At 33.7% G+C, this 72,089-nt stretch overlaps 4 protein-coding genes, 1 long non-coding RNA gene and 2 other non-coding genes across 10 annotated transcripts; 6 read left to right on the top strand and 1 right to left on the bottom strand.

Annotated features, from left to right (window-relative positions):
- Nucleotides 1–4,949: 4,949 nt before the first annotated feature.
- LOC18103742 (uncharacterized) lies at nt 4,950–7,284 on the bottom strand. 2 transcript variants are annotated; one of them, XM_052454795.1, is made up of 2 exons: nt 7,088–7,284; nt 4,950–6,332 (listed from the first exon to the last, which is right to left on the bottom strand). In XM_052454795.1, exon 2 carries the CDS (start codon nt 6,314–6,316, stop codon nt 5,144–5,146), a length of 1,173 nt encoding a protein of 390 aa, XP_052310755.1. In that variant the 5' UTR covers nt 6,317–6,332; nt 7,088–7,284; the 3' UTR covers nt 4,950–5,143. The 2 variants fall into 2 exon arrangements, with proteins under 2 accessions (XP_052310755.1, XP_024460708.1); XM_024604940.2 differs by having other exon boundaries at nt 4,950–6,387; nt 7,088–7,282.
- A 24,415-nt stretch (nt 7,285–31,699) lies between these two features.
- On the top strand, nt 31,700–35,657 carry LOC18109641 (uncharacterized). Of its 3 annotated transcripts, XM_052454408.1 has the most exons (6): nt 31,700–32,182; nt 32,260–32,311; nt 33,106–33,138; nt 33,703–34,028; nt 34,133–34,779; nt 34,866–35,657. In XM_052454408.1, the coding sequence occupies exons 4-5, from the start codon at nt 33,708–33,710 to the stop codon at nt 34,769–34,771; spliced, it is 960 nt and encodes a 319-aa protein (XP_052310368.1). In that variant the 5' UTR covers nt 31,700–32,182; nt 32,260–32,311; nt 33,106–33,138; nt 33,703–33,707; the 3' UTR covers nt 34,772–34,779; nt 34,866–35,657. The 3 variants fall into 3 exon arrangements, with proteins under 3 accessions (XP_052310368.1, XP_052310367.1, XP_006387928.3); XM_052454407.1 differs by having other exon boundaries at nt 33,106–34,028; XM_006387866.3 differs by lacking the exon at nt 31,700–32,182 and having other exon boundaries at nt 32,225–34,028.
- Nucleotides 32,568–32,642, top strand: LOC127905599 (small nucleolar RNA snoR64a). The gene has a single exon (XR_008059763.1). It is a non-coding gene; the product is annotated as a small nucleolar RNA snoR64a (small nucleolar RNA).
- LOC127905600 (small nucleolar RNA snoR20a) lies at nt 32,713–32,802 on the top strand. The gene has a single exon (XR_008059764.1). It is a non-coding gene; the product is annotated as a small nucleolar RNA snoR20a (small nucleolar RNA).
- Nucleotides 35,658–36,457: 800 nt separating the features above from the next.
- On the top strand, nt 36,458–38,183 carry LOC112327591 (protein ALP1-like). The gene is made up of 3 exons (XM_052454406.1): nt 36,458–37,217; nt 37,333–37,564; nt 37,658–38,183. Exons 1-3 carry the CDS (start codon nt 36,504–36,506, stop codon nt 38,107–38,109), a joined length of 1,398 nt encoding a protein of 465 aa, XP_052310366.1. The 5' UTR covers nt 36,458–36,503; the 3' UTR covers nt 38,110–38,183.
- Nucleotides 38,184–60,933: 22,750 nt separating this feature from the next.
- Nucleotides 60,934–61,463, top strand: LOC127905592 (uncharacterized). Its single transcript, XR_008059749.1, has 2 exons — nt 60,934–61,110; nt 61,222–61,463. It is a non-coding gene; the product is annotated as an uncharacterized LOC127905592 (long non-coding RNA).
- A 434-nt stretch (nt 61,464–61,897) lies between these two features.
- On the top strand, nt 61,898–65,748 carry LOC18103739 (probable serine/threonine-protein kinase PIX13). The gene is made up of 6 exons (XM_006376722.3): nt 61,898–62,235; nt 62,368–62,726; nt 63,576–63,711; nt 63,821–63,963; nt 64,783–64,906; nt 65,046–65,748. The coding sequence occupies exons 1-6, from the start codon at nt 62,157–62,159 to the stop codon at nt 65,498–65,500; spliced, it is 1,296 nt and encodes a 431-aa protein (XP_006376784.1). The 5' UTR covers nt 61,898–62,156; the 3' UTR covers nt 65,501–65,748.
- The last annotated feature ends 6,341 nt before the right edge of the window (nt 65,749–72,089 follow it).

Genomic DNA, 72,089 nt, shown 5'->3' with positions numbered 1-72,089 from the left:
CAAAGAATACTATCATTTATGCTAACAATAAGATAACTTTTTTCTATTCTCATGCATGCATCAATCTTAATTTGTAGACATTACCTGTTCTATTGCCTATATGAGTAACTTTATCATTTTCAAGAGTCATACAATAAGCATTGTAAAAAATAATCTTATAACCTTTATCACACAATTGACTAATGCTAAGTAAATTATGTTTTAAGCTATTTACAAGAAAAACTGTTTTCAATTGAAGGTGAAGATTTACCTCCAATATTTTCAATTGCAATGATCTTTTCTTTCAATTTGTCTCTGAAAGTGACTTTCCCCTCCATTGATTTTGGAAATGGTTGAAAATAATAAATCGTCTTCGGTTATATGCCTTGAACAAGCACTATCTAAAAATCATTTCCTATACTCTTTTGATTCCTACATATTAGGTCCTTTGTGGTTAGATGTGATTCCTTTTGGAACCCAAGTCATTATAAACTTTATCATTCTTAATAAGACATACATAAATCAAATGACTTATTACTTTACAATAATTGCACTTAAGGCTAGGATCATATGATTGTTTAGCTTTAACAAATTAGTTTTTGAAATACTTTTGATTCTTTTTAGGTTGATAACCTAAACTTATTTTATTGAAAAACACACCATTGAATATAAAACATGGTTTCTAGGATTTTTAAGCCTTGTGTAAACTTACTTTAGGTTGTGTCAGGTATATGTGTGTGTGTGTGTACCTCGTTTTTACATTAACGTGAAGGAGATTAGTTGGAAATTGCATCCAAAAGTTAGGAATGCTACAATAACAAACTACTCTTAATCACTTGACCAATTGTCTCACCTTTATTATTGGAAACTTGACAAAAATTTAAGGTTGTTTTATGCAAATTCCATTCATTATCAATCCAATGAATTGTCAAGCACATAGAGTTGATATACTCATATTATTCTATCATTTTAGTACATTGGTAAAAAAAAAAAATGGATCAATTTTTTTTTTGGTTTTCTAATAATTTTTTTTTAGTTTTTTTTTGGTTTGTTTTTTTGATTATTTTTTTTAGTTTCCTCAGTTTTTCTAATTATTTGGTTTTTTTACTAATCCCTACTTCTCTCATTTCCTTCATTTGGTCTTAGTTGAGCCAACATTTCCCCTAATTATTCTCTCTTTTCCTCATCTTCTTCTCTCTTCCAACCTCAGGTGGAGCATTATGGACTCGAGTGTGTTAGTCATGGGCCCAATTGGGCCCTTATTTTTCTTCTTATTCTTTTCTCTTCTCCTCTTCTTCCCTTCTTCACACTCCTTGGGCTTGGTTTGGTCAACCCTTTTTTTTCTCTTTTCTTCCATCCTTCTCTCCTTTTATCCTTTTCAGCCTCAATTAGGCAAGCATGACCCCGGTTGGGCCTACCCCTTTTCCTCCTTTCCTCCCCTCCCCTCCTTAGGCTTATTTGGGCCTTGGCTCTTCCCTATCCTTCTCCCCTCTACTCAGGCTTAGTTGGGCTAGTATCTTTCCCCTCATATTATTCTACCATTTTAGTACATTCGTAAAAAAAATGGATAATTTTTTTTTAGCTTTTTCCTTAATTTGTTTTTTCAGTTATTTTTCTAGTTTCCTCAATTTTTCCAGTTATTTGGTTTTTTTGCTAATCCCTACTTCTCTCCTTTCCCCCATTCGGTCTCAGTTGAGCCAACATTTCCCCTCATTATTCTCTCTTTTCCTCATCTTATTCTCTCTTTTCCTCATCTTATTCTCTTTTCCAACCTCAGGTGGAGCACTGTGGGCTCGAGTGTAGTGGTCATGGGCCCTTATTTTTCTTCTTATTCTTTTCTCCTCTCCTTTTCTTCCCTTCTTCACACTCTTTGGGCTTGGTTTGGTCAACCATTTTTTCCTCTTTTCTTCCTTCCTTTTCTCATTCTATCATTTTCAACCTCAATTAGGCAAAGCATTGCCCCAATTGAGCCTACCCTTTTTCCTCCTTTCCTCCCCTCCCCTCCCCTCCTTGGGCTTAGTTGGGCCTTGGCTCTTCCCTATCCCCCCTTCTACTCAGGCTTAGTTGGGCCAGTATCTTTCACATGGTTCTTCTCTTCTGTTTTTAAGCCATTTTAACTTGACCCTTCGATCAAGTTATTTAAAGGGTAAAATCCTAACATTCACTCTTATCATGAAAATACCTTCCTTAATTCTAAATTTCAATCATCTTTATCGATTCCTTAATCATTGACTTAATTTTTTATAGTCAGATTTACAATGAGATTTAAGAACATGACAATCACATCCAACAAAAAAAAATATGTAGGCAAGGTTTTCATGGTTAGTTAATAAATAAATAAATTGTTACAATATAAAGTGATTGATTTCAGTTACACCTTTGGCACCCATGGATAAAAAAAAAAATTACAAGATCCAAAAGTTTTTGGAGATTACCATTAAATTCATGTTTTTTTCACGGTCTAAATATATAAAATTCTCTACAGTCTTGACATCAACGAGTAGTACTAGCAAGATAACAAAGAGCGCACTTGAGGTCATGGCCTAGCGGTCCTGACAGGGAATTCCTTGCCTCTGCACCCAGGTTCGACCCTTTATGTGCACGTCTGTCATCCTCGCGGTGTCTTACCTGTCTACTGGGCTTGTAGGGTGTTTAGTGGGTCCGGGGATTAGTCGTGGTGCACGTAAGCTGGCCCGGACACCCCGTGTTATCAAAAGAAGAAGAAGAAGAAAGATAACAAAGAGCGAACCCTGATGGGTGTAGCTCAACTGGTCAGGTCCTGAGTTTGCTTTCCAGATGTTACTAGTTCGAGTGCCACAAACCTTAGAACCACTTGAGGCTTGTCTAATCGTTAACTTCAGGGCATCGAGAGATTAGTCGAGGTGCACGTAACTGGCATGAATACCTACAATTACCAAAAAAAAAAAAAGAAAAAAAAAAAAGGATAACAAGGAGCGATGTTCATGCATGTCTCTGTCACCGCACCATCCACATGGGTTCGTGGTTAGATGTGTTAATGTGGGCACAATTGGCATCACATTCTATATTACTTTCTTTTTCCATGGTACTTTTTGGCCGTAAAAAGACGATTGATTAAATGACACTGCTTCTTGAACATGGAATTTGTAGTTTTCGATCAAATAAGATAAAAATCCAATCCAAACTCTAAAACTCTAACAAATGGAGTAGAATTTTCTAAAATCTAACAAATAGAGTGAAGCATCATTAAGATTTTGCCTTTCTTCCTGTTTATCACCTATCTTGAAAGAAATGCCATCAATGAGAGAACGAGTTATAAAAAAATGGATGCATTTGGCACATTAAAAAACATTATTTATCAAAAAAGAAAAAGCGTTGAAGCATTTCTGTACGCAAAACTCAATCCACCATGAAGATCAGCAGCTTACTAACTCCAAGAGAGAAGATGCTTCTGTGCTAAATCAACTAGAGTGAACAGCTATACGGTATGAAACCTAACAAGCAATATATGTAAATGTAATTAGTAGAGTGAAACCTAACAATAGACAAGCAAATGTAATGTAATTTCTCTTAAGGTATGAAACCTAACAAGCAATAAATGTGAAGGCAATTTGGACAATGACTAACGTCAAAACAGTTACAAAAATCCCATGTGAATACATTATGGTCTTAAAGTTGCGTGAGAATCAAATATAAGAGAGTCAGGACCAAGGCATCTCTCTCTGTTAGTAGAATAGCCACCTGTTCTCCAAGAGTAGATTTGCAATTTTGCATGCAAAAGGCGTGTTTTTATTTTCACTGAGAAACTCCATTTTTTTTTAACCCAAGAAATAGTCATCCTTGATGTGTTTGGGAAAATAAAAAAGAAACCAATGTTGCTTGCATTTTCTTTTGATAGAGCAATACATATTATCATTAATTTCTTCGGGAAAAACAGAAAAAAAATCTTAAATTTATTTGAAAGTGTGGTTGTGGTTACTTTTTAAAATAATTTTCACTTTCGATTCATCTTATCATCTTATATGAATATTGTAGAATAAAATAACAATATTCAACTGGTTTTCGATGTGGCGGAAGGAAGGAGAGGAAACAACCAACTGAACTGATCTAGTTGGTGTGTATCTCATCAAATTCGCTGCCATTTGGCCAACACCACGGGGGAAGGCTCTTTGACAGACCTGATTACCTTGACTTGCTTAAGAAGTTCAAAATTTTTTTTTTAGTTTAACGTGGGTGTCCGGGCCAGCTTGCGCGCACCTCGACTAATCCCACGGGCCCTGAAGTTAACGATCATGTAAGCCTCTAGTGACCATCATATGAGCAACCACAGGGCTCGAACCTGAGACCACAGAAGGAGCAAACCTCTTGATCCCAAGCTCTTACCACTGGGCCACCACCTAGATGGTTGAAGTCCGAATTTTAATTAGAAAAGCAGGTGATGGCCTTATCTTGTGGTCGCCAAAAGTGACAAACTGGTGACCCTCAGAAGGCAACAATGGAAAGGAAAGGAGAGTGTGATCAAACAAAATTCTGGTTTCTTTGCCTCGGAACCTTTTGTTCTTTCTAGGAACAACTGCCTTGGAATAAATTGGTATCATAAATAATAATAATAATAATAAAAAGCACTGAAGCTCTTTTACCTGAATCTTTGGAGAGCATTCATTGCATGCACAGAAAGCAAAATGCTTCATTCATTTTGACTAATTTCTCGATCTACCTCTCCATTTATTATTTAATTTTCACCATAAAGAAACCTTTTCCATTTAGAAATATCATGCATATCTTTTAGAATAAGGCACTAGCAAGGGATGAACAAAAGAGATACCAATCCTGATATTCACATCTATAATAAAACGGGGTGGCTATGAAACAAAAAAATAAAAATAAAAAATAGCAAAATTATTTTCTAATTTATTATATTACAATACTTGAAGTTTTGATGTCATCTTGAGAAACAGGAATTTTGAATGTGTAAGCATGGATGCAAGCAATTGAATTTTTAAAAATATACATTTCAATCAGTTTAACTTCATTACAAAACCAAAGGTCATGGGGGAAAAAACAGACAAATCAAATAAAGCTGGTTTCTATATAAAGAAAAAAAGAAAAAAGAAGAGCATCACAAATCCTACCTCAGCTATCAACTTCTATCAGTCATCAGCTGTTACCAAAGAGGGTTTGAGGATTACGACTGCACGACTTTATTCTGTTTGACACATGCAGGTGCTTTGAACTCCTGGCATTTCCACAGTGGTGTAGGTTCAATTTGCATTAGAGTACCAGTAGAAGGCTCCATTGGAAACAAAGGCTTAACACGAGTAGTAGCAGGATTACCCGTGTTCTTATCAGTCAATGGGAGGCTTCTAGGAAGACTATCTTCCTTGGGGTTTGATTGATCCTTAGAATTACAAACGCTTAATGGCAACTTCTTCAGTTTCAGTCTTCCCTTCTTTTTACTAGGCGAACCCGAATCCCCCCAGTTTTTCTCCTTCGAGTGACTTGACTCTGCTTCCCCATTATCCATGTCTAATTGGCCAGCTTTTTCATATTTCAGTGCCTTCTCATCAGGTATTCTTATGGGTGCCTCCTGGATAGAATCATCAGAATCCAACTCACCAGCTATGGCATGCCCATTGCAAAAAGAAGGTGGGTTTTCTCCGAAAATTATACTTCCATTTGAAACCTTAGTTCTTTCCGAACTTGTTGAGCTTTTAGGCTTCTTATTTCTATGACCACCCTTCAAGTCAGAACTGGAAGAATTCTTCGAAATTCTTGGCGAGCTGTTTATAACGCGATGCAACTTACGAGCTAATTCTTCATCATCCCTATAATTCTCAACTGGTTGGTGTTTTTTGTACAAGAGCTGAACTTGGACATGCTTCTTCAACTTATTCTTTCTCAGGTATTTATCCTTGCTAGCTGCCTCTTCAGGAAATGATGCAACTAAAGCTAAAGCACTCTTGGCAGCTGTCACAGCTTTTGCTGCACTAATTTCCTTCTCCTGAGCCGCTGCTCTTGCAGCCTCTGCAGCCTTAACAGCAGCCTCAGCTGCTGATTTTGAGGCCTCCACAATCTGCTCAGGTGAAAGGTTATGACTATTATTAAAATGGGAACTCAACAGCTTGTTAAGACGTGCCTGAAATTCACTTGAAGAAGGAGAACAAGGTGTCGGGGAAGGAGGAGACTGGGGAGATGGAGAAGCAGGAGATGCTGAAGATGAAGAGGAACCAACTACAGGAAGAAGCGAAGCACCATCACCATCAGAACTCTGTTTCTTGAATCCAGCAAGCAGGCGCTTTCGAGGAGGCAAAAGGACATCAGCATCCAAGTGATTGATGTCACATATGTTAGCCTCCATTATTCCCAATCTAAGTCTTTAAAAAAAATTCAAATTCACTATCTGATGACACAGCCAATCCAACTACATTCCTGCTCGAAAAAAATAGAAAACCAGACAACAGATTCATTATCAAGCCTCAACCCCAGGAACCAGAACCCTAAATGAAACAAATCGAGCAAAATCTAAGCTTACCCTTCTCAAAATCAAGATCAGCACAAACCCTTTTAAAACTAGATCATAGTTCATCAATTCACCATTATTAGTTTTCGAATCAGAATTGAAACTACAAAACGAATCCACCAAAACCCTATACTTTCCATTAATCCAATTTATCTTTAAAAAACACAAAAAAATGAAGGTTATCAACTTCAACAAAATTTTATGCAACAATCTTAAACGACAATTTAGCTAATAAACAATACATCCAATACAAAAGCTCAAAATATTTTCAAATTATCATCTTTCTCAGCAACCAAACACAACCAACCAATATAACACTACAACCCAAAAAGGATTACAATTCAAAATTCACCCAGCATGGACCAGAAAGTAACAATCTTTCAAGAATCCATTGTAAACAATTGAATTCCCTCATTTCTATACCAATCATGATTAAAAACAGAGAATCAAAGCAAGATAAGAGGTAATTCGCAGTGTTAGAAGCTTGATTCAACTGAATTATACAAAATCTAATAGAGTTCCATTGCATGTGCATTGATTCAATGACAAAAACACATAAAGGTTTGTTTTTTATCAGATGGGCTGTGCTTGATTTAAATTGTTAAGTACCTGATCACTTCAGTTAATTGTAAAAGAGGAGATGAAACGGCGAATTCAAAATTAAGGGGGTATTGTGGGGGTGGTGTGGAATGGGGGTGTTGAGGAAGAAATCCGAGTAGAGAGGAAAATAGAAGATCCTGTTATTTATATTTTTGTTGAGGTTAAGGTAATAAAAGGTTAATGTTCTGTAAGAAAGAAGGGTATTCTTTTTAGTGGTTCTGATTTCTAGAATACAAAAATCCCCTTGCATGATGACCTAATAGGGTTAAGTATTTTTTTTTTCTCTTGTCACAATGAAAGCTTGTTTTTATGTTTTTATTGGTTGTTTACTATGTTTATTAAAAAAAAAAATTACTATATGGACATTCACTGTAAAAATAGTGTTCGTATAATTTTTTTTGAACTCGTGATATTTTTTTACAATTATTATATTGTTTTAGACTTTTTTCCATGTAACTCTCTCTTGCACCTAAGTTGTCTTTCTTTTACATATTCCAGGTATAAAAGCTTTTTTCTTTTTGTATTCTATAAAATCATTCATTTCATTTCATTGCAAAATTTCTGCAAAACCTTAACTTACAAAATGATCATATAACTCCTCTTTTAAGTAAATTTTCTTTATCTTTTCCTATTTATTTTATAACATTGAAGGTCTTTTTCTTGGCAATAAATTTATTGAAAATTAGGTTTCATATGAGGGTAGTTCATATATGTTAATTAGTTTGCTTGAAATTAATTCATGTGTGGAGTAATATATGTATGTTGATAGAGATTGAAACAAAGAGAGTCAAAACGGTGGCTTTATCCCATGAATCTAAGCAAAATAAATAAATATATTGATATTCAGTCAATGTAGTGCATTTAAAAAAAAAAAAAACCAAGATTGAGTAAAAAAATCAATATTAAATGATAAAATTAAAAAAAAATAAACTAAAAAAAAATTATGTCAACTCATGTTAACCTATTAAGCTTATGACTCGAGTCATTTGACCAAAAACAATAAATATAAAAAAATCTCAAAACCCAATTTTTAACTAATAAGATATTAAAAGATAAAATTAAAAAAAATCAATCATATAAAGAGATAAAAAATAGCAATTATAAGCCAAAAAGCCCAAGCCCGCCCATATTAACTTGCTAAACTCACAGGTCAGGTTATGATATAGGAATAATCCGATAGAAAAAAAAAATCACGAAACCAAATTTTTAATAAAACCAATGTCAAATCATGAGATAAAAAAAATAAGTAAAAAAATTGATGTCAACCCTTGTCCACAAACTATTTGATCGAAATCACCAAATATAAAAAAACTACGAAGATTAATTCTCAACAAATCAAATATTAAAGCAAATATTGAAGGATGATTTTTTTTTATATAAAAATCAATCACATAAAAAGATTCAAAATAAAAAATAGTAATTAAAAACTGAAAAAAAAATGAGTTCACCTGAGTTAACCCTCAAAACACACGTGCCAGACTATGAGATCGAGATAATTCTATAAAAAATAAAACAAAGAAAGCCACGAGTCCTATTTTTTTCTTTAAAATCAACATAGAGTAATGAGATCGAAAAATAAAATAAGTGAAAAAAAAAACATGAACTTGTGTTAGCTTATAAAACCTGTGACTCAAGCCATTTGATCGGAAGCACCAAACCTGAAAAAATTATGAAACCTAAATTTTAATAAATAAGATGTCAAATGATGAATTAAAAATAAAATAAAAAAAAAGGGATTCAAAAGAAAAAAAAAGTAGCAATTAAAATAACGATGATCAAATTTGAAGAAAAAAAATAAAGGATGGATAATTTTGGATTAAAGGGCTAAATTGAAAAGAAAAATCAATTCAACAAAAGAACTAAAAGAAGAAACCATCAAATGAATGAGGATCATTTTTTTAAAATAAAAAATTAAGAATTTTAATTAAATAATGAAATTGAAAACAATTAAAAATTTATGAAAGAGACAAGAAAAAAACAAAGAAAAAAATTGGAATCAAATTTGAAAAAATAAAAAAATAAAAAATTTAAATTGAAAACAAATAAAAAACTTATAAAAAAGCTAAGGGTAAAAATTAAAAATCAAAACAATAAGGGCTGATACTCAAATATTTTCAACTAAAGGGAATACAATGAAATTTTAAATGCCAAGCATGAATTTCGAGGGAGGAGAGAGGGAAGAAAAAAAAACCATCGATGCCAAACCTGGAGGCCTTTGGCTGCATGTGCCACCTCCCCGAGGAGACAACGCCAAGACGATTCAAACGCCTCCATGTAAGGCGGCGTTAAACCATTAGGCAACCCTGTGCAAGTTGTCTTAAGGGTATGAGAACTGTCTACGTGTTGACACATGCAATGTATCAATAATTTTTTTAATAATTTTTTTATATATTAAATTACATAATTATTCCTAAACTAACCCATAATTAGAAAAATATCTGAGTATAAATACAAAAATATACTTGAATGTAAAACATAGAAAATCCATTCCGAGGAGCATTTGAATCATTTAACTGTTTATTGAAAATGAAAAAGATGAAAACGTGCCTGAACATCAGCTTGGCTGTTTGTATGTAAATTTGGCTGCAAAATGAGAATTGGTTTTGGAGAGATGAGAGCCTTTTCCAAGTTATTGTATTTCTCTGTCAAGGACAACACATTCTTTGTAAGTTGTGGTGTAGCTAATGTCATCACAACATGCTATTAACAAGAATTCTCGATTTAACTAACTAATAAGTCACATAGTAATAAGAGTTTGGGACTAAAAAATTTACTTTCTTTATAGTTTTATGTTCGAGCCTTATGATTGCTAATATGATGGTCATTGAAGGTTTATATGGTCATTAACTTCAGGGCCTGTGAGATGAGTCAAGATGCACGCAAGCTGGCTCGGACATCCATATTATTAAAAAAAAAAAAAAAAGCATATTGATTTATCTTCGATCTTAGATCAAGTCAATTATTTTTAGTAAAAACTACATTAGACATTCTTAAATGGGCTTATAGATCAAAGAAAGTCTGAGAAAGACGCACTGATGACTCTAATTCAGGTAAATCAAAAATCTTATTGTGTTAATCAATTGTTCTTCCTATTTTATTCTTAATCTAAACTTGAAAGAAAAAAAAAGAAACTTGTCAGTGAAATTGGGTTTTGTTTAGAATATTTTGGTGTGTATTTTGGTATTTTTTTAATGAGAAATTTGTGGTTTAATGATTACGAATGAAATTGTGTTAAATACTGATTTCAAAGTTTTATGTCATTGGTTTTGGCTTGAATTTGATTTGAATTAAGAAGGAGAGCTTTATCGAATTTATTGATATTTTCCCCAAACGCGTCTCTCTCTTATCCTGTGTATATGGAGCTTGGCAGATGAAGGTAAAGCCAGGAAAGACTTGCCTTCATAGTATAATCCTGGTGATTATTTTTTATTCGATTTAGCTTTTATAAGAAAAAATAATCAAATTAAAATTTATTTTTTTAATAAAACCAAAACCGAACTGAAATCGGTTTAAACCGACCGGTTTCGGTTCGGTTCTGTTTTTTAGGACAAAAACCGGTTCAAACTGGTTTGACTCGGTTTTTCCGGTTTGGCTCGTTTTTTTATTTGGGTTTGATTCGGTTTTTTCAGTTTTAGACTTATAAAACCAAAACCGAACCGAACCGAACCGAACCGGTTGGTTTTTTTAAAATTTTAATCAGTTTAATTAGTTTTTTTTCACGGTTCAGGTTTTTCAGTTATTTTTTTTTTAATTTTCTCAGTTTAATAAGTTTTTTAGTTTTTTTTCTCATCGTGACGCACTCAATGCTCTTTTTAGCATGGCAAACCAAACACTCACAATTGTTGATGCTATTTATGTGAAACCATTTGATACCGAGACACTTCTCATTGCCGTAGGACACACTGCAGATGTTCTTCTAAAGACCAAACCCACCAACCAAATGCCAAATTTAAGTAAGAAGATATGAATAAAAGTTAAATAGAAAATATGGTATATAATTAGTGAGGCTGGTAGCATTATATAGAGCAGCATAATAGTCTTATGGATCTTCAGAGTAAACTCAAATTTGAGAATGAATGAATCAACAATCATTTACATGATAAGAAAGTGTTTGTTGAATGCAAAGAGTGAAATTTTGGGATAAATTTTAGATGAATGTATGTTAATCATAATTAAAAAAAATATATTTGAAATCTTAACAGCAAAGTAACTATAGGCTATTATTTATTTTCCAGTTTGGCCCTTCTTTTCTACGTATATTTCTTATTAACTTAATACCAAAGAAGCAGTTTAAACATGCAACAATGTTATTAGCTAGGTTTCCTATTTGAAAATAAACTAATTTTTCTTGATCCAAACTAATATGCTTAGTAAGGTAATTTTATCTTGTTTGAATTAAATTCAAATTTAACAATAAATGAATTAGGATTCATTTACACAATATTTGAAGTGGAATTCTTCATAATCATAGAACTAGAATGAGTATTTGTTTTTTTATTTGGTTTTGTTGTTAATTTTGATGATGCATGTAAATTCTCAATCAAAAAATTGGTAAACCAATGTAAAATATGGTAATCCGCAATTGAAAAATGATAAATTAGAAAAAATATTAAGAATGGAATGGAAAATCCCCAATGAATTTATTTAGATCCTGGATGGAATAGAGAAATAAATTGATACGCGAAACAACAGTCCAATCATAAATTGAGTAAATTCTCCAATTAGGTAAAATAATTATTTAAAGGAAAAAAGTTGTGAATTAGATGAAATTATTTAAGAAAATAATGATAATAAAAATATAGTGGAATTCTAAATAAACTAATGTATGATTTTATGCATGAATAATGCTAACTGACAGTGTAAATCTCGCGTACAATCGCACAAATTTTGACTGAAAGTGATGAAAATAAGAGGGAAATTTTATTGTGATTAAGGATGAAAGTCCCTAATGAATTAGTTTAGAAACCTTGACGATTTAAGTAAATAAAATACATAAATCTAGATTTTGACGTAAAATTACCTACCGTCTAGTTTTACAATATCAAGCATAACTTTCAATATAACATTTGGGTCAAAATTTGACGGGAGTCTCCTAACATATTATTCTATCTTGAGTTGAAATTTCAAGTCAATCAAATATTAGGAAGGCCTTGTAAAAGTGTCGATGGTAAGAAACAATACAGAAAAATAACACATGGACTCATTAATGATATTTTCATAAATAAAACAAGATATTTCCTTTCATTTTCTCCTTTAAAAGACACAAGCATCCATGAAAGAAGGGGAGACGATTTCTTCATGCTTTTCTTCCAAAATTTTTGGTTTTTTTTTTCAAATATGAGAGCTTGTGAGTGGTTATGAATGATTTACTAGGAAAAGAAGTAAACTCACACACACACACACACACACACACACACAAATGAGTTTAACAGTAGAGAAAGGTTAGAAAAAGATAAGAGCGAAGCATGAAATTGAAAGAGGAAGAAAAAATAGAAGGAAGTTTGTAAAGAAACCTTGGAAATGGAGTTTAAATGTGTTGATAAGTTGCTTTTCAATTAGCTATTACAATTGTTTTAGTGTTTAATCAAATGAATGGAAAACAAATACCTAAATTATCTTTCTAGGGTTCTTGAATAGTATTTGGGGGAATTAGGAAATTAGTTGTGAATTATTTAAGAGGCACATATTATATGTTAAATAGAGTAGAACTGGGAGAGAAGTTTGATAAAAATCCATAGGTGGCCATTAATGCTATGGCTGGCCATGAGGAATGGATGAGGAATGAGAAAGCTTGTTGAATTTTGGTGGAATTGTATGAGGAATGGATGTGTTTGTGTGAGAAATTAGATGTGGAATAAGTTTTTTGTATGTGAACTTTATGTATATATATATGTGTGTAAGGAGAAACGTGGAAAAACTGGTAAGGAAATTTAATTAGATTCTTGTGATAATGTATGTTTTGTGAAGTGTTGTTATGAGAAAACTTTATTTTGAAAAAACTTACGGTTGAATGTGTGAAATTAATGTAGTATGTGTGTTAAGGGGGGAAGTTGTTGATTTGGAATTTGTGCTTTTGTTTTATTAAGTGTGTATTGGTTAATGTGAAGGCTTTATAAATTATAATTGAATAAGAATTCTTAACTTAATGAATATTGGCATGTTGTGATGCATGATGGATGATTGGAGATCTAGAGAAATTGAATGGAACTTTGTGTAATTGTATGTTCAATTAAAGTGCATGTGTGAGAAATGTGATGTGGGATAAGTATTTAGGTAAATCATGTAAGTTATGTTATAGGTAAGTGATGTGGGATACGTTTTTAGCTTAACCATGTAAGTTATGCTATAGATAAGTGTACGGAACATGGTTTTTCATGTTATAAAAATGGATGGAAGTGTTTAAATTGTGGGTACAATTGCTAATTAGGGTATAAAATGTGTTTGACACTTAAGAAATGATGCATGAAATGTGAATTGTAAATATTTATAGTAATTTATGAAAGTTTGGTTGAGATTTATTAAGTAATTGATTTAGTTAATAGTTTAAATTGTATTATTATTGGTGTTCATGTATTATTTACAATTTGGGATTGGATTGAATGTATGTGTAGGACATTAAAATTTGAAAGTGACTAATAAATGGGACGTGGAAGATCAAAGGTTGTGTATGTTGTAAAATAAGATGTGCTTGAGCTATTGGAAATGCCATAGAATTAGTGATTGGAAAAGATATTATTATTTAAATATATATTGGTAAGTTATAACATGTTGGAAAGTATAGGAAGGAAGTTGAAACCTTTAATATTAAAATATGTAGATGAAAAAAAGAAAGAAAGAGATATGTGGTTTAATGAATGTATATGAATTTATATAAAAGTTTAAGATGTTATTAAGGTAAAATTTTGTTGGGGTGTTCGAACAACATGTATGGAAGCTAAGAAATCTATTTAGGTTGCATGAGAAAAATTATCGAATTGGATGATATGTTGTGTTTTAATATTTTGGTATGGAAAATGTTTATATTGGAAGAATAAGTTGTGGATGTTAGGATAAAATCTCAAATGATGTTTAAATTGGTTGGGAAATTGAATTATAAATTTTTGAAATAATTCAAGAAGTTGATTTTGGATATTTTAAATAAATTGTAATTTGTTATGAAATCTTTGTTTTTGTTTTTTTTTTTTTTTGTAAAGGTTAAAATTGTATTATAAAAAAGGGGAATATGGAAAAATAGGGGCTTTTCCAAAAAAAGAAAAGGGGCTTACTAACTAAGCAAACCCTTGTTGCCTGGATCGGGCAACACGCCCAAGCCCAAAGCAGGAGGAGAAAAATCTAAGTGCACACTAGAACAAGCCTGGGAAAATAAAAAACAGATGGTTAGCTGACTTGATCGGGCCACATGCCTTGATCATTGATATGATTGTCTTATACAAAAAGAGAAGGCATTTGCTAACAGAGCCTAGGGACATTGGCCATAGCATTAAGGGTGCATGTACCATATTTCACATATAACATCTGAGATAGGGTTCTTTCTGCCGATGTTTGCCAAATGAGACCTAATGTACTGAATGATCTCTGCACTGGTATGCTGAGGAGGGTGGAGGGTGCTGGTGAATATTCTATTGTTCATTTCAAACCAAATGTAATATATTGTGGTGGACAGACTTAGCCGAGCTATGACGTGCAGAATATTCTTCATCTTCCTGTAGTTTGAGGCTGCCCATTAGAGAAGGAGATTCCACTGCATTCCGAGCCATTGAATTCTGGAGAGCCTTATGATGGATTCCCAAACTAAGCTGGTGTAAGGGCATTGGAAGAAAAGATAGTCATGGGATGCAACTTGTCCAAGGTCTACATCTTAGACTGAGAGGCTAATCAAAGTATAAAGGATTTATGTGGAATGTGGGCTGAAAACCATAAGAGGTGATGAAGGGAGTTGGGGGGGTGTCTAGATTCCCTGATCATATCCCAAGCCGAGTCAATAGTAAACTTCCCTGCATTATTCCCTTTCCAAACTAGGTGATCATTCCTGTTTGTTCTTGGCAGAGAAGTTATGGAATTCTAGATGGCTTAGATGTTTTGATAGCTTATTGGAAACTTCCATCTATCCCCTTTAATGATGTCAGATACTTTTGCATTCCATGGTAGTCTTGCGGAGGAGAGGGTTCTATATGGCAGGAGGTCACTGGATCTTCTTCCATCCAGCAGCCAGTAGTTTAACCACAAGAATGCTGCTTGACCATTCCTAATACACAAGACCATCTACCCTTTGCACCACTCTCTACTTTGTAAGATCTTCCTCCAGAACTAGGAGGGGTTGGAGGACATGTTTATGTGCCAGAAGAAACGCCCTCTAAGCAGGTTGGTATGGACCCATGCAGACCAGATTGATTGCTGGTCAGTCAGCAAATGCCATATGTGTTTCAAAATGGTAGCCCTATTCTATGTGTTCAAACACTTTATCCCCAATCCACCTTCTTTTTTGGGATGACATATTGACGCCTAAGCTACCTTGGCTCCTATGGTGTTGAAGGATGTGCCTTTCCAAACGAAGGCAACAAATATGCTTTCCAACTTCCTGATCGTAGAGCTTGGGAGGATGAAAAGAGTGGTCCAATAAACTTGAATAGAGAATATCACTGCTTTGATGAGCTACAACCTTCCAGCATAGGTGAGCGATGATGATGATGTCCTAGATGTGTTGTACCTTATGTAAGAATAAGAAGATTATATGCTTAATAACATGCTTGGAATAGTGGAAGATTTCATCGATGATTTAAATGCCAATGTTATTGTTTTCGCAGCCTTAATATTTGTAAACTTAAAATTTGATAAATTTCATGAAATATTATTTTTTCAGAAATTATTAAACATGTTGTTGTGAAAGAAAAACAAACTTACATTGAAAGGTCGTCCTTCCACTGGGCCTCGTACTTGTAGGTAAATGGATCCCGCTGTGAAGGGACCCCCATTGACGTTATGGCACTACACTTGACGAGGCTACATCGTGAGTCAATGCATGTGTCTTAGGTGCCTCTTCTTGGTCGGCACCTAATGACTTGTGGTTGTTAGCATCATTGCTGGAAGAACTAGTAGTGATCCTGTCCTTATGACGTGCAATAGACTTTCCCCTAGGTATCTACATAAATTTATGAAAAAAATAAAAATTTCTATTTTAAAAAACAATTCAGCAACACCTCCCCTATATAGAAAGCTACCCAAAATTTTTAATTCTATAAATAGATAACATATATGCCACAAACTAGTTGATTTTATTCAATTTCTACCAATAATTTTAAATAATTTAATTTCATAGAAATATCTCATTTTCTACGTGATAATATTTTTAATCCTAAATTGACAAGAATTGATTTTAAATGGATATAATACAATATAATAATTAAAATTAATCCTACACATTTAATTAGAAATTAAAAAGAAAATTAAAAAAAGAAAATAACTAAAATTCAACAAAATAATGAAAGAAATACTTCAATAACAACTACAATTTAACATAATTATTTCCAAGTTGTAATACTTTTGATCCTAAATTTACAAAAAAACAATATTCTAAATGGAATAAATGCAAAATAATAATTAAAATTAATCCTACACATTTAATTGTAATTGAACAACAAAATAACAAAAAATCCACAAAATAATGCAAAAATTATTTCAATAACAATTAAAATTCATACAACTATTAATTCATAAAATTATTAAGAACAAATAATTGAACATAAAAAAGATAAAAAAATAATGCAAAAATAAATACAAAATAAATAAATGGATAAGGAATGAAAAATTCTTACCTTAATGGCGTGCTCAATTTAAGAGTTGAACTAAAAAGAACAAAAAAAATGAAAAGACATTGTTAAAAAACCCGAGAAGAAAAAAGAAAAATAAGAAGAAAAACAACATACCATGTTGATTATGTTAAGAGAAGATCTACTTTGATTTTATCTGTTGAACAGTTGAGAAGAGAAGAGAAGAGTGAACAAGAGAGAAGAAGATGTACAGGAGATAAAAAAAAAAAAAAAGAGAAGAAAATGAAGCCATGTCTGTTGTGCTCGTGAAGCTTTTATATTAGGTTTTACAGTTGGAATTCCTGATGGATCATTAAATATTATTATTTTAAATGTTTAGATGGTGATTCCATCGGTCAAGTCAAATTGAAATTGAAATTCGCACTAAATATTTCAAAAACCTCTTTAGTTTTTTTTTTTTAATTCCGTTGGTTATTCTGCCGATAAAAGAGTAAACAGTTAACATTCAAAAATGCATAAATTGTCAGCGTGTTGAAAATCCCATTATGTTGGTGATTTCGTTGGGAAACCTGTAAAAACATGTACATTAGTCAATAAGAGCATTAATTGTCATCGCGTTAGAAATCTCATTCCATTGGTGATTTCATTAGGAAACCTGTAAAAACATGTACTTTAGTCAATAAAAACATTAATTGTCAATGTGTTGGAAATCCTAGTACCACAGGTATACCAACAAAAATATCTTATCGATATACCCGTGTGTAATGAATGCCAAGAACTATACTAGGGTGAAGGGGAACAATTTTCATAGTCTCTAGAATATATCGATGGAAACATTCCGGCGGTATACCTGTATGTAATGAACACCGTGAATAGTGTCAGGGTGAAGGGGAACAATTCCCATCGCCTCTGGAATATACCGACGAATTGTGTCCATTGGTATACCTGTGTATAATGAACACCATGAACAGTGCCAATGAGAAGGTGAACAGTTCTCATTGCCACTTGAATATACCGATGGACACAGCCCATTGGTATACCCGTGTGTAATGAACAAATCATCAGTATTTCCATCAGTGTGAAACAGTGTCTGATGCCAGATTGTATTTGTATTCCCTATCTATCCATCCTGTAAATACTTCAATTGACAACTGCACGCACAACACAATAACACCAGTTTACATTACAATAATAAAATAAATATTTTCTTGTAATTCAATAATAAATAATATTATAGTTTATGGTATTACACTTTCTTGTTTTGCAAATTAATCAGAATTGTCTTCTTCTTTTTCTTTTTCTTTTTCTTTTTCTTCTTCAATTGACTCGTCGTCATCTCTATCACAATCTTCTACATTGATTTCATCGTTGTCATCATCTTCATTGACTTGTGCATATCCATTGGATCTAAAAAGAACATTTAACTCCTCAGTATCAACATCAATAAAAATATTCTTGACGACACAAAAATTTGAATTTTCTTCCAAGTCAATCGACGAAGCAACTCGATATGGATTAAGTAACTCACCAAGTTGAAAGACATTATCTCCCATAATTGATTCATCATTCTCATCCTAAACAACCTCGACACGACCCCTAGATTTGGTTTTTCATACGGATAACCAATCAACTCTTGAACAATCCTTTCTAAAGGAAAAAGTGTATGTGTAACAAACTTGCTGACATTGCTTAGCGAAAACAAAGACATTGTCGATGTTGCGAAGTTTAGCCTTTAAATTGATTTTGACTAAACCATGATGGAGATCTACTATGATTCCTCTATCAGTGGTGTCATACCAATAACATTTGAATAAAAATATTGTACTCTGCTCGCTATGATACTACAATTCAATTACCTCTTTTAATTTCCTATAATAGTCAACTTTAAACTTATAAGAAGTCGATCCTTTAATACAAACCCCACTATTATATGTGTTTCTATACTGCCCATATTCTTATATATGAAACACATGTCCATTGATGAAATACCTGTTGTAGCACTTCACTTTTCTTTTAGGACTTAGACTTAGTAAAGACAATGTTCCTCCCAATTTATAAACCTGGTACATGAAGTACAACCATGAACAATTAACATAAATGTGTTATGAAATTAAGTATCCCGATAAATAATAATAATTAAATAGTACTTACATGTGTTCTGAACCACCACGTGAAAAATTATTCATCTTGTAATAAAAAGATTTGGGATTCAGTCAGTTGTGAGTTTTAGAACGGTAAATATTGACGATGTTGCCTATAATGTATTCAACAATGTATTAGTTTATGATATTATAAGAGATAAACTGTTCATTAATAACAGAGTTTAAGTACTATACTTATTGAATAAAAGCTCTAAGTTCATCACAGTTAAATAACATAAAATATGTGTTTGTTTTAATTTTATTTCAGACAAATATCTTCCCCTAACAACATTTTTTGGTGCGGGTCATCCAGGATGAGATAATATTGACAAGTTTCCACTCAAAAGCACTTCACCACCATCATCATGCCTTGAAACACAACTGATTCTTATTCTCAATTAAAGCTAAAAATAGTATGAGATAAATGTTGAGATCTTTTCAACAATATAGGACTCATATATCGAAGCCTCAACATACGCCTTATTTTTAACTTTTCTCTTAAGGTTGAACAAGTACTTACATGGAATCAAACAAATGTTTTGAATTATGAAAAAAAAGACAATAAAATTTTAATTACATTTCATGTGTAATCTCTAACCTCTCAATTGGATACATCCATCTATATTGGTCTTGGCCTCCAACTTTTACCTTAAACGGTAAATGTATGGGTAGATGCTTCATTAAGTTAAAAAACAACGGAGGGAATATCATCTCAAGTTTGCATATTGTCTGAACGATATTTGTTTCAAGCCTCTCCATATGTTGTGTCTACAACTTGTTGGAGCATATATCTCTAAAGAAATGATTGATCTCCGTGAGTGCCGTTGTAACCTAATTTTGGCCCATCGGTTTTTAATTAAATTTTACAGGGTTTAAAATGTAAAATTAAAAGATCAGAGATTTATTTTGATGAAAAATGTGATTTGTCAGCTTGCACGGAAACTAGGGACTACAATGTGCTTTTGTTATTCTATCCTTATCTTCAAGATTATCCTTACCTTTAAGATAATGATAGTTGTCTGATTTCGAATTCGATTCTAATTCGAACTTCAAAAAAGAGAATGAGTTTGATTGAGACTTTATTTCTCGCAAGCGATGGGAATCTTGCACTATAAATATAGATTTCAGTGTATGCAGAAGAGGAGGTAGAGGAAACCCTAGGAGAAGGCCATTACTAGAATCCCTACAAAAAAAAAAGATATTTACAAAAACAAAGAGGGGGCGTGGCCGAATCCTAGACTAGCCGCCAGTGCCCCCTCCCCCCTCCCCCCAGCTTTTGCCTCTCTTCTTCCCTGGTCTCAAACCAGCCATTAAACGCCCCCCTCAGTTTTTTTCTTCTTCCCTGGCCTCAAGAACCACTCCCTCCCTCCTACTTTTAAAAGAATACCCTTCGGTCTCTCTCTCTTGAACCAGCCACCCCCTTCAACATGTTCTCTGTTTTCTCTTCACCACCTTCTTCAGCCTCACTTCCTTCCCTCCCCGCCAACCGAAGCCTCAACCACTGTGAGTATGCACCAACCATAGTAGCAGCATCATCTTTGGTGTAGGCAGCATGACCACTCCATTGTAGCGGCACACCCTGGTAAATGGCACACCCTCAACCTAGTTATCAGAAGTTCCTTTCCACTGTGAACGACTTCCTTATATCTTGACCGATGTTATTCCATCTCTCTTATCCTCCCGTGACAACAACTAACTAGCATGCAGCCCCATCGTGATCTCCTGTTCCAGCCATGAATGATAGCGACAACACTATGAGCAGCAACAACACAGCAACCACACACTCTCCCAGCCTCCATTGAAGCAACATTTAGAAGCTTTATTTCGCACCAACAGCCATGAACGAGCTCAATCCAGCAGTAGTGGAAGAGCTCCAGCGACTCCAGCAAGTCTGGCAGACTACAAGCTCTAACAGGCACTCATCTCTCCCCACCGTGCTCTCCCGGCCAGCATCCACTAGTTCTTCGATCGGGAGAAGATCTTGCTCCACCATGGTCACCTTCCTCTTTTCTCTTCCAGCCGCGGCTTCAGCCATCGTTAGTAAGTCGCTTCCCCTCCTGCATTATAATTCACGTAGTTGTGAGTTATAATTCACTTGCTACTATAGCAGGTGAATTATAATTCACTTGTTTCTGTAGTAGGCGTGCATTGTCATGCACGCCTGCTACTCAACCAGGTCACTGGCTTAGGCCAGTGACCTGACCGAGGAGGTTGGGTCTACCCAGCCATGCAGGTTGGGTCAGACCCACCCAAAATAAAAAAAACATAATAAAAAATAGTTTTTTTATCCAGATTTTTTGTGGATTTATTCAGTGGCGCCAAAGTCAGGAATACCGTATTTTATGGATTGTGCAATATTTACCAACGCCAGAGTTGGAAATATTCATAGGTTTACAAGCAAAGTGAATATTATAGTATGACCATAAGAACAGAACACAAATAAACCTTTAGCAATTTTAGACAAAATCAGCAATGCAGCTTGCCTCAGGTAGGACGCTTAAGGGGTGATAGTATCTTTCTTTTCGCGTAACCAGTCCCGTACCATGAAATCTTTGTTGACCGGTTAGGGTTCCTAGTGACCATAATACTAGGTGACGACTCCTTGAAACAAGACATTTTCCCCTAAAACAACAAGATACCAGATATCTATTCTTTTTCCAATGCGATATGATTTTTTTTAAACGGTCGCCGTGATGTTCGGGTGTGACAAGTGATTAGTACTTAAAAGTGCATTTTTATCAAGGTTTTATATCATCATTTTGCACTTGAAGTATCAACTACTCCTTAACTAAAGCATGTTTTATAATAACATATCTAATAATATAGGATACCTTTAATTTATAGTAAATGTTCAACTTAAATGCAGGCCTATCACATAAATAAAAGAATTGATTGATGAGTTGAAGTACTGAAATTGAAAGGACAAAGAGATGGCCAAACTTAGAAAAGAGATGTTGGTGCAGTCCAAACTAGAACATTGTTCGGTAATCAGGTCATATCTGGAGCTGTAGATCTCGGATTTAGGTCTACTTTATATAGATGGAAAGGTAAGACATAGGCCTACAACTTTCATGAGGAGCCCAAGATTTAACAAGGCCGTTTTCAAGTCCAAATTGTAGCAACAACAAAGAAGTTCGAATCTGTCCTGCAGCCCAGACATTGTTCAGTGTTCAGCCCATATCTCGAGTTCTACAAGTCCAAATGATCTCACATGTTTACCCTGGAAAGATGAGACAATTTACTAGAACTTTCATGATTTAAGTCTGTTCAAATTATGACGTTATCAATGACGTTTTCGGCAGACAAGAAGATAAGAATTGTCACTAAGTCAAGATGTGGCCACCCATTCATCAATTAGTCAACAAATCAATAGTTCCGAATTTTGGCCTATAAAAGGAGGCATTTGCCATATATTTAGGCATCTTGGTGTTCAGATCAAGATCATGCTCTTGCTCTCTCTTTTGTAATACTTAAGTTTTGTTTATATTAATCTCTTGTTTATGCCTTTCATTTCCTTTTCGTTACTTAGTTAACTTCTTTCTCATTTATGTTCTTATCTTGTTTATTTATGTTTCTTTCTTTCATTATGTTTAGCTAAGTTAATTATGTCAAGGTGAAAAGAGTACACTAATGGTATAAGAATAAGTATATTATAAACTTAGCATGGACCTTAATGTTGGATACTAACATGCTTTATATTTGTTATCTTGTTCACTTTTAATACTGTGCTTGTTAAATGGTTAATCTAGATTTATGTTGTATAACACTTGGTACAACAAATACTTTGCACTTTCATAGCCCATACTGTATGGTATAACCAACATCTAAGCTATGAAAGGAACTTGATTTGTTGTTAACATAAGTTATAATCATGAATGCCTGACAACATTTACAAGTATTAGCATTATTCGAATAAGATAACTAATGTAATCATGTTAACAATTTATAATCTGATTGGAACCTCCTTTGTGTGTGGTTTCCAATTGAATAATAAGAGTTTATACTATACTTGTTTGAAATACCATTAGTGGATCCTCTAACATTGACATTTGTTGTTATCATTGTTTAATCCTTACGTTAATCTTTCATCTCAAAGTTCTCATCAACTTCTTCTTCTTCTTCATCTTTATTATTATCATTATTAATAGTATTATTGGTATTATTATTATTATTACTACTACTACTAGTATTATTATTATTATTGTTGTTGTTGTTGTTACTATTGTTGTTGTATTATTGTTGTTTATAATTTATACAATTAACCTCCATGTGGTTCGACCCCGATCTTGCCGGGTTATTTATTACTTCGACACTCCTGCACTTGGGAGAAGACATCAATCTTTTGGTCGTGTCAACAAGTGCATCCCATATTCCCTTTAGCAATAAATCACAATAAGCCAATGGAATTAGTGTTTGTATAAACACGTGGCGATCATGGCTCTTCATTCCATACAATCCGCAATCCTCCAAATTAACCAACCTTGATATGTTCGAGGCATGTCCATCAAGAAAACGCAGACTTTTAAGCCATTGATAGACAAGTAACTATGCATTGTCTAAGACGAAGCTGGGTTTGGGCTTTATGACCTATGAACTAATATAAACCAACTCCATATTTTTACTGTGACAAAACAAAGCTATATCCATTCTAGCCTTGATGTTGTCTTTTTTCTTCCATTTCATGTCCATAATCATGTTGAAAATGTTCTCAAAAATGTTTTTTTATGTGCATGACATCAAGGTTATAGTAGGGGGTATTGGTCTTCCAATAAGGAAGCTTATAGAAAATACTTCGATTTATCCAATTATGGATCAAACAAAAACCAGTAAATGTTTTCTTACCAAATTGAAAACCAAACACAATGTTACTGTACTCCAAAACCATGTCGTATAATTCTTCACTTGAAAGAAACGGTGGTGCAACATCCCTTTCAACAAAGAAGTCTTTCTATACTTGTGATCTGTTGACAAGAACTGCCGGTAGCAGTAAAAAAATGATGCTTTACCACTGTTTGTTAGCATGAATGCCTTATTATTTTCCATACAATATGGACATGTTAGTTTTCCATGCGTGCTCCAATCAGAAACTATTCCATAAGCTGGAAAATCATTGATAGTCCACATTAAAGTTACTTTCATCTGAAAATTTTGTTTCCTCGATACATCATAAGTTAAAGTCCTAGATGACCACAACTGTGTCAACTCATAACTTAATGGTTGAAGACAAACATCTATATTTTGACCCGGACTATTAGGACCGAGTATGGCCGTAGATAAAAACATGAAATTCGGTCTCATACACATCCCCGGTGGCAAGTTTTAAACTGTGAGTATCATTGGCCAAAAAGAATAAGAAGCAATAAATGACCCGAATGGATTGAGTCCGTCTGTACATAACCCAAGATGCATCTACCTTGATTCAACTGAAAACTGAGGATATATACTATTAAAGTGTTTTCAGGCTTCACCATTGGAAGGGTGCACCATTCCTCTATCCATTGCATCATGTGCGACAAGAGTCCTTCCCCTGCTAGTTCTAGGTTTATAACGAGAATGCCCACATGAACTACACTCGACTAACTCTGCATTTTCAAGGTAGTACATCATGCAAAAGTTTGGACACATGTTAATTTTTTGGTATCCTAGACCTAGGGGTTTCATCATGGAGTTAACAGCATAAAAGTTCTCTTTCAACCTGTTCTCTTCAGGTAAAATGCTTCTTGCCCATACGACAATTCTCTCATAACTGACCTCACTCAACCTCTGATCCGACTTGATGGTAAACACCTGTACAACGACTGATATTACTGTGATTTATGTAACCATCCCATAATGGTTTGTTAGAATCTTTCAAAAGATCAAAAAACCTGGCCGCGTCTACATTATTCTCTTCATCTAGAATTGGACATTGACCGGCATGACCCTGATTCATTCTTATCGCATCCATAACCATATTCCTATAAAGATTACTATTGTCATCTACAACTCTATGCACGTTGCTAGCACTAGAAGTTGACCCAACCATCCTTTCTACCATGAAAGTGAGGAACATATGGTTCTCCGTATGCATACCAACACAAGTATTTCTCCATGAACCTTTTTTTTGTAGAAGATGCATCGTTACAACATTTGTATCAATAAAATTTTTTATTTTTACACCACTTGCATGGACATCTAATACCGTCTCCATTAATATTTCACGGATTAGATAGTGCGTAATTAATAAAACCCTGAACCCCATTACAATAATCCATCCTCCACAACCATTGAGGTGAATCTCGATACATCCATGAACGACCATCCATTACTTATATTAAACCTATATAAAATAATGATGACAACATACATTAACTAACAACGTTAACTAAATAAATTTGCAAAAATATTGATTTAGCTCAAACTTATTCAATCTATTATAATAGTTCTCTTAATTCATTATCAATTATCTATATAAATTCAAATTTGTACACATTTACTAGAAATTACAACTCAGAAATAAAATTGACAAAATATAAAACAAACTTGTTAAATAAGTCATTATTTATTTCATCACAAAACACCTAAGTTAGAAATTTGACATAAGTTTTATCAATTTATAAACAAATACAATTTTATAAAATCTCAAACAAACCCTTACATGTATAAATCATAAATATCAACAAATTTGTTTGAGAAAAAAAAATATAAAACAAGTAAACACCCAAACAAAATACATATACTACAAAAACATGCAAAAAAAAAATTAACATTTTAAAATTGTGTTCAAATAAAAAAAAAGGGTAGATTTGCTTACTTAAGGTGGAGAATCGTTAATAAAATTTGAATCAAAACACGGATGTTGACAAATTGAATGTTGTGGTGGCTAGATTTGTTGTGAGATGTTGAATTGTGTTGAGATTGCGGGGGAGGGGGTAACTGTTTGTTGCAGAAAAAATTGCATAAGGAAAAAGTAGAAATGGGGGAGGAGGAGAGGAGATTTGAGAGCCACGTCATAAATTAAATATTATCGATGGACTGATCGAGAAAATTATTTTGATGGTAATGCTGGCAGCCATTATATCAATAGAAATGCCATGTCACCGTATGATTTTCCTTTTTGAATTTCACTGTAATACTTTTTGTAATGTCTTCAGTATATACCGACAAAAGTTTTTTATCGACATATTCATGGATGAATTTTACCATCGAGTTAATTTCATCGGTAACTAAGTTTGTAAAACTTACACGTTATCGTATTGTTTGCCTTTTTCCCCCCACTGCAATTTCCTTGGTAAATACCATGAGAAAATTCTTGTTGGTATTTACCGATAGATTTAACGACAAATAATTCCATCGGTAAATATCATCGTAATATACCGACGACATATCAACGAAAATTAACATGTAAGATCTGATTTGGGTCACAGTGATGGGTCGAGGAAAAGAGTAATATATATATAATCATCATCAACAATTTTCATATGCAAGTTGATGCGAACCTCGTGAACCTGGATCGTATCACAAGTTCTACATAATTTCCTTTACAATAATGTCAAAAACATGATAATTTTTTTTATATTGTGACCATACACTATTAGTTTATCGATTGATCAAAATAATTTGGACCAATAATTCGGTTGACCAGTTTCTCCAATTGGTCAACCAATTCTTAACTTCTCTTATTGGTTGATAAATTGGTTGACTGGTTTCATCGAGCAATGACAATTTTTGTTGTTCATTCCATCAAGCAGTCGACTAGATCAATTTGTAAACTAAATTGGTCGACTTGTATAAGAAGAATCATACAATTTCAATATTTGTCCTTGGATTCATCTAAATAAATCTAATGTAGCATTTATCATTACTTATTTTTGTGAATTGACAATATTTTTGCCGGATCTTCAATAGAATTTCCTTTACTTTTGTATCGTACCCTTCTAATTCACATCATCATAATTAATAAATTAAATATGATAGAAATGAATATTTGTAATTATATTAAACTATCATGCATCATTATGTAATTAAAAGAAACGAAATAAATAAAGAAAATACATTTAATAACTAAAGACTTACTAATGTTCCTAAAATTTCCAACTTAATCAAATACAATAATAATTTATATTACAAAAAGTTTCCTACATGCATTAACCCTAACTCAACAAAAGGTCACTATACATATCTATTGGTCCATTCTAGTTTGTGAATGACCTAACAAATTAAATCATTCATTACATTATAAAACTTAAATAATATTTCAAATAAATTCAAATACAAATCCATTATTAACTTCTCGCCAAAACAACTTTGAAAATCTTACAAATCATATACTTATTCTTGAAAGTACCTAAAGATGCAATAATCTGTCATCAGGTACTCTAATGCCACTATCCTGATGCAACCATATTATTGGATAGTTTTACCCATATTTACCTAGTATTTTATCTATTTTTATATATAAAATGCCTTGATATTCATTGTTTTATGTTTTGAAGGCACTTTTGGATATAAGATTAAAAAAGAAGTAAATTTGAGATAATTAACAGATTTGACATCCAATCATTGTTTTGTGCAGAGCTTTAGCTCTAGAAGTGAAAACAAAGTGATTCCAGTGGAAATAGAAAGCTAGCATCCATACATTTCTATAAATATATGGCAAGAAAAATAAAAAAAAGAAAGAGCATGGAAATCGCAGCCTTCAAAGACAAATCTCGCTTTCTGGTGGTGTTGACCTTCGGCCATTCCTACTTGAATATCTTGAGCTAGAGAAGTTCATTTGATGCAAACTTAATTTTGTTGGATTCCTGACTCGAAAACCTATCAGCCTACCAAATGTCAGTAAACAAAGAGCTTATATGAGAGAGATATGAGTTTTCTTAGATGACACATGAATTCTGTCAGCAAACAGGTTTTGTGAAGAAACAAGTCCAAAGTACTTCTCAAAGCATCCAAACCGACATCCAAGTCTTTATTTCGGCAATTTAGCTCCTCTAAGTCAAAAGTCAAAGCTTGAAGATTTTATGCAAGGCTATTTCTTCTTTTTTAGGAAAATAGTTATTGAAATATTTACATGTAAATTGTCTATTTAGGAAAGGACTATTTTGTAGGAAAGAGGAATTAGAGTTTCCTATCAAATAAAAAGAAATAGAGAAAGGAAGGGAGGCAACGACTATAAAAGAAGAAAAACACACCCTTTCCTTCACAAACCTGAAATCATGCTGACTAAACTCTTTTTCTTGGTTGTAAGGACATAGAAACCTTCGGATTTCAAGAACTGTGAGATTTATTTTATCTTTTCTTTTCAGTTTATATGATGAATATGTTTGTTTTTCTATGCTTATATCTTATGATTGTTTATTTTAATTACTAGAGTAGACTCTAAATTATTATTGTGAACTATTGCTAAGTTTGATATCAAAACCAGAGTTGTAGTATATAAACTAGTGAAGCAACTGAATATAATAATTATAGCGGATCTACGTTATTAACCTTAGGAAGAACATTCGAACAAATCAAACATGAACTGCGGACAATTATGTTATCTAGATTAATCAATTTATCTAGTTCTTAAGGGTGCCATTGAATTAAATTACTAGTGCAGACACTGTGAATGTTTGTTGATTAGGGTTAGTTATACGACGGATATGTTAACTACCGATATTAAGAAAAGATAAAGAGTCATAATATAAATTGATGTTTCGTTTCAATGATGGGTTCTGATTTCCATAGGTGGATGTCTACTTGAAACCAAGGTTTGTTCTCTTGATAATTTTCTGATTTGTTTAATTTAGCTTGATTGATTTATTCTGCTACAACTTTGATAATCTCAAAATCCCCCCCATTGCATATCGTATAGCATAAAAATCTGAACTAAACCTTCCTCGTGGAATTTACCTCTTGCTTGATCTATACTATCTTGTTTACTTAAGCTAAGGTAATTAATTTGTATGACCGCGATATCGCAACAAATTTTTGTTTTCTTTGTTGTTTTTTTTTTAAAAAAAGAAACAGAAACAATGTTGTTTTTGGTGGTACTGTACAATTACGATACCGGTATTGTTCAAAATAGATTTTTTTTTGGTGGAATTAGACCTTGGCCTTTTGTTTCCTGAAGGGAAATGACGTTCTGAACAAGACTAGTGGCCTTTGGCCAATAGCTTCATCCTATCAAGGCCAAAATCCGTTGTTTTCTAGGGTTTTAAGGCAGGTTTGGTGTTCTAGCGTAGGATTTTCATTCAATTTGCACTACTCTAAATCTTTTTTGTGGTTGATTTCTTTTGAGTTTTCTTGACGATTTATGCCCGTAACCCGTTCTACTAATCAAAGACAAGTCCAGGTAGATCTCGAAATAGAAAACACTTTACGTAGGTTACGAAAGGAAACTCGCTTTAATACCATGGCTGTTGCATGACAATAGACACTCAAGGAGCTCGCTGCTCTTAACGCGGAGAATCAACCATTGTGCATAAACATCGACAACAATAGGAAACTATTGAGAGGAAGCCATTCATGGAAATACGAAGGCAAGATGTTTTCAAAAGAAGGCACAGAGCTAGAGCTCTTGGAAACCGGGGCTTATGAATCTTTCCCAGTCCTGAGAAAAAAATGGATTACAGAAACAACCAACAAATCCCAACATGTACAGTTGTGCCTCTAATTTTAATTGTGGCCCTTCAATAACTTTTATGATTTTGTGTTGTACTGCCAGTGCATCCAGAGCATCCTTTTGAGTTATTGGAGCTCAATAGTTTTCTGGGTGATCAAGATTTGTTGAATGTGCGTTGGGCTTCATGTTGACTTAACAGGAAGTGGATTAGAAACTGGTAAAGAATATCCTCAAAAACGAAGTCTTTTCCTTTTTATCTTTTTTTTTTCTTGTGGAAAAAGTTTCTCCTTCTGATATTAAAATGTGATTTAGCTAGCTTGGTGAAACTATGACAAATTACAAACAAGTTTTCCTCATCTGTGTATGAAACGTTCTTCCGCCCCCTTATTTGCTTCCTTTTTTTTTGTGACCTTTTTTCCTTTTTGGAATTTCTGCATATTCATTTGATTCAAAAGATCCATCTCTTCAAATCATTTCATGCTTGAATACTCTGCATCTGTTTGTTGGTTTTGTTGACCCTTATGGGAGTCTACTAGCACTGCACATGGCTGCCACCAATATACAAGGTCAAATTTGTGGTCCATTATAAGGTTTCAGTTTTTCGTAGGGGATTGAACATATCCTCTCTGGGTTTTCTTCAGCCTTTCCACTTCATGCATCATGCTTTCTTTCCAACAGTGAAATGTCAACTAGTACTGCTATCTGCTGATGCCAGTGGAGTATACAATTTATTCATGCCGTGGTGGAATCAAGTCTTTTAACATTTTCAGTACAAGACTCCGTAGTATTTTCTTTTGCTTATGAAATGGAAAGGAACTGAAAATAATATCATATGACTGCAGTGGAGAAGCTATAATTTTTTAAATAAAAAAATAAATTATTAATAAATACTTGATATTATATATTATATAGGTATGCGTTGTATAGAGAAATCAATTTGAAACATATATACTAAGACCCTGTTAGTCTTTGCGTTTCAAAAGCATTTTTGAAAAAATTGAAATTTTTTTATTTTTTTTGCTTCAAATTAATATTTTTGGTGTTTTTTAATCATTTTGATGCGCTGATATCAAAATAATTTTTTAAAAATAAAAAGACATCATTTTAATACATTTATGAGTGAAAAAAACTTTAAAAAACAACCGCAACCACACTCTCAAACAGGCTCTAACTCATATCAAATGAAATTAATTTAAGAATAATTTTAAAATAAAAAAAAATTACATTATAATTGTTATCTTCGAGTTTTTATATTTTGAAATCGCTTCATAATGACTTTATTATCAATTTCATCGAAGATATTTTTCTCAAAATAACCCAAATTATATAAAAATAAATTTTGCTGGAAAAAAGATTTTGTAGTGATTTTAATATAATGTATATAAGAAAATTCAAAAATGGATGATTTTCCACGAAACATGCATTTGATTTATTTGGACGTGAAGACAGAGTATTCTTTTTCTCTTTTTTATTTCCAATATTTTCTGTGGCTCCCCTTCCCTTCATAGAACTTTTCAACTTCTAATTTATGTTTCTGTACATAAAATGTGCTTATAAAAAGTTAAGGGGGCAGTTGCCCCCTTATGCCTAAGTGCGGCTCCGCCCCTGTATGACTGAATAAACACGATTTCAACCACGAACATTCGAATTTCCATCCCTGGTTGTTGTAAGGTCTAGAATGACTTTGAGGAATATCAACACAATGGAAAAGAAAATACTTTGTGGGGTTGACGTAGTTTATAAAGATTGATTGTTTTGATATTGTACTTTGAGACACACACACAGATACACCCACACACACACATACTTTTGTATAGAGATTAAATTAATTAAATCTCTTTCTAGTTGGATCTTAGTGTTTAACATTGTGTTTTAACATTGATTTTGAAAAAATTTAAAATTATTTTATTTTATTTTTTTACTTCAAATTAATATATTTTTTATGTTTTTAAATCATTTTGATATATTAATGTCAAAAATAATTTTTAAAAAATAAAAAAATATTATTTTAATATATTTTGAAATCAAAAACATTTTGAAAAATAATCATACCATACTCTTAAACACCCTTCTAAACATGACACTGGCAATTTATGAGATTTTCTTCAGACCTTTGAAATTAAGATAGTGTTTGGCAATGCTTCTGCGGCTGCGGTTAATGAAAAAGCAATATTACACCTGTTTGGTTAACTACAAACCGCAGGTTAATTTGACGTGGGTCCCATTAGAAACTGCGTTTCAAATACAAAAATTGAAAAGCAATTATCTTTTGCTTTTCATGCGTTTCTGCTCTCTCTCATCACCGACAATTTCCAATTGCTTCCCAACTGTTCTCTCTCAGACCCTCATCAATTTGCAATAAACTCTTCCCAACGGTAAAAAAAAAACCCAAAAAATTCACTGGAAAGCAGTGTTGTGTTGATCTATCAGTTTCCTTCATGCGGTTTTCTCCCTCACCACCAAAATTGCCCTAACCACCAACGCCAGACAAGCTTTTCTTCCCCTCTGTCCATTCAAACACAACCCGTCACCGATCCGTCCCTCCATTGTTACAATTGCAGAAAAAAACCAAGAGATTGGTCCCGGGAAAGGTCCACGAGCGAGATACCAGGTATTGTCCGTTCCCTTTGTCAATTTCTTTTATGTTTCTCAAAATCTAATTTCTGTAATGGGTTTTTTATTTTGCAGAACACAGCTGCAACACCGCTGGGGTTTGCAGCACAAAAACGCAGAGACTGAGGTAAGTTCCTCCCTTATCTCCATCTTCTTTTTCAGTTTTTTAGATGAAAAATTTCATTGTTGCTGCATGCTCGATTACAAATTTTTGATTTGTAAATCTTTATAAAAGGGACACTAATGGCTTTCTGAAAAACCCAGCCCTAAACCGCCGTGAACCTTCTCCAAAAACCCCCTCTATCTTCCCCTCTTCTAATTATTGCATTGATTTAAACAATTCTTTGAATTTATTTTTTTCAATCTGGAGAGGCAAATGACGAATCTTTTTAATTGTTGAATGCTCAGACTCTTGGGTTCTTATGATTTATATGCTTGAAAAAAAACTGATCTGATGCTCTCTATCTTTCTGCTTTTATGTCTTCAAGTCTCAGCTTTCATTGTTTTTTTTTAATTACTGTGCTGCCAGCCAATGATGCAAACCCTGATTTTCACTTAAAGCAGGGCTATCGATCTGCCTAAACTGTTGTTAATACATGAACTAGGACGGTCTGAGGCTTGAATGGTTTTAGTTTTTTTTTGTTTTTCAAGATTTTGTTTTCTATCTTCTTGTTCGAAGGCTAAAAACTTGCTTTGGACTCTGTTTTGTGCATGATGAGAAACATAAAAAATAACAGTTATCCCTGGCTAATTCATCTGTGCTGATTCCTTAACCAGGAAAAAAATTAATTTTATGTGTGTTTGCTTGATTCCTTTACGGTAGCTAGCAGATTAGTTGTTCTACTCCTCTCTTTTTCGCAAAAATTCCCATGTTATACTGAACTTTATATTTACAGTAACTTTTTAAGCTATTTTGAACAGAAATTTTTTGATCACCAAACAAGCTAGACTGAGGTAAGTTCCTGCCTTATCTCCATCTTCATTTTCTTTTGTTTTAGATGAAAAATTACATGTCTGTGTACTTGCATGATCAATTACCGTGTGTTCGTCAATTGACAATTATCGTAATGAGTTCCTATTAGCATGTCATGTAGGACTACTTTTATTTATAAATCAAAATTTTTTGTTTAGTTTTGTGTGTTTGCATGCTGCGAAAGAAAGCTGGGTTTCTTTGAATGTATAAATAAATTCTGTTCTGTTTGTTTTTTCCCTCTATTTTTGATGAGATAACAGCATGCTGGCAATGAAGTTTTGCATGATCATTCAAATATTATGGCTGAAACTGAGTTTCTGAACAGTTGAAAATTTATGGGTTGCAATTACATTTCATTACAAATTAACATGAACATTCTCATTGACATACATGCACGGTTAATGTTTTTTTGCCAAACACACAGCTTTTGTAAATGCTAAACATTGAGTGCTTTATTATTGTATTAGTCCACGGTTTATTTATGTGCCACAATTTAATTGATATCATTTTTATTCATTTCAAACTTTTGTTAAATGTTTTAAAAGATATCATGGAAGGGCTTGAATCTTCTGATAAGGCTGCTTGGACAAAGGAAATGTTGCATATATTTTGTGATATATGCATTAAGGCAATTGATATGGGAATGAGACCTAATACTCATTTCGATAAACCGGGGTGGAAATTTCTTATAACATCATTTAAAGAACAAACTGGGCATGCATTTACTAAAACACAATTGAAAAACAAATGGGATGGATGCAAAAAGGATTGGAGGATATGGAATAAGCTGGTTTCTGAAACCGGTGTTGGCTGGAATAGTGAATTAGGCACAATTGCAGCTAGTGATGAGTGGTGGAAACAAAAAATTCAGGTACATTCCTTGTCATCGGCACAATTTATTTTATTATTTTCAAATTCCAGCCCTAAAATTTTACTAGTCTTGATCCTTCATTACTTTATTTAATTTATATGCAGGAAATTAGAGGAGCCAAAAAATTCAGACATGTCGGTATTGAGCCGTCTTTAAAGAATAAATTTGACCGAATGTATTCCAACATTGTCGCAACTGGAGCGTTTGCATGGGCTCCTTCATCAGGTGTACCTGCTGGCAGTGGTGTTGATCCTGGTACAAGCAATGCCGACATTGCTGATGATGGTTTGGAAGAGGGCAGCGGTGATTCGGAGGAAGATGTGATTCCAGATTTCCAGACTGATATGGCTCGAATGGTTGGAGGGATACATATGTCTAGCAGCACCAATACAAAAAGCGGCGAGAAAAGAAAAGAACGAGATCATTATGATGTGCGAGGTAGAAAGAAGAAAACATCTGGAATTGGTGTTAAGTTGCTGACAAGGTGCAATCATCTACTTGAGAGTATGTCAACTAAGAGTGATTCGACGTCTGTTAATATGGATCGTGAAGGCTGTAGTATTCCCGAGGTCATGGCTGAACTGCACTCCATTCCTGGAGTTTCAGTTGACGATGATTTTCATGACTTCGCTACGGAGTATCTTAGTCTAAGAAGGAAAAGAGAAATGTGGTCCAGTATGGGCGATATGCAACAGAAGTTGCGATGGTTGCAGCGAATGTATGAACGAAGTAAACGTGCTTAGCTGACAAGGTATTACTAAAGTATATTAACTGTTAATCAATTAAGTATGTTCAAGTGCTTACAATATTTATACATGTTTTGTTTTATTGTTGCAGAGTAATGGGATGCCGGTTTTTAAAAGAGTAGTTTCCATTTGCCGAAGTTTGTTCGAGGCATTGTATTTGCGGTAATTGATGAACTTTTTCTAGATAAACTGCTTTACGGGATTTAACAGACTTGTATGAGAAATTGTTGGTTGTAATGTTGTATTTTATCAATGAATTACAATGTTCAATGGTTAATGTTCAATGGTTGACATTTTAATGGAATTGGTTGGTAATTTACCTTAACTGATTTGTTAACTATATATTTGTATTTGCTGCCGTGAGGTCTGCTGGGAATAATAATACATGCTGCTGTGTTTCTTTCCTTAGCTGTACTTTTTTCAATTTGTTAGCAACTGTTAGATTAGGCATGAAAGGAGAAACCAAGATATATGCTTTGTATGAGATGGAGAGAGTAATAATAATAAAGAATCAATAGGCAGCATTTATGTGTGCATCGAATTTAATATTTGATGATATTTGCTGCATTGTTTACCCCTTTAGGATTCATTGTCCAAATGGGAGAGGGGGGGATAAAAATGAACCAAGGCAAATAAAAAATGACAGATTGTTGCTTATAATTTACCTTTACTGTTGATCCTTCTTTCTTTGCTGCCATGAGGTTTCATAATACATGCTGCTGTGTATCTTTCATTTGCAGTAATTTTTTCAATTGGTTAGCTAGAGATTGACGTGTTGCATACTGTTTTTGCCTTGGCTGTCTAGTGTTAGCTTGTGAGGTCTGAAACAACAACATCTTTTGCAAACTGTTTGTGTTTTTTTCATTGTTGCCGTGAGCTGTGATGGGACTAATGTTGTTGCTTTTTCTTCATTTTCTGTGTTGATGGTCTTCCTACTGGTTCAGTGACTTGTAATTGTTAGGAATGAGCAGCTACTGTTAGCTTGTGAGGTCTGAAAAAGCAACCCCTTTTGCAGTAATTGTTTGTGTTTTTTTCATGGTTGCCGTGAGCTGTGATGGGACTAATGTTGTTGCTTTTTCTTCCTTTTCTGTGTTGATGGTCTTCCTACTGGTTCAGTGACTTGTAATTGTTAGGAATAGGCAGCTACTGTTAGCTTGTGAGGTCTGAAAAAGCAACCCCTTTTGCAGTAATTGTTTGTGTTTTTTTCATGGTTGCCGTGAGCTGTGATGGGACTAATGTTGTTGTTTTTTCTTCCTTTTCTGTGTTGCTTGTCTTCCTACTGGTTCAGTGAGTTTTAGCTCTGTTTTTTTTCCTTTAAACATGTCAGGATGGTGTACATGCATGTGCTGTAAAAGATGATTATATGAGCTGTAAAAGATGATTTATATGCTACTTTTACAGCACATGCATACATGTGAATGTACTGATTTTGAAAGCTGAAAAATTGTAAAATATACGTAAAGAGGATTGAAATTTTCTATATAAAGAGGAATGTGTACATCATATTTTACAATGACATAGCTTTCTATAACAAGCTTCTAAAACCTTTCAATTGCACCAAATACAAGGAAGCAAGTAGAATACTTCTTTTTTGCTGGCTTTACAGGTATGGAAAAAAACTTATGTCGCACCAACTCTATGATAGTATTTTTATTGAATGTTATTTAATTATTTAAATATTTTTATTAACAACATATAATTTTGTTTTTGTTTCCATGTAATTGAAGTTATGGATGATCCACGATTTAATAACATATTTAATGAAGATTTCGATGGTAATTATGATGATGTAATGAACCGGATTGTAGATCAAATTAATTATCCTAGTTGTGGAGTTAGTGGTGCTTCAGTTGATGGTGCCGGAGATGATAGTAATGGAAACGACTCCGACGACAGTAATGACGACGACGATGATGATGATGCCGACATTGACGGTGATAGTGATGATGACGATGCATTTATTATAAGGAGGCATTTTGATAGGGAAAAATTAAATTTATGCACAGCTGGAGCTATAAACGCGTATTATATTAATTATATGTATAAAGAACCATGTATGGTTTCCTATAACACAGGGATGCGTTGGTTGACGGAGGTTTTAAGAGGTCATTGGAAACGAAGTGTTAACATGTTCAGGATGGACGCAACAACTTTGTTGAGTTTGTGCACCGACTTGGAAACGCACCATGGCTTAAAACCGTCAAGAAGAATGAGCGTTATTGAAAAGGTGGCAATGTTTCTATTTACAATAGCAGTTGGGGCGTCAAATAGACAAGTGCAGGAAAGATTCCAGCATTCAGGTGAAACTGTTAGTAGATGTTTTAAAGAAGTGCTTAAATCATTACGTTTGTTTGCTGTAGAAATCATAAAACCAGTAGATCCACAATTTACGAGCACACCAAGAGAAATTGCTATGAATCCAAGATTTATGCCACATTTCAAGGTAAGATTAATTTTTTTATATATATAATTAAGTAGTTTAATTAAGTTGTTCGGAGGAGTATGAAATATATTATAAATGTTTATATGAGTACTATAAATTTTTTTGTGGCATGTAGAATTGTGTTGGTGCAATTGATGGAACACATGTTCGTGCATGCGTACCAGCTGCAAATCAAATTCCATTTATTGGAAGAAAAGGTGTACCAACACAAAATGTAATGGCCGCTTGTAGTTTCGACATGCAATTCATGTTCGTGTGGGCAGGATGGGAAGGCAGTGCACACGATACTCGTATTTTTCTGGAGGCTATTGACAATAGCACTATCAACTTTCCAAAACCTCCAGAAGGTTGTGATTTTGACTAAATTGAAGATTGGGTAATTGAAGGAATATAATTATTTTTTTTAGTTTTGTTTAAAATTACAATGTTATTTTTTTCAGGAAAATACTATTTGGTTGATGCTGGATATCCAAACGAGTATGGATATTTGGGTCCCTACAAAGGCGAGAGGTATCACTTCCAAGAATTTAGACGTCGTGGACAACCAAGTGGTCGGAAAGAAGTGTTTAATCGTGCACACTCGTCACTACGTAACGTGATCGAACGTTCTTTTGGGGTATGGAAACAGAGGTGGAGAATTTTGCAAAACATGCCTGCTTATCCATACAAAACACAAGTTGAAATTGTAGTTGCATCAATGGCACTACATAATTATATTAGAAGGAGATCGCAAGATGATGCAGTTTTTTCTGAGTATGATCGCAACCCCAATTTGATTCCAGATGACTTTTTGCCTGATACTGTTCAGGCTTCGGCCGTTCAAGGCTCACAGAGGCCTTCACGTATGGATTTTGTACGCGATGGAATTGCCAATAGTTTGATGGAACAATAAAAGAGTACATTAATGTATGACAATTTTTCATTTTGTTATGTAATCATAATTACAAAACACCTATGTTTTGGAATTATATATATGTGTCTATACATGTCATTTTAATTAATTCTAATCAAATATTTAATTCCAATCAAATATAAAACACAAACCATATTAACAAAATACAAGAAATTTTTTTTTGAACCACGGTTTTTACCAAACACAAAACTGCTTTTTTTCAACCACAATTGTTGAACCACAGTTTTGTAACCAAACACCTAAAACTGCTTTTTTTAAAACCACAACTTCAACCACAGTTTTTACCAAACACCAATTTTTTTAAAAATCAACCTCACAAAAAGTACTTTTTATGAAACTGCTTTTTACAAACCGCAACCACAAAAGCTACCACAATACCAAAAACAGTCTAAATATCAGGAGATAACATAGGAGATTGTAGATTGTGTGAATTGGAGGAGGAAGAAATTAAGACAAGTTGAACGACAAGAATCTTGGTCCTCGAAACCAAGTAAGCACGGTGTTCATGATGTTTACTGTCCATGAAATGACCCATATCCCGTGCATGGGTCATTTCCAATCCTTTCTCACGTTTCCACCCTTTAATCAAAAGTCAAAACCAATAAAGTGACTAGATTTTAATGATGTAAATTTGGCGGCTACAAAGTACAAAATGATCCCCTTATTTATTTATTTATTAGTATCCTATTATTATTAATAACGAGACTGAAATATTTTATACCTATGAGTTTATTTATATAAATTTTTCGATCCGATTATTACTTAGATTGAATTTTTAAGGTTTGATCTAAAAAATGAAAATTAATTTTTTTGTTTGGTTTGAGTTTAAAATGGTTTTTGATATTAAATGTTGTTTGGAGGAGGGAAAGAATTGTTTTAGTGGGTTTTTTTAAAGTAAAATAATAATAATAATAATAAACTACATTTTAAGGGAGTGTCGGTATGCATGACCCAAAATTGGGATGACCTTTTAATTTCTTGTATGGCCCAGGAGTGGTAAATTTTATGTGAATAACCAAATCTCATTCTTCTCCTTATTCTTCTTTTTCTTCTTCGTTTCTTTTTTATTTTTTTAATATCTTGTATACATTAATTTATGTATTTTTTTTTAATATAAATCTAGCTTAGAAAGGAAATTTTAACTCCTGACCCCTCTCAATCTAAGGTTTGTCTTTGCTACTGTTTTATTATATTTGATTTATTAAAATGCCTGCAAATTGGGGATTATATAAGCATGATTTAGGTCCAATTCACCCCAATTATATTCATAAACTAAACTAACACATCCCATACATGAGCCATTGAAAAAAAATGATTTTTTTTATGATTGCAGAATTGAATATTAGTTAAAACAAATAAAAAGTAATTAATATAACATAATTAATTCTAAAATAAAAAAGAAAAAACTCATGAGTTTTTTTTCAAAGTAGCACAACAAGAAAAAATAAAAGAGAAAATAATAAAGTTCAAAACTTATTTAAGAAAAAACATAGTTTAGCAAATCGCATGTAATATTTATACTTCATGAGTCGCATGCAACATCTGCAACTCTAATCAATTAAGGTATATTACACACTTTTCTTATATAAAATTGATATTTTTGTACTAATTTTTTATTTTGATTATTTTAGAGGTTAGAGTTTTCTAGGTTAATTTAGAATTTAGTGAATTACGTATGAATTATGTTCATTAGCTATAAATTACATCAATTGAGTTAATAAATTATATTATTTATAAAGAAAATTGATGCATTTAGGTTATTATCGATTATGTTATGGTTAGGGTTTTTATGTTAATTTATGATTTTGTTGAATCAAGTATAAATTATGTTATTAGCTATGAAATGCATTAATTGAGTAGATAAATTATGTTATTTATGGAGAAAATTTATGAATTTGAGTTTTTGTCGATTATGTAATGGTTAAGGTGTTTTAGGTTAATTTAGGATTTTGTTGAATTAGATATAAATTATGTTAATTATTAATGAAATACATCTATTGAGCTAATAAATTATGTTATTTGTAGAAAAACAATTGATGAATTAGGTTGTTGTCGATTATGTATAGTATAAGGTTTCATTGAATAAAGTTTTATTGAAATTATATACCTTAATTAATTTCGATATTGATAAATTAGGCTTGGGTTTTGTTTTGTTGTTTGATAGAATATCTTGTAGTGTTGGACTACTGTGCTTTGAAACTATTGTCAATACTAATAATGATATCACTTACAATGAAAGAAGTAACGAGTTTCTAACTACTAGATTAGATATGTCTCTTATCGAGCTAAAATGATTTATATGTGATTGAATTAAGTGGAATTGATGTGAACCTCGTGATCACGTGGTCACGCAACGCAATCAAGATTGAGATTTGATCCCGAAAAGCCAAAATAGGTTTGATAAAAGTGTAACACAATGGAAACCTGCCCTAAAACACCAACATTATTGGAATGAAGTAAAATTATATCACGAAACTAGTTAATCTTTGATAAGTTAAATTTAGTTCGTTCAAGAACTGAAGAACGTAAGAATCTCTTTCACACTTTAAAACTGAAAAAATTCAAATTCATCAATGGCTGTCGAAATTTAGCTTATATGAGTTTAAATAGTTCTTAAGAAATTAACCCTAATTGATCTACCCTAGTTGACTGATTTGACCTACTTACAAAACTAACGCAAAAACCTTAAATCATAACCTTATCCAAGCAAGACTTGGATTGTAACTGAAAACAAAGTATTAATTAATCTCAAACAAGCCTTAGATTGTAGCTGACAAAATAAAATAAAGCTCATAATATTAAATTTATATTCTGTTGTGAGAAGAAAAGAAGGAAAGAAAATATTTCAGAACTAATTCAAGGCTTATTTATAGCATTCCATGTAGCCCATTAATCCTATAAACTAAAGGAAAAGGTAGCCTGCCCATGTTGTTTCCAAGTTGTAGTAGGATTCTTTGGTTTCCTTTGTTGTGTTCTCTCTAGGGGTGAGCAAAAAAACTGAAAAACCGATTAAACCGAGAAAACTGGAAAAAAATAACAGAAAAAATCGAATCGTTAAAAAAAACCAATTAAACCGATTAAAATTTTAAAAAAACCGGTTGGTTCGGTTCGGTTTTGGTTTTATAAGCAAAAAACTAAAAAAACCGAATCGAACCCCAACCGAAAAAAATCAGAAAAAAACCAAGCCAAACCAAGCCAAAATTGAGCCCAAACCGGAAAAAACCGAGCCAAAAATGAGAAAACTGAGCCAAAACCGAGAAAACCAAGCCGAACCGGAAAAACCTAGCCAGACCGGTTTGAACCGGTTTCGGTTTTTTTAAAAAAAATATTTCTGTTTGGTTACTTTTTTTGATAAAAAGCAAACCGAACCGAAAATGATCACTCCTAGTTCTCACCTCAACTAACAAGGAAAGGAACAAAAATAATAAATCCTAATACTTAAAGGAAATTATTAATGTTCCCATATATAATAGTAAGTCCAAAATTAATTAAGAATCCACAAAACATATAGAAACATCATAAACACAAGGTTGGCTGAAAATTTGAAAAATTAGCAGCCTTGTTGCCGAAACCTCATGGCCCAAATAAGATTGGATTGGGCCCCGCTTGTATATAGATAAGATGTACTAAGGTCTCCTCTTGATACTCTAATGGATCCTTAAAATATGTCTTGGTTGAAACCTTTAAAACCAATGCATTCAATGCCTCTTTCAATGCCTTTATCTTGGACCGAGTCATTGGCCTATTTGGAACATATAATGGGTCCTTGCTAGTGTTTGTGGGCAAATCCAAATCATCTTTTCTCTCCTTGAAAGGATTTGACCTTGAATCAAAAACTTGTGTCAAACAAAGTAAGGTCAACAACATTAAAGGTAGGACTAACACCAAACTCACCTAAAAGATCAATTTTGTATGCGTTGTCATTGATCCTTTCCTAAAACCTAATATGAACCATTACCACGAGGCTATAATTTTGATTTTCTTTGGTTATGAAATCATTCCTTATGCATGTGTATCCAAATCCAATCATCGGGTTGAAAAACAATCTGTTTACGCCTCTTAGTTACTTTAGAAACGTACAGTCTGTTCCTTTTTTCATTATTTGCAACTGAACTCTCTCATGGAGTTGTCTCACCATTTTTGCATTCTTTTACCATCTGAACTTACCCTTTATTCAAAAGGTAAAGGAATTAAGTCCATAAGAGTTAGCAAATTAAACCTATAAACAATTTCAAAAGGAAAAAAGTCAGTGGTCGAATGCACAATTTTATTATAAGCAAACTTAACAAAAGGCAAACTTTCTTCCCAACTTTCCAGATTATTTTGAATAACAACACATAAAATTTGGGATAAAGTCCTATTGATTACCTCAGTTTGTCCATCTATTTGAGGATGACAAATTGTTGAAAATAAGAGTTTACTTCGCAACTTTCCCCACAAAGTCTTCCAGAAGTAACTAAGAAACTTAACATCATGATCTGAAACTATAATCTTAGGAATGTCATGCAAGCGTACAACTTCCCTAAAGGACAAGTCTGCGATATAAGATTCATCTTAGAAAATGTATCAACCACAACAAAAATAAAGTCTCTACCTTTCTTTGACCTAGGTAAACCTAAAACAAAATCCATAGAGATATCTAAGCAAGGTTTAGTAGGCACAAGTAATGGTGTATACAGTTCATGCGGTTGTAAGATTCATCTTAGAAAACCTATCAACCACAACAAAAATAAAGTCTCTACCTTTCTTTGACCTAGGTAAACCTAAAACAAAATCCATAGAGATATCTAAGTAAGGTTTAATAGGCACAAGCAATAGTGTATACAGTCCATGCGGTTGTACTCTAAATCTTGCCTTTTCTACAAGCAATGCACTGTTCACAGGATTCGTTACACATCCCTTTTTATATTTGGTCAATTCGCAACCCCAAAGTGATCCATTAAACCACCCTTATATGCTTCACGAACAAACAATTCACGCAAAGAACTAGAAAGAACACACAGTCAATTCTCTTTGAACAAGTAACCATTCATCAAATAAAACTTATCAAAAGCCAAATGTCCACATGCATTATAAATCTTGGCAAAGTCAGAATCATCAACATATAATTCCTTCACATATTCAAAGCCTAGCAATTTAGTATTCATGGTGTTTAGAAGAACATAACTGAGTGAAAGTGCATCGGCCGCTATGTTCTCTTTATCTTGCTTATACTTAATTATGTAAGGAAAAGATTCAATAAATTCAACCCATTTTGCATGTTTCCTATTTAACTTATTGTGTCCTTTCAAATGCTTCAAGGACTCATGATCTAAATGGATTACAAATGTTTTTTGCCACAAGTAATGTTGTCACTCAAATGTTTTTACCAGCGCATAGAGTTCTTTATTATAAGTGGGATAGTTCAAGGTTGCTCCACTTAATTTCTCACTGAAATACGTAAATCAAAATAATACCTATTCCTATTCTAGATGCATCACATTCTATTTCAAAAACTTTCATAAAGTTAGGTAAAGCCAAAATAGGTGCATAACATAATTTCTCTTTCAAAAGAATAAAAGCCAATTCTTGTTTCTCCCCCCATTTAAACCTAATTGACTTATTAACAACTTCATTTAAGGGTGCAGCTAATATACTGAAATCTTTCACAAATTGCCTATAAAAAGTAGCTAACCTATGAAAAATCCTTACCTCATTTACTGATTTTAGTGTAGGCCAATCCCGGATGACCTTAATTTTCTCCTCATCCATCTTGATATCCTGTGCAGTTACAACATAGCCAAAAAACACAATTTTCTCTATGCAAAAGGTATATTTTTTAAGATTAGCATACAATTTCTCACTACGCAACATTAAAAACATTACGTAAATGATCAAGATGCTCAATTAAGTTCTTGCTATAGATCATAATGTTATCAAAATACATAACCATAAACTTACCTTTAAATGCACGCAAAACATGATTCATTAAATGCATAAACGTACTAGGTGCATTTGTAAGTCCAAACGACATTACTAATCATTTATACAAACTATGCTTAGTCTTAAATGTTGTTTTCACTCATCACCTTCTTTCATCCTAATCTGATGGTACCCACTTTTCAAGTTAATTTTAGAGAAAATATAGGATCCATGTAACTCATCTAACATGTCATCAAGCCTAGGAATGAGATGTCTATACTTTACCGTTATGTTGTTGATGACTCGACAATAAACATGCATGATGCGAACCTTAGCGGAATTTAATGGTATTCGCGACCCCAAGATCAATCTAACCCAAGTTTGTTGAGATTTGAATGAGCTTATCACAATGGAAGACTTGCTCCAAGGCAACAAGACTATAAATCAACTCTATCACAACACTTACACCTGGAGACGAGCAAATGAAGTATAAATTCACAACAAAGAATAGTCAATTCTTTAAAGAGTTGAAAGTTCAATCAAGAACCAAGATTGAGCAACCAAAAGTCGGCTACAATGCTAAAAATATCATCAAAAATCTGCTCTAAAATTATTCCTAAAGAGTATTTAAACTCCAAGCTAAAACCCTAGTTTCCCTAATGGGTCTCACATAATCCTAATTTAAATAATAATCAACCCAAGCTAAAACTAGCCCAAACAAATTAAAATAAACAAAATAAAGAAGTCTAAAACCCAAAAAAATTGTCTCCTCTCAAAATAAATAAAGTTTGATAGCCCAACTAATTAAAGAAGACAAGTTCGTTGTTTTCGCCTTCTGTCTAGCAGTAGTAAGGCCCAACTTAAAACAGAAGGTTCTCTCTCGTCTTAATGAATTAGAAGGCATGTCATATGCCGTTGGAAAGGTATGGAAGTCTAGTTTCCAACCCAACTAGAATCACATCAAAATTTGATCTGTAGCTCTAGTTATGACCAAAAGAGTAACAAAAGGTCAAACTGTCCGAATCTAGTCTTTTCCTCCCAATCCTTGTGTAATGGTCTTGGTTCCACCAACAAGCCCCTCTTGAACATGAATTAGATTAATCAAGGCTTGCTCTTTATTATTACAAATCCTCTTGAAGTCCACCTTAGCCCATGTATCTTGAAGAAGTCCATTGAAAGCTTCTTTGAACTTCTTAGCCCTAAGCCTAATAACTAGACCAACTGGAACCTCCAATGGATCCTTTGATGGTTGGATCGCATCAACGCATCTTCCTTGTTTCATCTTTTGTAGGCATAAGTATAGCATACGAGCTTATACTCTCATGAATGTACCTCTTTTCAATCAGCACATGCCTTTGAAGCTCCTTCGTCTCCTCGAAATTGCTTCTATAGGTTGGTCGGTTAGGAATTGAAGCTTTAGGTACGAAATTAATCTGATGTTTAATCCCCTTTAATGATGGTTATCCGCTAGGAATATCGTCGGGGAACAAATCATCAAATTCTTGAAACAAAGAAATAGCAACAATATGCATAAAATGATCAAGATCGTTAGTATTAAAGCAAGCCTATTTGTACACAAGTAAAATCATTGGCTTGTTAGTGAAAAATACAAATCTGATCTCACCCTCTCTAACATAAACTTTGGGTTATTCTTTTAGTTTTTCCACACAATTCTCATCACCCTTCCTGACTTTCTTCACTTCTCTTGTCTTACCTCCACTCTCGGCTAGATTTGGGTGTTTTTGAGTAGTGACCGAATGGTCTGATTTGTTTGAAGTGTTGGTCGACTATTTGTTTGTGATTGGATGAGTGGCTGAATGGGTTGTAGTGGTGTTTGGGTTTTGGGAGAATCTGATGGTCTTCTTTCCCCTTGTTCCTTCCCTTGATTTTCTCTCTTTATAGCCTCATGCTTACTTTTTAGTTTTATTTGATCATCATACACCTATTTGGGTGTAAAAGGTACAAGAGTGATGATTTTACCATTTTTTACAATGATATACTTATTTTTAACCCCATCATGAATTGCTTTCCTCTCATATTGTCATGGTCTCCCCAATAAGATGTGACTTGCTTGCATTGGTACCACATCGCACAGAACTTTATCAATATACTTCCAATAAAAAATAAAACCACAATCTGTTTAGTCACTTTCACTCACCACTATCAATCAGTTATTGCAATCTATATGGTTTAGCATGCTTAACCATACACAAATTCATTTTACTAACAAGGGTGGTACTACAAACATTAACATAACTTCCACTATCTATAATTAAACTACACACCTTCTGTTAATCCTCCAGAGGATCCTATGTCCACAGAAGCTGCTGCAGCTGGTCCTATAAGCACCCAGTCTCCTGGTTGTAAGATACCCAAGGTTGTCGGTCCTGAGCCCTCTATTTCTGAAAAGGTGGGCACTACATATATACCTCCCAAGAGGCAGTATCTCACTCGAAGTAAAGCAGTTGCCATCCCTTGTATGGGACTGCATCCCACAACCCCTGTTGTAGTCTTTCAGTCACTGCATAGCTCTGATGACTCTGCCCCTTCATCCACCCTTTGATGGTCTGTTCCTTTTGCTTGGCAGAGTTCGTGGTTCCTGCTTTTGGGTGGATGCCATGTTCATCTGGGCTGCTTGTATGGTTCTGGTTGGCTCTTGCTTGTGATTTTATGTCCTGTGCAACTAATTTGCTGGTTTGCTCTTGCTGTGATTTTATGTCCTGTGTAGTTAATTTGTTGGTTTGCCTATGCTTACTTTCTCTATTCCTGTTTATCAGGATTGTGGGGATTTTGTATCTCTTGTGCAGCTTCATCTCTGTTTGGTCTCTGCTCTTGGCGGTTGATGTGTTTCCCCTGCTTTGTTTGAGGTTTTGTGCTAGGCTAGCTGCTGTTTGGGTATTGCTGGTTGATTAGTACTTAAAAGTGCATTTTTATCAAGGTTTTATATCATTATTTTGCACTTGAAGTATCAATAACTCCTTAACTAAAGCATGTTTTATAATAACGTATCTAATAATATAGGATACCTTTAATTTATGGTAAATGTTCATCTTAAATGCAGGCCTATCACATAAATGAAAGAATTGATTGATGAGTTGAAGTACTGAAATTGAAAAGACAAAGAGATGGCCAAACTTAGAAAAGAGATGTTGGTGCAGTCCAAACTGGAACATTGTTCGGTAATAGGGCTATATCTGGAGCTGTAGATCTCGGATTTAGGTCTACTTTATATGGATGGAAAGGTAAGACATAGGCCTACAACTTTCATGCGGAGACCAAGATTTAATAAGGCCGTTTCGAGTCCAAATTGTAGCAACAATGAAGAAGCCCGAATCTGTCCTGCAACCCAGACACTGTTCAGTGTTCAGCCCATATCTCGAGTTCTAGAAGTCCAAATCATCTCAAATTTTTATCCTGGAAAGATGAGACAATTCCCTAGAACTTTCATGATTTAAGTTTGTTCAAATTATGACGTCATCAATGACGTGTTTGGCAGACAAGAAGATAAGAATTGTCACCAAGTCAAGATGTGGCCACCCACTCATCAATTAGTCAACAAATCAATAGTTCCGAATTTTGGCCTATAAAAGGAGGCATTTGCCATGTATTTAGGCATCTTGGTGTTCAGATCAAGATCATGCTCTTGCTCTCTCTTTATATTTTGTAATGCTTAAGTTTTGCTTATATTAATCTTTTGCTTATGTTTTTTCATTTCCTTTCCTTGTTTATTTATGTTTCTTTCTTTCATTATGTTTAACTAAGTTAATTATGTCAAGGTGAAAAGGGTACACTAATGGTGTAAGAATAAGTATAATATAACTTAACATGGACCTTAACGTTGGATACTAACATGCTTTATATTTGTTATCTTGTTCACTTTTAATACTTTGCTTGTTAAATGGTTAATCTAGATTTATGTTGTATAACACTTGGTACAAACAAATACTTGGCACTTTCATAGCCCATACTGTATGGTATAACCGACACCTGAGCTATGAAAGGAACTTGATTTGTTGTTAACATAAGTTATAATCATGAATGCCTGACAACATTTACAAGTATTAGCATTATTCGAATAAGATAACTAATGTAATCATGTTAACAATTTATAATCTGATTGGAACCTCCTTTGTGTGTGGTTTCTAATTGAATAAAAAAGTTTATACTATATTTGTTTGAAATACCATTAGTGGATCCTCTAACCTTGACATTTGTTGTTATCATTGTTTAATCCTTACGTTAATCTTCCATCTCAAAGTTCTCATCAACTTCTTCCTCTTCTTCTTCACTATTATTATTATTGTTGTTGTTGTATTATTGTTATCTATAATTTATACAATTAACCTCCCTGTGGTTCGACCCCGGTCTTACCGAGTTATTTATTACTTCGACACTCCTGCACTTGGGAGAAGACATCAATCTTTTGGTCGTGTCAAGTTTTTGGCGCCGTTGCCGGGGAGGTAAATTCTTGTACAAATTATAGTATTTATTTTATTTTCTCTTTTCTCTTTTCTTGTATCTAACTTTGTTTCTTTTGTTTTGTTTCTTTTTCTATTGTTTTTCTTTTCTTCTTTTTATTCTTTTCTTACACGTGCATGAGAGTGTGGTCACGTACATTAAGTGGTAGACTTTGTAGGGTATCCTCATCATTTTCAGAAATATGGCCGAAGAAGATAACCAATCACTTCATAATGAGAATAATGAGAATATTCGGGGTTAGAACACTTAGAGACCACATGAATCCCACAAGAACAAGTGCACCCTCATGCATAGTTTTTCCACCTGATGCATCTCATTTTAATTTTAAGCCAGGCATTATTCAACTTTTACCTTCTTTTCATGGTTTAGATTTAGAAAATCCATACTTGCATTTAAGGGAATTTGAGGAGGTCTGTAACACCTATAATGACTCAAATTGTAGCATGAACACCATTAGGTTAAAGCTTTTCCCTTTTTCATTAAAAGATAAGCTAAAACTTGGCTACAAAATTTGAGACCTGGATCTATTCGTGCTTGGGATGATATGCAACAACAATTTTTAAAGAAGTTTTTTCCATCTCACAGAACAAACTCTTTCAAAAGACAAATAATCACTTTCTCTCAAAAACCAGGAGAAACATTTTACCAATGCTGGGATAGGTATCGAGACTTGCTTAATACTTGCCCCCATCATGGTTTTGAAACATGGAGATTAGTGTCACATTTTTATGAAGGGTTAACTCCTAGAGATAGGCAAATGGTTGAATTGATGTGTAATGGAACTTTTGAGGATAAAGACCCTAATGAAGCGATGGAATACCTAGACTTGCTAGCTGAAAATGCGCAAAATTGGGACACTACAGGAACTTATGAGGCACCAAGTAAAACCCAACCTCATACATCTAGTGGAGGTATGTACAACCTTAGGGAAGATCATGACCTCCAAGCCAAGTTTGCATCTTTAGCTAAAAAAGTCGAAGCACTAGAATTGAAAAAGAGTGGTCAATTAAAATTTGTTCAAGACATTGTGTGTCAAATCTGTGAAACCAACGAACATTCAACCAATGACTGTCCAACCTTGCCTTCTTTTAAAGAATGTCTCTATGAACAAGCCCATGCATTAAACAGTTTTCAAAGGCCCAACCATAACCCATATTCGCAAACATACAACCCTGGTTGGAGAAATCACCCCAAATTTCAATTGGAAGAGTGATAACAATAATGCACAACTTCACAACCACCTTTTCAAGCACACCATAATTTCCAAAATTCTCATGGATATGCACCTCCTTATGCTCCACCTCCTAGAAGAAATCTTGAGGAAACATTGCATGCATTCATGGAAAAGCAAGAGACGATCAACACTCAACTTGCTCAAAGCATGACAGATTTTAAAGATACTCTTGCAAAATTGACATCTGCTCTCAGTTTCCAAGAGAAAGGTAAGTTTCCATCTCAACCACAACAAAATCCAAAGGGGCAATACAATGCGAATGCAAGTAGTTCTGGAAGCCAACACATGGATCAAGCCAAATCAGTCATCACTCTTCGCAGTGGTAAGATTATTGAAAAACCCAGTCTTGAACCTTGTGAGAATGATGATGAGTCAATCTCTGAGGGTAAGGAAGGGGTTGAATCTGATCATTGCAAAGAAAAGACTGATTCTTCGCCAGCACTTCCATTTCCTCATGCCATGACCAAACAAAGGAAAGTTAATCACAACTCTGAAATCTTTGAAACTTTCAAACAGGTAAGGATCAATATACCTTTGTTGGATGCTATTAAACAGGTTCCTTCTTATGCTAAATTTTTGAAAGATCTGTGCACTGTGAAGAGAAAACTTAATGTGAAAAAGAAAGCCTTTTTAGCCGAACAAGTAAGTGCCATTCTTCAGAACAATAATGCATTGAAATATAAAGGACCCTGGTTTGTCCTACAATTTCTTGCTTTATTGGAGAACATAAAATTGAAAGAGCTTTACTTGATCTTGGAGCTAGTGTGAATTTACTTCCATATTCAGTTTTTCAAAGCCTCAATCTAGGTGAGTTAAAACCAACTTCTGTAACTCTTTTACTTGCCGATAGATCTGTAAAAGTGCCTAGAGGAATAATTGAAGATGTGTTAGTACAAGTCGATAAATTCATTTACCCTGTGGATTTTATTGTCTTGGATACACAACCTGTTGAAGCATGTAATTCATTTCCTGTTATTTTAGGACGTCCGTTTCTTGCAACTTCTAATGCGTTGATTAATTGTAGGAACGGACTGATGAAGCTATCATTTGGAAACATGACATTGGAGATGAATATTTTCAACATTTGCAAGCAACCTGGAGATGATAATGATTTACAAGAAGTAGATCTTATTGAAGAATTAGTTCATGATCAACTTGAATCTACTTTGAGTAAAATTGAGTTGGAAGAATCTGAAGATTTGCAAATGATTTATTCTCAGGAAGAAATCACGGATAAGAAAGGCACCGAAAATGTTGATACGAATCTTTTGTCAAGAATGACAACAGATTCGACATCCGACATCACACCAATCGATGATTACTTTCGTAACGAATCCTTACTTTCTCTTAGTTCAATGCCTTGGTTTGTTAAAAATATTAATTTTCTTGCTACAGGAGATTTGCCAACTCAGTGGAGTACCGAAGACAAAAGGAAGTTTTTGAGTGACGTGCAAAAATTGTATTGCGATGACCCTTACTTACTCAAATATTGTCCTGATCAAATATTTCAAAGATGCATTCCTGACAATGAGGTAAGTAGTGTCATTAAATTTTGTCATTCTGAGGTATGTGGGACTCATTTCTCGTCAAAAAAGACGACTGCAAAAATCTTACAATGTGGATTTTATTGGCCCACTATGTTCAAAGACACACATGTGTTCTGCAAAGCTTGTGAAAATTGTCAAAAGTCAGGATTTATTTCAAAACATAAGGAATCTTTAGATAATCTTCTATTGACTTTTGAGACATATCCTGGTGGAGATGTGCACCGTGCATTTCAGGACTTATGACACAATTCCATAAAGAACATGATCGACTTAGTCTTGGGAATCTGACTAAAAAAAGACCCTGTTTGCCAGTTTTAGAAACTGGATGGGAAGCCTATCCCCGACCCATAGAGGGCGTTTAAGCCGTTCTGGACGTAAAACCAAGGGAAGATGTGAGCCACAATCACAACTACCTGTACATACACATGCTTTCAAAATAAATAAATAAATAAATACATAAAGAGAGAGAGAGAGTGTGAGACTCCAGCTGGCCTATATCTAGGTGATATGATTGCATTTTCAAATCCTCACTATAAAATCTTCTCTTCCTTCCCCTCATTTCTACTCAACCCTTACATTAGACAGATATAGAAGTGTGTAGAAATGGCAGGTCCCTCAAGTTATCACATAAAAAATATTTGTGGTTTCGGTGGATCCAGTCCTGGGAAGGAAATAGCTTTTTGGAAGCAGCAATCATCTTGGATCAGGTACTAGCTGAGAAAAAGATTCATTTAGTGTATGGGGGAGGCAGCCTTGGGTTAATGGGGGGTGTGGGCAATAGCTGTATTTTAGGAGGTAGTGCAAGTTTTGGGGGGTCCGTCCCCGAAGCTTTAACAAAAGGGGACATCATTGGAAGAACAATTGGAGAGGAACTACAGGTCTCCACAATGTCTGATCGATTGAATGCAATGTTTAACCATGTGATGCCTTCATTGCCTTACCAGGTGGTTTGGGCACATTGGAAGAGATCTTTCATATTTCCTCTTGGGCCCAACTTCACATTCACCATAAACCTATAGGTTTGCTCAATGTTAATGGTTTTATGATAATTTGTTGTCTTTCTTGATCAAGCTGTGGAACAGGAATTTCTAACATCTTCGGCACGACAAATCATAATCTTTGCTGCTACTGCTGAACAATTGATCGACAAACTACAATCTTTCACCCCTGTAATTGATCCTTCCATGAGTCGCATAAATTGGTCAACTACAGAAAGCCGTTTAAAAAGCTTAGATTGAATTTGAGCCTTCGTTTGTGAATCCTTGTGTCTTTTGGTTTATTATTAGCATATTTTGTTTGTTATTCTTATATTTGTTTAAGTATGTTTCAGGTTGTCAGTGTTCGTTGTTTCAGGTGATGTCTTCTATACTCTATCTTTCTACCTTAGGACATTGAGGACAATGTCTCGTTTTGGTTGGGGGGAGAGGGTAGTAGTATTTAAAAAAAAAAAAACCATTGGCTAAACTGTTCTTACTAGGATGGCAGAGTAAGGGGAATTTTATTGACTCTTGAGACGCATCTTAGTAAAACATTTTCTAATGGTCATTTGCATATTCATAACAAGGCCTATTAGAATACTCTTGAAATATTCAGGTTTACAAACTCTCACATTGTTATCACTTGATTCTGCTCATATACTCATTTAACAAGTATTCTTAAACCTTCATTTTCACACACACACTTTAACATATGATTGTGGGTTGCACATTGGATTATTACATTATTTATGTTCTTTTGTTAAAGGTAACAACTAAGGGATAGGGATAGTCTATATTTAAAAAAAAAACAACAACAAAAATTGATGATAATAAAAGCGTAGATAAGTTTGGTTTCGTAGCCTCCCTAACCTAAGCAATTAAGCCCGAAGGGGTGTTTTAACACCTAATACCCTAAAGTCAACTGACTTGGGAGCTATTGGCCCAAAGCTTGTTACATGGGTTAAGGAGAAAAGCTTAAGGGAATCAAACATTGCACTATCTACGTATCAGTATCTGCAACCCGAGTTACTAAGCTCGTAGGGGTGTCACACCTAATGCCCTAAGACCAAACTGGTCTGGGAGTCATTAGCCGAAAGCTCGTTACATGGGTTAAAGATGCATTGTGTTTTAAGTATATGTATATATATTTAAAAAAATACCAAAAAAAAAAAAAAAAAAAAAAAAGAAGATAATAATCCCAACCCAAGGAAGTTAACCTTAAACATTAGAACAGAATATTGTTTTCTTCCAATAAAAGCCCCATCATCTATGTTTTCATACATTAAGCACATAAAAAGGAAGGTTTAATAATATTTTGTTTAAGAGGTATTGAGCAGATATATAAAATTTAATGAGAGTTTGTTTATCTGGATAGATTAATGGAAGTTGAATGATGAATGCCTTGCTTTGTGAAATTTGCAAATGGTTTTTCTATTTTAACGCTTTGATACTAGGGACTAGTAATAAGCTGGTTGGGGGGTGTGATTAGTACTTAAAAGTACATTTTATCAAGGTTTTATATCATTATTTTGCACTTGAAGTATCAATAACTCCTTAACTAAAGCATGTTTTATAATAACGTATCTAATAATATAGGATACCTTTAATTTATGGTAAATGTTCATCTTAAATGCAGGCCTATCACATAAATGAAAGAATTGATTGATGATGAGTTGAAGTACTGAAATTGAAAAGACAAAGAGATGGCCAAACTTAGAAAAGAGATGTTGGTGCAGTCCAAACTGGAACATTGTTCGGTAATCGGGCTATATCTGGAGCTGTAGATCTCGGATTTAGGTCTACTTTATGGATGGAAAGGTAAGACATAGGCCTACAACTTTCATGCGGAGACCAAGATTTAATAAGGCCGTTTTCGAGTCCAAATTGTAGCAACAATGAAGAAGCCCGAATCTGTCCTGCAACCCAGACACTGTTCAGTGTTCAGCCCATATCTCGAGTTCTAGAAGTCCAAATCATCTCAAATTTTTATCCTGGAAAGATGAGACAATTCCCTAGAACTTTCATGATTTAAGTTTGTTCAAATTATGACGTCATCAATGACGTGTTTGGCAGACAAGAAGATAAGAATTGTCACCAAGTCAGATGTGGCACCCACTCATCAATTAGTCAACAAATCAATAGTTCCGAATTTTGGCCTATAAAAAGAGGCATTTGCCATGTATTTAGGCATCTTGGTGTTCAGATCAAGATCATGCTCTTGCTCTCTCTTTATATTTTGTAATGCTTAAGTTTGCTTATATTAATCTTTTGCTTATGTTTTTTCATTTCCTTTCCTTGTTTATTATGTTCTTTCTTTCATTATGTTTAACTAAGTTAATTATGTCAAGGTGAAAAGGGTACACTAATGGTGTAAGAATAAGTATAATATAAACTTAACATGGACCTTAACGTTGGATACTAACATGCTTTATATTGTTATCTTGTTCACTTTTAATACTTTGCTTGTTAAATGGTTAATCTAGATTTATGTTGTATAACACTTGGTACAACAATACTTGGCACTTTCATAGCCCATACTGTATGGTATAACCGACACCTGAGCTATGAAAGGAACTTGATTTGTTGTTAACATAAGTTATAAATCATGAATGCCTGACAACATTACAAGTATTAGCATTATTCGAATAAGATAACTAATGTAATCATGTTAACAATTTATAATCTGATTGGAACCTCCTTTGTGTGTGGTTTCCAATTGAATAAAAAAGTTTATACTATATTTGTTTGAAATACCATTAGTGGATCCTCTAACCTTGACATTTGTTGTTATCATTGTTTAATCCTTACGTTAATCTTCCATCTCAAAGTTCTCATCAACTTCTTCCTCTTCTTCTTCACTATTATTATTGTTGTTGTTGTATTATTGTTATCTATAATTTATACAATTAACCTCCCTGTGGTTCGACCCCGGTCTTACCGGGTTATTTATTACTTCGACACTCCTGCACTTGGGAGAAGACATCAATCTTTTGGTCGTGTCACTGGTTGCCATTGCCTGCTGCTTTGGTGGTTGAGGCGTTGATACCTTATTTGGGTAGTTCGGCTGGTGCGCTGGATCCTCTTATCTTGTTTGATTCAAGGAGCTTGTTCTCTTGTCTTGTCTTTAAGTATGCTTGTCTGGGGAGGTTGTTCCCCAGTACACGCTTTTTTGTGTTGTAACCATGTTCTGCAAGTTAGGCTTGCTTCGGTATCTATAGGGAGAATGTTCCCTTCTGTTTATAGTAGGATTACTTGTTCTGGGGAGGCTGTTCCCCAGCACAAGCCTTCTGTTTATATGTAGGGAATCCTTAATTTTTGGCTGGCTTGTGCTGGGGAGAATGTTCCCTTGCACTTGCCTTTTGTGTTAGCTAAGGGTTTGTATTTCCTTTACTGGTGTATTGTTTCTGCTGGTTTCCAGCGTTTAACGCAAGCTTGTCTTGCTATTTTTGATCTATATACTTTTTACATTTGATCTAAAAAAAAACCTACACACCTTGTTTTGTACATAGCAACACATATGAAGATGTTCTCCCTTTGTTAATCAATTTATCTTTCTCGATATGAACATGAAGTGTTCGTTTTATAACCAAGGACTCCTTAACTAGTAATGCTAACTCATCTTGTCACTATCCTCTAATGGTGGCATGCCTTCATAATCAATATGTCACTTTTGGATTTGATATCATCATTATCTAATCATCATGGTTCTCTTGTTTGGACACTCTAAAGCATAATATCCATGTCTTTAACACCTGAAGCATTTAACATCACGAGTACGTTTAGGTTGAGTTTCATATTTACCTTTGGAAGCAGTAGGGACATCAACTTTATCCTTTGGTGGTTCGGTTTTGGAAGGAACAAGTGACCTCAACTGGACGATACCCTCTTTCCTCATATTTGGCTTTCAAAATGATGAAGAACCCAAATTAAACATTGGTCGAACATGTCCCTTCCTTTTAAGTTGTCTCTCCACTTTCGTAGCCATGTGAACCATGTCCTATAGCTCCATATAATATTGTAGCTCAACAAACATTAGCAATGTCCTGATAACCCATTAAGAAATCTACCTATTGTGGCTCTCTATCCTTAGTAAAATTAGCCCCAATCAATGCTATTTTCATGTCTTTGTGATATTCATCTAACTTAGAACCTTGATTCAGACCTTGTAACTTCAAATATAAGTCTATATAATAGTGGTTTGGCACAAATCGTCTCCTCATTAAGACTTTTATCTCCCCCAAGTCTGAATATGGGTTACTCCTCATTCCTCTTTATATTAATTACAATCTGATCCCACCAAATCAATGCATACTTCATAAACTCAATGACCACCAATTTCACCTTCTTTTATTCGAAATAGCTATAGTAATAAAAAATCCAATCTATCTTTTTCTCTCACTCCAAATAAGCCTCGAGCATTTTTACCTTAGAATTTAGGAATTTTAAGTTAATGGAGTCCAAGTCCGAGTCCAAGTCCCGTCCACATCTTTATAATTTCCCATGCCATTGAAATTCACATTCTTTATAGCCTTATTCTATCTAAACTAATTCCTTGGGCCAACAGATGCAAATTCATAGTCATCTTCACTTGTATCAACATTTTGTTAACAAACTCTTTAAAATCAGATCTGACATTCCGCACAGCCCTTCAAACCATATGTCCTCAGCGATCAACCCCACTATTTGTTGCTTATTAAATTCACCATCTTTAGATCCTGTACGTCCTAGACAAGAGCTCGAGTTGTTGGCCTATAGCTCGCAATTAGAAACTGACATTAGTGTTTTGTGTCAACCGATTCATGTTTTCAGATATTTTTTGAATCTGTAAAATTGGTTAGTAGCATTAAATATGTCCTCACACCTCTCGTGTTTCATATAAAAATCAAGGCTTTTCTTCTAATAAGCTCACTACGCCTTTTACCTCATAACTTATTTTCTTTTGGTTCTTTAGGAACTGAAATCAACAAATCAAAGTTAGTGGCCTTCATAGCATAATCTAATTATAATTTTCAGACTCAAGAATCAATAAATATATTGAAAACAAAGCAAAACAAAACTACGATTATAATTTCGGCAGTAGCAATGCAAATTCGTACGAATTGTGAACGAATGAAGACACAAATAAAACAAAAGCAAAAATTAGTGAGAACAAGTATTTGACTCCTAAATAAACCCAATTATAATAGAAATAAAAAGATTTGAGTGAAAACAAACAGTAAGTACCATGTTTGGAGCTTGGCACAAAATCTGACTTGTTACGTTAATTTTATGTACCAGAATTGAAATATAACTTTATTTTTTGCTTAGATGCTACAGATATAAAGATCAAGAAGATGAACAACACAAACACTAAAAAACTTAGAACACTAAGAAAATGCAAAAAAAAATAAAAAATAGAAGGATATGACCTAGTTTTGGAGCCTAGCTCTGATACCAACTGATGCGAACCTCCTGATCACATGGTCACGTAACCCACATCAAGATTGAGATTTGATCCTAGAAAGCCGAAATAGATCTAATAGGAGTGTGATACAATGAAAACCTACCCCAAGGCACCAATGCTATTGGAATGAAGTACAATAATGCTACAAAAAAGTGTTAATCATCAATAAGTGAGATTCAGTTCGTTCAAGAACTAAATAATGCAAGAATCACTCACACTTTAAAACTGAAAAAATTTAAAAGTATTATTCATTAATGGTTGTCGAAATTTAGCTTACATGAGTTTAAATAGTTCCTGAGAATTTAACCCTAATGGATCTACCCTAGTTGACTGATTGACTTACTTACAAAACTGACCCAAAAACCTTAAACTAAAAAGCCCATAACCTTATCTAAGCAAGATTTGGATCGTAGCTGAAAACAAAGTATTAATTAATCCCAAATAAGCCTTGGGCTGTAGCTGATAAAAATAAAAAAAGCTCATAATATTAAATTTATGTTCCGCCGTGAGAAGAAGAGAAGGAAAGAAAATATTACAGAACTAATTCAAGGCTTATTTATAGCATTCCATGTAGCCCATTAATCCTAGAAACTAAAGGAAAAGGTAGTCGTTCATGCTGTTTCCAAGTGTAGTAGGATTCTTTGGTTTTCTTTGTTGTGTTCTCTCCTCACCTAACAAGGAAAGGAACAAAAATAATAAATCCTAATACTTAAAGGAAATTATTAATGTTCTCATATATATAGGAAGTCCAAAACTAATTAAGAATCCACAAAAACATATAGAAACATCATAAAACACAAGGTTGGCTAAAATTTGGAAAATTAGTAGCCTTGTTGCCGAAGCCTCATGGCCCAATAAGGCGGATTGGGTCCCTCTGTATGTGGATAAGATGTACTAAGGTCTGCTCTTAATACTCCAATGGACCCTTCAAATATGACTTGGTTTGAAATCTTTAAAAACCAATGCATTCAATGCCTCTTTCAATGCCTTTATCTTGGACCGAGTCATGGCCCATTTGGAATACGTAATGCGTCCTTGCTATTATTTGTGGGCTGATCCACATTAGGAATCTATTTGAAATTGAAGTTCAAATTACTTGAAGGATACAAGCTAAGGTGCATCTAACTCATTATAACAGTGTAAATTCAATATTTGGGTTAGCCACTAAAAAGGGTTGTGAATTCTAGAGCTCTTTTTGATAGTAGATCTAGATAAAGAAAACTCTTCTAGTATGAAGTTCACCCAGATATCAAGTTTCACTCAGGAAAGCACACAAACATCACGAGCAGCTAATTCCTCTGGTTTAGGTGGTGATGCAGTAAACCTAACATCAACATAAAATTATGGATATGAAAGCTTGATTGGTTATGACATCTTATCTATATTGTTTTAGAGAATCCAAACCAAGAGATGATGAAGATGATCATCATATTGATAGAGTTAGGGAATATGAGTTAGTTGAGCCAGAAAACTAATTCATGTGACCTCTTATTCTTAACTTTGAGGATGTGAGTGGGTATGCTCAAATGACATGCAATGACTAGACTTTGAGTCGTGAAAATTCATATTTATCATGTGATGAATAAAAGGTTGGAAAAAAAATCAAGTGATAGGTCTAAATGTATTAATACAGTTAAGCGGTGACATATCAAGAATTCATTGCACTACAAGGTATAGTGTTCAACCAAAACTTATGTGTAGTTGTAATGTATTTATGAACTAGTTTGTAAATGGTTACGTGAGAGGTATCATAAAAAAATTGATTAATTTGAGATCTCAAGATTAAAAAGGCCACACATATAATTGAAACTCATTGGTTTTGCAAGGCTACCATTAGATTGACTAAGATCTCATTGGTGAGGTGATGTTGATAATTGTGAAAGTTAATATAAATATACAAGTTGCAAATACCTAAGCTATTATATGTAATGATTATGAGCATGATATCTTATATTACAAAGCATGAGTAGCTAAACAAAAAATATTGGAGTGATTGTTTGCTTTCAAACATAACCTATGATTCTATTAACTCTTAAAGAATCTAATCTAGGTTTGAATTTTGAATGTGATCATAAAATGGTTTATGAAAATAAAGTAATCTTTGGAAGAATATTTTAGATATTTGGAGCTTCAATTGATGGTTTTTAATATTGTCATTTTTTTATTAGTATTGACAACAATCACCTATATGGTACAATGTAAAGTTATTGATTACAATTACTTATGACGTGAACGGGTTTATTTGTTGTGTTATGTTATGGTTAAAGAAGAGATGAACAATAATTGAAGATGATTTTTAGATTTGCTCCATCATTTTTTACCATTATCTGACACATCACTATAGCCTGAATATATTGAGGGTAATGATATATGGATGTCCAACTAGATGGAGAACAAAAAAAGATCCAAGGAGATCTACTCGCCTGCAAAATGAGATAGACGTGAAAGGGGGGAAAACATAATAAATATGTCATATAGAGTAAAAGGGATTATAACAGAAAAACATATGAAATTGTACAAGGTAAGTGAATATTTGTATTTATTTAATTATTGATTGTTTTTTTTTTTTTGTGGTAGAAAGTTGAGAGGTGAAGAATCAATTTATCTCAAATTTTTTGAATTAGAGTCATGCAACTCGTGAGATATAAATATTATTTTTCTAAATAAGTTTTAAACCATATTATTTCTTTCTATTACTGTTGACCTTTGGTAATAATAAAAAAAAAACACCATAAGTCACCACTAGCTAATTAATTAGACTAAACAGTAGTAGTTAGTTAGTAATAACTAATGTGACCCACTATCCTATTTTATGAGCATGAGCAACTAGGGGTGAGCAAAAAAACCGATAAACCAATTAAACCGAGAAAACCAGAAAAAAAATAACCGAAAAAACCGAACCGAAAAAAAAACCGAATTAACCGATTAAAAAATCACAAAAAAATTCCGGTTCGGTTCGGTTTCGGTTTTTAAAGTCTGAAACTGATTGAACCGAACCGGTTCAACCAGTTAGCACTTAAATAAAAAAAGCAAGTATAAATACCATGCCTTCTAACCCTAACCCTAGAATAACATTAAGACATCAGCTGCCGCCCCCCCTCCCCTCCCCTCCCCTCCCCTCCCCTCTCTGCATCTCTCTCCTTTTACTCTCACTTTACTCTCTGGCTGGCCCCCCTCCCCTCCCCTCCCCTCCCCTCCCCTCCCCTCTCTGCATCTCTCTCCCTTTACTCTCTGGCTGGTGAAAAATCAAAGCAGAACAAGGTGGTTGTTGTTGGCTCTACCGAGATAGAGAGTGACGAAGAAGATTACTTGGCTGAGTTAACTCACCAAATGGCTCGCTCCACCCTTGAAGATGATTTCAAGAGAAACGACCTCCCTTGCAGCACCAAAAAGACTAAGGTATTGCTTCCTTTATGTTTCTTTTTAAAGTAGGACAACCTGCTATGGTTTCTATGATTATGTTTTCTGGGGCTAATGTTCGGGTCTTGGGTTTTTTGCCTGATTTGCAAGGTTGGGTTTTGTCTGGATCGTCTCAATCAACGCTATGTGCAGTTGGACGCAGGTGCAGTTGTAGACAAGGATCTAGCCATGGAAGCCTGAATGGGTCTTCACCTCTAGCAACTTGGGATCTGCTGTATGAGGTTGCAGGAGAAGTAGAGAGGACCATTGGGTTTGAACCGGTTTGGAAGGGAAAAAAACCAAACCGAACCGAACCGAAATTAATCGGTTTGAACCGGTTTTCGGTTCGGTTCGGTTCAAAAAATTTTAAAAAAATAATTCGGTTTGGTTGTTTATTTTGGTTCAAAACCGGACCGAACCGAAAATGCTCAGCCCTATGAGCAACAACTCACTCACTGCCAATGGTCGGCAGATCATTGACACTTTAGATCGATCAAGTATTAACGAGTAAAAGAAATTGGTGATAAACGGAAGGCATTAAATACAGTGTGATGTTTAGATGTCTTTTAAAATATAAATATATTTGAAGTTTTTAATATATTAAAATTTAAAATAACTTGTTTTTTTTATAAAATATTTTAATATATTTTACAATAAAAAATAACTTATAGAAACATGCACCGGCAACTAGAGTAACAAGGTGGTCTACTGACAGAAATTAGTTTTAAAAAGACTGCTACAAGTTAAAATACAAAATGTTAGGCCTAATAGAACCGAAAGAAACAGCAAAGTGAAGAAATATAGTAATTGCCTAGAAATGCAAGCACTTCCTCCACCACAAAAAGGAAAAGAAATACACTTCTTCGTTCCATGACTTTCAAACCCTTCAAAACTTTTCTCTCTCCCTTTTCTTTCTTGGCTCCTTCTTAGCTGGTTTCTGCCTCAAAATTTCAAATAGTTATAACCCGGAAAGCGTGCGGCTGCCACATCCTGTTATAAGTTTTTCTGAAGATTTCGTAACTTTGAAGAGTTACTGAAAGTTCAACATGGGCAATTGCCTTAGATCTCTCTTTAATGATCCTAGCACTCCTAGCTCCATAGCCAACAACGATCCTGCCACCTCAGGTATCTTTCTTGCTTTTGCTACTTGTTTTGGATGTCTTAAGAGTTTCATATGTTGTTTGTTGGTTCTTGTTTTTGCCTTTTTTAAATGATCTAATGATTTTTCTCCCTTCCATTTTTGGATGTTATATATAGGGACATCTAAAATCAATTACAGCAACACCACCATAGATTTCTCAGCCACAAGTGGCAGTACTGCTTGCAAGAGTCAATTCTCTGAGGCAGTGAGTCATGATGAAGGAAATGAAGCGACAAATAATCCAAATGGACAAATATTGGAATCACCAAACTTGAAGGAGTTCACTTTTGCAGATTTGAAGAGTACAACAAAGAATTTTAAATCAGATACTTTGTTGGGCGAGGGAGGTTTTGGTAAAGTCTATAAAGGTTGGATTGATGAGAGGACTTATGCACCCTCTAAGTCTGGCAGTGGCATGGTCGTTGCTATCAAGAAATTGAACCCAGAAAGTGTGCAAGGGTTTCAAGAGTGGCAGGTATTTTCAATTTCAAATTTCGACTGTATTGATATTCAAGAAAGGTATATTTGAACATTTAGTAATAATTCTGTTATCAATTTTCGCTCTCTCTCTCGCTGTCTGTTTTTGAGTTTGTAGCCAATCCATTAATGGAGGGGCAAGTATTTTCAATTCCAAATTTCAACTGTGTCGATATTCAAGAAAGGTATAATTGAACATTTAGTAATCTTTCGATCATCAATTTTCTTGTTTTTATTGAGCTTGTGACCAATCCATTAATGGAGGGGGCAGCAAAGAATAATGGGAAAGAAACCATGGTTTTTGTTATTGGCTTTAATTTTTTTCTATAATGGGTCCCACCTAGCATGACTTTTTGCATGCTATTGAATGGAATTTCAATGGTGTGGCTGGTAGAAGGTGCTCTTGTCATAAGGTAACCATTGCAGTCCAACCTTAACAACTATGAGCAATCTTTTGAAGAAAATACCAGGAAATACACCTCCTTGCTTATCTTGAGGGCAGGGTTTAGGGCACTAGCCTTGAGTTTAAAGACCTATTTGAAATTGTGGTAGCGATAGCGATTCAAAGGGTTCTTCACTTAAAAATGAATCAAAATGAAGTTTTTTCATTTTTAAAAAATTATTTTTAACATCAGTATATCAAAACGATCTAAAAATATTAAAAAAAATTATTTTAAGTAAGAAAAAAAATTCAAAATTTTTGGAAACGCGGCCAAACACTCTTTGCCACAGACCAATGATTCATTGGCCACATATTGGCTTGGTGTTTAGAGAACTTTAAATTTATGCAATGTAGCCCTTATTATTGATGCTAAATATCTGTTTCATTTTTCATTTGGTAATACAGTCAGAGGTGAACTTTCTAGGAAGGCTATCACACCCCAATTTGGTTAAGTTATTGGGCTATTGTTGGGAGGATAAAGAGCTACTCCTTGTGTATGAGTTTATGCAGAAGGGAAGCTTGGAGAACCATCTTTTTAGAAGTAAGAGTTGCTGGAAAAAAAAAAGTAGTATAGAGAAAAAAAAGTGGGAAAGAATTAGCTAATTCAAAGATAAATTCTCTTTTGATTGTTGGATTGGTTGTTTGTGCAGAGAATCCTAATATTGAACCCCTCTCTTGGGATATACGGCTAAAGATAGCCGTTGGAGCAGCTAGAGGTCTAACTTTCCTGCATACTTCGGACAAGAAAGTCATTTATAGAGATTTCAAGGCCTCTAATATCCTGCTGGATGGGGTTAGTTTATTTATTATGATCCATATATTTTCTATTTGAGGCTTAATTTTCTTATGATACTCTCTTTTTGTTGTTGAAAGAACAAATAAAGTGGAATCCAGTAAGAAATATGATAGTGCACTTTGTGATTCTAAGTTTTTGATTAATTCTGCACTGTCATTGCTAAAATGTGATTGACAATATGGTGGAAAGGAATGTCACTGTGTGAGCTTAAGCTTGTCTTCTTTTCATTTTCTTTCGTACCATTAATAATTTTCTACATCTAGTAAATGGAGCTTTGTGCTAAATTTGATTGACTATAAAACTTTGAAGCTGATACAAAATAGTTCAGTGTACGTGATAACAAAGTTATACCAAGAACACTTTGTTAAAAATGTGTTATTTACACGAGGGAGAGCTGGAGATCCAAAACTATTCCTCAATTCCATCGCTTGAATTGTGGTACTTCAAATCTTCAATAATAATCGTTAGCAAAACTCTGGGTGGTTTCTCTAAGAAAGACAACTAGACTTTCTGAATAAGTCTAGAAGTTGTAAGGGAACAATCAATTATCAATGAAGAAATGTTAATGTAGCATGTATTGCAAGAAGGTATAACAGTCTTTAGGGGTCATCTCATTGAAAACTTAAAAATAGACATGTATGCAAGGTATAATAACATCATAGAAGACCTGATGTTTGGGGCCAAGGCCCTGCCTACGTCCATGGTTTCTTGAAACACTAAACAGAAAAACAGTTTGTTTTTTAGGATGTAGGTTTCATGAGCCATCATTTCTCATCACTAATATTCAATCCTTTTCATCTCAACTGTCTGTTACAGAACTACAATGCCAAAATATCAGATTTTGGCTTGGCGAAATTGGGGCCTTCGGGTGGAGAGTCACATGTGACAACCAGGGTCATGGGAACTTATGGTTATGCTGCTCCTGAGTACATTGCAACAGGTATGTATTCCTTCCAGGACATCTGAAATGCTACTCAAATTGGCTGTTAAAGTTATAGTTCAAATCATAAACATGTGTACAAAACTCTTGAACATATAAACAAATCATCTAATGTGATATTTCACCGTATGATAAACAGGTCATTTATATGTAAAGAGTGATGTGTATGGTTTTGGCGTTGTGCTACTTGAAATGCTGTCAGGCCGAAGGGCACTTGATACAAAGCGGCCGACTGGTCAGCAAAATTTGATCGAATGGTTAAAGCCATTGCTTTCACAAAAAAAGAAGCTCAAAACCACCATCATGGATGCAAGGATCGAGGGCCAATATTCATCCAAGGCAATGGTACAAGCAGCACAGCTTACTTTAAAGTGCCTGGAAGCAGATCCTAAAAACAGGCCCTCCATGAAAGAAGTTTTAGAGGTGTTGGAACAGATAGAGGCAATGAAGGAAAAACCAAAGGCAACCAAAAGCACTTTTGGTTCCTCGCTGTCGGAACCCCATCGCAGAGGCCAACAACCAAACCTGCATCGTTTTCCGTTTCATTCCAGGTCAAATGAGCAGGAAACATTCAAAAACAACAAAAAGAAGTAAAGTAAGCAGAATTGGACCCAACAAATTATATGTGCACACAAAATTATTTACTCCATTATTTTAATTTCTTTGACTTCTGTTTAAAAAGCCATCATTTTTAAGTGCTTCCTTTTAGTGTAGAACATATTCTGTTGTAGTTGCCATTTGTATTTAATGAGATGATAATTCTGTAACTTGGAAAACAATAAGTATGTGATTCTTTAATATAATTGTGAAATAGAGTAGAAAAAAAATGTCGTGGTTTTTCAGCTGTAGTCCTTGGGGAAAGTATAACAGGTGTCTATTATAATTGCAATTAGAAGAGCTAACTCCATAATTCCAGTTTTGCATTTTTCTTTTATCTATAGGTTACCCTAACCACCAACCTCCAGCCTACGGAACCTGATTTATTTATTTATTTTTATCTAAATTATGCTGCAAACATTTAGATCAAGAAATTGTGTTAATTTCGTTGTCATATGCGAGTCTGCCCTGCTGGTTACGAAAGTGCTAGTGATTAGCATGATGGAAGAATATAGTGGTCAATTTTGATTGAAGCATGCTTGGAAAGGGGATTGGCTGAAGTCAAGCAACTTGAATTATTGACCTAACGAAGAACAAGATACATAAAAGCGAATCCTCCAACTTGCATACAGCTAATTGCTCTGCACTTGGTCAAATTTTCTCAAAACTTTTGACACTGCTTTTATTTTTAATTAAAAGAAATAGGAAATGGTTAGTAATGGATAAAAGGACTGCATAAACTAAAGACTAAAGATTACAAATTTAACTAAAACTAATCGAGGTTGAGAAATCACTATTTCCCTCACAAAGTATTGGAACAATACCTTTATTTTTTAATTTTAAATTTAGTTTTTATTTTTTTAATTTCATCTTTTAACATTGAATTTATTAGGGATTGAGCTTCATAATTTATTTTGATTTTTTTTCGTTAAGGTTATCATAGTCTCATGACTTGAGTTGTAGATTTTACAAACTAACTCGGTTTAATATGTTTTTTAGATCTTTTTTTTGTAAGTGAATCTTTTTTCAATTTTATTCTTCAATATTTGGTTTGATTAGGGATTAAGCTTCATAATTTATTTCGATTTGCTTTCTATGGGGTTATCCCAATCTCATAAACTAGGTCACGGATTTTGCAGGTTAACTTGGTTTACTCGGGTTTTTTTAGGTCCTTTTTTGTAATTGATTTTTTTTTAATTTCATCCTTCAATATTTAGGTTGATTGAAAAATAAACTTCATAATTTATTTCAATTTGCTGTTTATGAGGTTATCTTAGTCTCATGACCAAAGTCAAAGGTTTAGCGGGTTAACTTGAGTTGACCATGGTCTATTTTCTTGTCCTTTTTTTATTGATTTTTTTTTTTTGCAATCTCATCCTTCAACATTGGATTAATTGAGAATTGAACTTTATAATTTTTTTTATTTTTTTTTATTGAATTATTTCGGTCTTATGATTCAAGTTCAACAAGTTAACTAGGTTGACTTGAGTTTTTTTTTATCCTTTTTTAATTGATTTTTTTTTTTCAATTTTATTTCTCAACATTGAGTTAATTGAGAATTGAGGTTCAATATGTTTTTTTTTTTATTTGCGAAGTATGAGGTTATCACCATCTCATGACTCAGGTTTTGGATTTTACATGTTAGCATGCGATGACCTGAGTTGATTTAATATGTTGTCGTCTCAATATTAAAAAAAATATTATCTTGAGATTTTTTAGTTAAACTATGTTTTTTTTTCTGGTTTTTTAGGTTGTCTTTGGACTTGTAAAGATGACCAAGTCACATCGGGTCAATCCCTATATATTTATATATTTGAATATATTTTTAAAACAATTATTTGACCCGCAATATAGGTAGGTAAATGATCTAGTAATTAGCAAAAATGAAATAGGCAACTCTCTTCAAAAAGACAAAAAAAGAAAAGAAAAGAAAACTATAATACCAAAATGGTTTTAAAAAAGTAGTAGAAGAAGAAGCTCAACTACGATATAAGAATTATAAGGAGATTTATTTTCATTGTATAGTTCAAGATTATTCATAATTAAATGTTGCTAAGGCATGTGTAGATAAACAAACAATAAATAAGGCTAGATCAAATGATAACATGTGGTGATGAGAAATTGAATTTTTATTGATGAAGTTGTGAAAACTTGGACTAGGCTTTTCATGGTTGCGATATGGAGCTGGTGGAATGACTGGGCTTGACCACTAATCTCATGGGTTGATGAGTGACTTTTATTAGCTCTTCTACAAAACAAATTCTCTATTAGAATAAGAGACTTTTTGATGCATAAGTTAGAAAAATATAAGAGAGAAATAATGTATAAGAGAGTAAAGAACATGAGATAGTGTATATGTGAATGCTGTGTGTTCTGTCTAAACTTGTTAAATTGTTGAATGGTTGTTTGTCGTATGTGATCTTGTGTGGAATTGTCGTATTATTATTGCTCTATTTAATTTATCGAGTGCCCTGAGATCTTTTAGACCTCTGTCACATCAAGTTACCTCGTGAACTAATTGATGATAGAGAATGACCTTGTGGTGAGTGGAGAAAAATGAGTATCATTATTAGAGAGGTTCGTGCTTGTCAATGGTTGTGGTGCCTTACTGTACCATTGACGAAGGGAGTTGGTTTTTTTTTAAAAAGCAAATACATAGAAAAAATAATAATTTAATTTTTTTAGGACTTCCAAGGATCTCGTTAAACAATTTAGGTTCATTTAAAGTTTGCATAAAAATCACCTTAAAATCAAATCTTCTTTCTGAGGTTTGATTAACACTTCAAGGCTAGGTCATCGCAAACCACAAGCTATCAAATTGTCTGGTCTCTAATAGTAATTTACATGAACTATTAGATTTGAAATCTCTTAAAACCCTTTTAAGAGAGGGATTATTATGCCTTATGCGTTAGTCTTTATTTTCTTTTCTCTACTTATCTCTATAGGTGCATCTAATATTCTATACAGAAATATAAGGCATAACATTCTATTTAAAGAAAAACCTAATAACCCTATAAATAGTAAAATATCAATTTATCCCCTAAATAATATCACTTATATCATTTTAAGATAGTTTTATAAATTTATGCAATTAAATCCTTACTTGATTTTTCTAGATTTAGAATTGTAATCCCCTGAATAAATTACATTTTAGTCTTTAATTTCTAAAATTTATTTACAATCAAGTTACACTTGATTAATCATCCTAGTTTAATTTCTTACTAATGGTTCCTTATGTGTGTTGCCCATAAAGTTCCTAATATGTTAGCCCAAATATAATTCAAATTCTAAATAAAATATAATAAAATAATTAAATTTATTATCAATTTAATAATTGATTGATTTATATTTGAAGATCAAGTACATTGTCTAGTAATATGTCATGACTCTCTACTATTAGAAAAGTCATACAAGATCTGACTTAACCTTTTCAAACTTTTAGTGATCAATTTCTTAGTGTAATTTGTTGGGTTCCCAAATATCATACACACAACGAAAACAATCAAACAAAATTATTCAAGAGTTCCTAGGAACTTATTAGACAGATCTAAAGTTATTTAGGAATTTATTACCTGAAGATCATTCATTGTCTTTGAATAATTTCTTAAGGGCTGAGTTGTCGCAAACCACAAGCTATCCAATTGTCCGACTTTCAACGGTGATCCACACGAACCACCAGTGAAAAGTTTCCTAAATTTCTATTTAGGAGAGAGGGATTACTATGCTTAGTATCACTCCCGGACATCACGATGACCAATTAAAAATAATCTTGTTTAGTTTTTCAAGCAAAGAATGGATATCTGACATCTTGTCATTTGGGGAATTATTTCTAGTTCAAGGAGTTGCCAAATATTATTACGATCACTAGGAATCATAATTGGTCAACAAAGATTCTAATGGCATGAGACTAGTTAGGTAAAATGAAAGATGCTATCACCCCTTAAGCGTCCTATCTAAGGCAGGCTGCATTATTAGTTTTTGTCTAAAATTGCTAAGAGTTTGTCCTTTTTTTTTTTTTTATCCTTCTTAATATGTTCCAAACTCTGGCATCGGTGAATAGTACCTATGAATATTTCCAACTCTGGTATTGGTAAATATTACACAAACCCAAAAAAAATGCGATATCCTAACTCTGGTACCACTGAATAAATTCGCAAAATTTTGGATTTTTTAACGGAGAGATAAATTTTCTACACTCTTTTTTTTATCCTTTTTTTTTTATATTTACTCATTTTAGACAAACCTAAAAGAAATATTGCACACAGATTTGCAATTAACAGTACGGTCCACAAATTAAGCATACAACGAGGAAAGAAAAAATGAACAAAAAAAAATGCAAAAAACAAATACGCGAGGAGTCCATAAATAACCCCACAAAGATCCTCAAATATTTTGGGAATTATCTGATATTGAAAAGGGCTTGTTTGACCAAATATCAAAATAGAAGGGGCATAAAAATTATGGTCAAGACATAAGGGTGTGTTTTGCCAAACACACCATGAGGCCCACACCCGACCCAATCTCTTTTCTCTTCTTTTTTTTTTTATTTGCAAACGTGCGTGAACTGTTCATGCATGCTTGCAACAAAAACAAGGGAATTAAAATACAGGGAGGGGGATTTGAAAACGACTTACCTGTTTGCAGTTCTTGAGCGGCGAAGTGCAGGTGCTGGATGAAGCTCTTCTTCGATTCTCTTTTTGTTCCTCCTTCTCTTCTTTTTATTGCTTCTGTTTTCTCAAGAACGACTTCTCTCATCCCTTCTTTTTTCTGCTACTCAGTGACGAGGAGGTCTAGTTGGCCACACTTGTGTAATGGATCAAAAGGGACATAAATTTTTATCCGACCGTTGGATCGCGCTCAAATATTTACCCTAGTTTTGGGAGGCCGTTTGCCTTGGGGTTGCTATGAAATTGCTACTCGGTGACGAGGAGGTCTGGTCGACCGGACTTGAGTAACGGGTCAATGACATGATCAAAAGATTGATGTCTTATCCCAAGTGCATAAGTGTCGAAGTAATAAATAACCCAGCAAGACCAGGATCGAACCACAGGGAGGTTAACTGTATAGACTACAAATAAAGAAATAGACAATAATAGAAAAGGAGTTGAAGAGAGCTTTGAGATGTGATATTGATGTAAGGATTTAAACAAATATAAAACAATTGTCAAGGTTAGAGGATCCACTAATGGTATTTCAAATAAGTATAATATAAACTCTTTTTATTATTCAACTGGAAACCACACACAAAGAAAGTTCCAATCGGATTATAAATTGTTAACATGATTACATTAGCTATCTTATTCGAACAATGCTAATACTTGTAAATGTTGTCAGGTATTCGTGATGATAACTTGTGTTAACAACAAATCAAGTTCCTTTCATAGCACAGGTGTCGGTTATACCATACAGTTGGGCTATGAAAGTAACAAGTATTTGTTGTACCAAGGTTTAAACAACATAAATCTAGATTAGCCATTTAACAAGCAAAGTATTCAGAGTGAATAAGATAACAAATACAAAACATGTTAGTATCAAACATTAAAGTCCATGTTGAGTTTATACTATACTTATTCTTACACCATTAGTGTACCTTTTCACCTTGACATAATAAACTTAGCTAAACATAATGAAAAAAAGAAACATAGATAAAAAAGATAAGAACATAATTATATAAGTATAGTAAAAGAAATGAAAAGCATAAACAAGAGATTAATGAAAATATAACATGGAATAAAACTTGAACATTACAAAATACAAAGAAAGAGAGCAAAAACAAGATCTTGATCTAAAAACCAAGATGCCTAAATGCATGACAAATGCCTCTTTTTATAGGCTAAAATTCAAAACTATTGATTTGATGACTAATTGTTGAGTGGGTGGCCACCTCTTGACTTGGTAACACTCCTTATCTTCTTGTATGCAGAAAACATCATTGCTAACATCAGAATGTGAACAGATAGTCTTCATGAATGTTCTGGGCAATTGTCTCAGCTTTCCAACAAAATAAGAATCAGTGCATTTGGACTTCTAGAACTCAAGATATGAGCTAAACACTAAATAGTGTCTGAGCTGCAGGACAAATTCTGACTTCTCCGTTGTTGCTACCATTTGAACTTGAAAATGACACTTTTAAATCTTGGACTCTGCATGAAAGTTTTAGGCCTATCTCTTAGCTTTCCATACATATAAACTAGACCTAAATCCAAGTTCTACAGCTCTAGTTATGATCCAATAACCGAATGGTGTTCTAGTTTTGATAGCACCAGCATCTCTTTTTTAAGCTTAGCCCTCTCTATCTTCTCAATTTCAGTAGTTAAACTCATTAATCAATCCTTTGATTTATGTGATAGGCCTGCATTTAAAATGAACATTTATCATAAATTAAAGGTATCTTATATTATTAGACATGTTATTATAAAACATGCTTTACTTAAGGAGTTATTGATACTTTAAGTGCAAAATGATGATATAAAACCTTGATAAAAATACACTTTTAAGTATTAATCACCCCCCCCAACCAGCTTATTATTAGTCCTTAGTAATAAAGCGTTAAAATAGAAAAACAATTTGCAAGTTCCACAAAGCA

This window comes from Populus trichocarpa, chromosome 7 (genome assembly GCF_000002775.5).
Source record: "Populus trichocarpa isolate Nisqually-1 chromosome 7, P.trichocarpa_v4.1, whole genome shotgun sequence".
Lineage (NCBI taxonomy): Eukaryota > Viridiplantae > Streptophyta > Magnoliopsida > Malpighiales > Salicaceae > Populus > Populus trichocarpa.
Note: the sequence above shows the minus strand (reverse complement) of the source record. Positions and strands in the feature narration are given on the sequence as shown.

Bases quoted from the DNA above. Each gene is read 5' to 3' on its own strand.
- LOC18103739 (XM_006376722.3), top strand. From the start codon at position 62,157: ATGGGCAATTGCCTTAGATCTCTCTTTAATGATCCTAGCACTCCTAGC. The intron at 62,236-62,367 runs GTATCTTTCTTG...TGTTATATATAG, and splicing joins CAACGATCCTGCCACCTCAG to GGACATCTAAAATCAATTAC. The intron at 63,712-63,820 runs GTAAGAGTTGCT...TTGTTTGTGCAG, and splicing joins GGAGAACCATCTTTTTAGAA to AGAATCCTAATATTGAACCC.
- LOC18103742 (XM_052454795.1), bottom strand. From the start codon at position 6,316: ATGGAGGCTAACATATGTGACATCAATCACTTGGATGCTGATGTCCTT.
- LOC18109641 (XM_052454407.1), top strand. From the start codon at position 33,591: ATGCTAAACATTGAGTGCTTTATTATTGTATTAGTCCACGGTTTATTT. The intron at 34,029-34,132 runs GTACATTCCTTG...ATTTATATGCAG, and splicing joins GGTGGAAACAAAAAATTCAG to GAAATTAGAGGAGCCAAAAA.
- LOC112327591 (XM_052454406.1), top strand. From the start codon at position 36,504: ATGGATGATCCACGATTTAATAACATATTTAATGAAGATTTCGATGGT. The intron at 37,218-37,332 runs GTAAGATTAATT...TGTGGCATGTAG, and splicing joins GATTTATGCCACATTTCAAG to AATTGTGTTGGTGCAATTGA. The intron at 37,565-37,657 runs GTTGTGATTTTG...TATTTTTTTCAG, and splicing joins CTTTCCAAAACCTCCAGAAG to GAAAATACTATTTGGTTGAT.